Below are 66678 nucleotides of genomic sequence, written 5' to 3'. Positions count from 1 at the left end.
CGACTACGATGATGATGATATGCCATAATCATGATTGCAAAAAAGAAATTTCAATTTTTATAATGGTTGTCCATGTGTTGATGAATTCGTATTCGTTGGTGTTGATAATTGCCTGGAAACTACAGTACCCCTTACCGCTGGTGATATTCTGCGGGGGTGCCCATCCTGCCCAACAGCGACTCTCCTCCCCAAAATACCATGACTCCCCCATCCTTCCCCAAGAAAAAAAGACCTCTCCCCTTTAAAAATGTCAATGCCACAGTCTGCGCTATAACTCCCCCCTCCTCCCTGGTGCGCTCCCCTGCATTCTGGAAGAAATTCGGGGAGAAGCCCAAAGTAATGATGACAAAATATCACAATGCCAAGAAATTGACTGGAACGATTCAGCCAACAGACAACAAACCTATTTACTTACAGCAAAGGCAGGGGTGCCCACCTAGGGGGGAGGGGCGCATGGCGCAGATTGCGCCGTTGAAATTCTTTAGAGGGGATTGAGGGGTATTTTTTCTCTTTTTTAGGGGGTCTCCGATATTTTAGGAGGGGGTGCGCCTTTGCTCGAAGGGGGGTGGGCACCCCAGCAAAAGGCACTTAATTGGAATTTTATGAGATGCAGATAGAAAATGATGGCCCTAGACATTTTACGCTGAGATATGCCAATGGTGAAACTCAACAAGCCTAAAAAACAACTAAACATTAGATATTTTTTCTCCCCAAAACTTCTCCCCAAACCCTTCAAAAAGTTTCTACCCTTTGTAATAAGATTTTAAAGTGTATTTTTGTAAAAATAAATTTAATAGCAACTCTATTTCAAATGTACATATGCATCCCCCCTCCTTTTTACTTATTCACGGACGTTTGTTACGAATAAATGCTAATGCGAACAAATTCGTGCATTTTTGGCATTTCGTGTTAACCGAATTCAACTGTATTTTTCTTTTTTTCAAATTTAACAATATCAGCGCTTTACTGACGATTTCCTTTTTCTAATCTTTTACTTAGATAGGGTTTTTTCTTTACGTACCATACGCCAAAAACGTTACACAAAGTTACTGTATAAGAAAAATACTTATTTAAGGAGGGTTAATTGAGAAAGTACCAATAAAGTACAGTTTCAGCAAAAATTGAGTTAGCAGCTGATTCAACTTATACCGGATGGTTCAAGGGCGTATATAAGAGAGGGGCTGAGGGCGCCCGGGTCCCCTTCAAATTCTGGAAATTTTTTTAACAAAAGGTAGTTATTATTTGGTTTCAGTTTGCTCACAGATAACTTACAAACTTTAGGCTACAAAAAAAAAAAAAAAAAAGTAATAATAAATAAATAAGTAAATGAAAAAAATAATGATAGTGCTAATAATACTTATAATACGTTAGATCAGGGATTTCCGAAATTGGGGTGCGCAGGAAGAGCAATAATATGTATGTAAAACTAGACTAGATGCCGTGAGAAGAATTCTAATTCTTCATAAGGTGCCGCGATAAAGTTTGGGAGCCCTGCGTTAAAAGGCACCATCAGGCAATGGTGTGGTGTGCAGAAGGGGTCACGGGTTCCGTACCCCTTATTCAAGAAAATAACGCGTCTTGGGAAAGCGAAGATATTTTAACAAAAATAAAAGCAAATAATGTTGGGGAAAAAAACTCGATTCTTTCAAAAAGAAATCTTTAAATTAAAAATATTTAACAGATGCAGGTTATTGCTTAGCAAATTAAGTTCTCCTCTCTTTCTTTAACCCCTCCAACTTTTTCCCCCTAGTCAGTCTGAAAAGAAGGGTTTTCAAATGTTTCTCTTCTTAACTCTCGTCTCCTGCAAGAAATTTAAACTAAGTTTTAGTTGTTCGATTGGAGTAATAATAGAAATTGATGCCCTAAAAACGCATTTGTTTAGGCACTTTTCAACCATCAATTTCAAAATATTTCTGGAGGAAGGTCCCCGAACCAACATCCTTTCACTAAGGTAACGACCAATTATTTTTAAATTAAAAAAAGGGGGGGGGGGAGGTCACATTTACATACGATTTCTTACCTAAAACTATAAATAAAATTTATTTTACAATTCCAGTACAAAAATCAACTAAACTAAACACCCAATTATAAAATAAACACTGATTTTAAATACTATATGACAGATTATTTTAATACCTAACTAATTATATACGATCTTTTAATTTTTAAACACCTTTTGAAGTCAGTGCCTCCTATAAAATACTACCTAACCTAGTGAAAACCCAACGAATCCTGAGCAAACAATAATTTAACTAACACGAAATTTATCCTTAAAACCAAACCTAGTCAGTTTCAATAGGTAGCAGTGTAGAGGATTTTAATTTTGAAAAATTTGGGAGGAAGATCCCTAACCGCTCCTTATGTCTAAACGTCTCCAAAGATAACCTGAAATTGAGTTTTACCTTTCAGGGGAGGATTCTCTCTTCCTTTCCAAAAATTGCCTAATAGTGGGAAAAAATCTGAATTGCTTTTGAAAATAAGCTTAAAATAAAAAAATTCAAAAGTTGCTGACTATTCATCATGTAATCACGCTAACGTTGCCAAAACCACTAACGTTTCCAAATATGGTCCACAATCACGTTTTTAAGACTTCAATTACTAAATTTTTTCGGACGAGGCTCTGACTGCTCCCGTATAGAGTCTAAAAATGAAAAACCTACAATTTTGAAAAGTGGAGAGTATTTAAATTCCCCCCCCTTGTATCAATGAATATCTCTTTAAAACTTCGTTTTTTAGAACTTCAATTTCAAACTAGATTTTTTGGAGAACCCCAGAACCGCCCTGCCCATAACATCATCTAAGTTAGTCTGAAACTGCGTTTATAGAACTTCAATTTCGAAAAACTGAGCAGAGGGATGATGGATTTCGCTCTTTTTTTTTAAAAAAATCAATTGAGCGGGCAATTTAAAGAAGTCCGTACCTTTCATTACCCTAGCGTCATAGTCTATAATGGCGTTTTTAAGATTTCAAAGTCTAAACATTTTCGCAGAAAGGGCCCCGATTTTTTTCCCCCTTAGCATCACCAGAGACCGTCTAAAACTGCGTTCCTAGGACTACAATTTCTAAAAAATTCCGGGGGTAAACCCCTGGACCCCCTTCTCCTCCCCCGTTAGAAAGTGAGACTGTTTTAAGAGTACTCTCCTTTAACTTTTATTTTACGTTGCGACACTGGGTGACAGAATGAAGTCCCTTCCCCACACAGAAAAAAATGAGAAGATCAAGGCACTGTTGCTCCTCCCCCCCCCCAAGGAAAATAGAAATTGCAAAAGGGGGGGGAGGAGCTGATCTTGGTTTTGAGCCCCCTCCAAAATAAAATCATATATACGCCACTGGGATGGTTCCTAAAACACTCTTATTGTTAGTTTTAGTCAAAGAAGATCAATTCATATTTAAATTCTGTTTTAAAAGTTAAATAAACAAGCCCTAAATCAAAGAAGCACATGTCTATAGCAAAGCCCAGGCCGATAATATGCTCCTCCATCCGCCGCAAAAAATCAACAGGATCCCTAACGACGACACCCACTAGATTGACTCCTCCCCCCTCACATCAACACAGAAGAAAATATTGGATTCGTGAACATTTTCAAATTCCAATTTTTTTTTACACGAGGAAAAGATGTTTTATTATATGCTTTGAAAAATTTTTTATATCATAATTTTGGAAGCAAAAAATTTAGTTTTCACTTTTGAAGGTGGTTCAGAGTTGAAAAATGCTATCAATTAAGTTAGAAAAAAAAATCGCTTTGATGAGCTTTTTCTCATGAAATTTCTTTCATTCATTCATTCATTCTTTTTTCTGCACTAATGACTGGCATAGTTGGTGCACCAAAAAAGTGGAAGTTGAAGGAGGTACAGGTTTGGGCTGCTTATAAATGAGCTTTTCACTGTTAATCTTTTTTTTTCCCCTTTTGATACTAATTAAATGGTTTTTTTTATGGAAAAAAATGTATTTACTCAATTGTATTCAAAGTGCTACTACTTTATTTGTTCGTTTATTTATTTTCTACGTATCTATTTCATCAGCCGAGAGATTCATATTTTGTTTCTTGAATTCCCCTAAAATGTTGAAATGGTGTGTTGTATTTTGCCGTTGTAACTAATTTACAGAACATTGATTACATATTACAAAGTCGATGTTGGTATACTGGAAAGTAGGCTCGTTAGTTCTGGACGGATCTTCTTGTTTTTAATGAATTTGTGATTTAAATCTATTAAGACAACAGCGCAACAGATGGCAGCAGCTGAGCATATTAACGAAGTCGATGAAAGTAAGAGAAAGTGTTCTAATCACGGTTCTATAGTATATTCCAATCTATAAGTTGGCACTGAAGGGAAAGGTACGAGATGTGCTACTCCGCGATGAGAAGTAGTTCTAGTAAATTTGGAGGTTTAAACGGGTGTAAATTCATAAATGAGGTGAAAAAAAATAGAGAATGTATGTGGTTGAGATATATAGTTGAAGTTGTTGTGTGTTAAATATACTTAATTTGTAAGAATTTGATTACGAAAGGAAAATCAAAGCGCCGTCACTCGACTTCTGTCTTGGCGAAGACTTGAGTTTTCAAGGCTAACCTTGGCGTGCTTCCTGTGGATCGGCAAACCCCCCAGAACTCGTTTCTCCCCACTTCTCATCGCCCAAGGAAAAACATCTGATTGTCATTATGATTCTTGAATGAACTCTCCACATTGTGGTCAAAGCATTTCCGCCTAGTCTTTTTTCTCATTTATGCTTTCCATCGTTATTTCCAAGCAATTGAATACATTTTTAAAAACAGTTTTCGTGAGCCTAAGAAACAAAAAATGAAATGAAAATATTAGTTTTCAATTATTTACACGCTGCAATTACGAACAACATCGGGATTTTTTTTCTTTGAATTAGAGATTTATAACATGGTAGTTTCAAAAAGCTTTCGTTTCTTACATAATAAGCCCAAACTTCAAGAAAATTATTGTGAAAAAATGAAAGAAACTCGAATTTTGTTTGAATGCATCGAATACTTGTTGTGTAAAAATAATTGCTGCGGCAAAAGTCGTTTTTTTTTTCTTTTTTCTTTTCTTTATTCTTTTTTTTTTTTTTTTTTTTTGGATCGTTTGAAAAGTTTATGGAGGAAAAAAAAAATAATGCTCTCACGTATGTACAGATACACTACTACAAATTTACACCGATGAACTGCTGGATGAAGGAGTTTTACTTTTTCATTTTAAATTTGAAACATACACATCTCCCTCGAAATCCGAAATTAATTCGCCCTACCCTCTCCAGGTTAGAACCCCTACTTTAAATTAATTTTTTATAGGAAGTAGATTTACTCACTCCCAAAATATACCTATACAGTAGGCTACATTAACTACGCTAAGGTAAGTAAAATAATTTTTAATGAATTGAGTTTCGGGGTTAATCATATACTTTCACAGTCACGCAAAATTGAGAGCCATAACTTTTCTAGTATTCTCTAGCATTTTCTAACCTCGATGCATTTTCGTTTATTATTTTAAACTTTTTTCATAAATAAGTTAAGCTTGAAATCGACCTTTTTTTTTGAAAAATTCAAAATTAATATCTTCTTTAAGCTCCGAAATAGTAATAGCTAATTGTTCCCATAAAGTTTCTAAATTTTTTTATTTGAATAAAAATTTTTAAAAAGGGCAATCTTTTTTTTTTCCGAAACTGGTTATTTAATCTTGGATCTTTGCCGTTATTACTAGAGTGTATAAAAGGAAAACGCGTGTACAGGGTTGAAGTATATTATTTTAGATAAAAAAAACAACGTTGAGTTACACAAATTTGCCGAGAATTGCAGACACGTGTTTCGGGGTTTCAAGGAACACCCAGTTTTAATGCAGAAAAGTGAGCACAATCTTTTTTTTCGATGAAAAAGGGGCTCCTTGAAACCTCAAAACAGGTGTCTGTAACGATTTATCATTGTTACATTTCCTTTTACTTTTCTGCACAAAGGTACTTCTTTGATTTATATACATATGTATAAAAAGATACAATGGCACCTTTTCCAAATTCCGAAGAAATGGTTGGAATTGGCACAGTTGGATTTTTAAATCAGAGGGATTATGGAAAATAATCTATAAACATTAAGAGTTCCTTTTTTGTTGCAAAGATTTAAACGAACTTAGGATGCATTTCTCAACTCCAGAGAGCAAGTCGAGTGCATGTGAAAACTTGAAGACAAGTTATTCAAAACAGAGGTAAAGAATGTGGGGGGTAACAAAGGTTGCAGATTATTTCAAATATGCAATCAATTTTGTCCCGAAAGCTAAGGCAATTTCAGTTTAATTTAGTCATTTTTTCTGAAAGCACAAGTTGTAAAAAAGCTATAGATTTATATATACATAAGATATGGACAAGAGGAGGCACATATGGAATACCATTTCCATGTCAGAGGCAAGGTAAAAGATCCACTTCTTAACAAACTAATAAAATTGCAGGGCAAGGACTGAAAATTTACATTTCTTTTTTCGCTAAAGGCTTGTTGATGAACTTTAATCTGCAGTAGGAAAACGAAGATGCGCTTTGGAGAACATTGTCTGATAGTTTTTCATTTGTTATACACTGAAAAGAACGCGGTTCTTTTCTATGCCTTTGGTAGCCATTATTACCATGGGTAATTGTTCACAGCTGTGTGCTAACGTTCTCCTTACATATATCAACTTTGGTTGTTTTATCTTTTCTTTTGAAATAGATGATATATACATACTGGATGGTCCGTATTTTGACGAGAGGGCACATGCTTTTTATCAGTGAACGAAGAAATAATCAGAAACAGAGTGTGCGTCTTTCAGAGCATATTCTCTTCTTTTAAATATTACTTTTTATTTGTTTTCCTGCTAATTTTTTAATCATTCCACAGCCTCGCATTTGTCATAAAAATATGATGAAACATATTTGAGACAAATGTAATTTCTTTGAAAACTTCAAGGATAGTTGTTTCGTTCTTGGTATTTTAATTAATTATTTTTTTTCCCTCGCCAAATTCAGCAAGTCGCGCCGCTGACTGGCACGCGCCCTACTCAGAGTAACCTCGTTTCCTTGACAACGGCTGCAATTCGGCTCGCCTAGCTTTCCTTTCAGTGCCAACTTACTGTGAAACAAAGTATAATCTATCATGGTCTTGTACAAACGGGCGCAAGCGCACACCCTCAAATGCAATGCTAGAGCAGTGGCGCGCAGCCTACGGGTCGCAGGCCATATACAGGGCCGACGAGGGGCCCTGACAGCCTAGTCAGAAGTCTCTTGAGGGGTTCCGGTTTGGAATCGGTGTAGTCTAACATTGGCAAATTTTAGGGGGGAGGGGGGGGGCGATGACGAAACTGACAAGGCTCCCGTCTTGGCTCTTGGTGGCCCAGCCCCTGGCCATATGTGACCTGCGAAGTGGATTAGTGTGGTAGTTGAAGTTGCTATATTCAGTGGCATAAATCGAAAATAATTTTCTGGAACCCAGTGGCACTCTGATGGGGTGGGTAAATGGTGGGGACTTTACACCCCAGTGGGAACTGTGGTGAAAAAAAAAAAAAAAATGCTAAAAATTTAATTTTCAAAAAAAAAAAAAAAAAAGGTTAGGGTTTTTTAAAAATATTTTTGTAAGGAAACAGTCATAAATTGTCAGTATGGCGTAGTTTGAACGTAAAAAATATATTTTATAGCTTTTACATAAGATCTTTCTTTTGCACATACGCCTTAGATTGGACTAAAATCTGAAATTTTAAGCCCAATTTAAGGCGTATGCGCGAACTAAAGATCTTATTTAAAAGCTATAAAATATATTTTTAGGTTCAAACTACCCTATATACTGACAATTTAAGGCTGTTGCGTTATGAAAAAGTACAAAAAACTAATTTTATTATTTTCTGAAAATTTCATTTTTTAACATATTTATTCAAACTTCCAGCCTCAATGCGCGAACTGAAGATGTCAACTCAGATTTTTTTTAAAGACCTTTCCCGATATGAGGATACCAAACTACAACTTTTGAGACGTAACGGGATTCCGAAATTAAAAAATCGATTTTTTTTTCACGGGACATCATTAACTATGACATTCCTCATTCGGCAAATTTTCAAATAAATCAGGCTGACTCTTGGAACTTTAAACCTTCGACTCCCGACTCCGACTCCTTAACTCCAACATCAGTTTGACCATTATGCTCCAACCTATCATGGATACATTAGGAAAAATTGGTAAGAACAAACTTTAAAAGTTTTCTAATAATATATTTTTTAGCCCTTGACTGGGCAATATTTATATAATTTCTTTATAAACAAACTTGAGTTTATGTAGAATTTTTCATTTCGCTTTTCTCCCATGTTTTCTATCAATTTATAAATTACAGTTCTTTCAATTAGCCATTTGATGATTTTTATCAGACTTTCAATACTGTTGGACTCCGCTGATAGAAGTAAAGCACTTAGACCTTTAATACCTCAAATAGTTTTCATAAACCATTTTTACTTTTTTCTATCCATGACGATTCTACAATTTCGAAGTTTTTGTACTGAATATATCGATGAATCATTTTGACCATATCCGGAAAATACTCTGCGTACGAATGTATGATCGAATTTTTGTGGTTATGTGTATTAAGGACTTCAATTTCGAAAAACTTTCAGAAGAATGCCCTATCCCCATCATTGTAGGTCGTTTAAAATTTCGTTCTCAGGGTTACAATTTAAAAACATTTCCGGGGGAGAGTCATGAATCCCTTCTTCAATAACATAATCGAAATAATCTACAATTGAGTTTCTGTAATTTCAACTAAACAAAAATTGCCTGTGGAGGACCCCCGAACCTCTCATCCTGTCAACATCACCATAAATAATATAAAACTGTCCTTTTAAAGCTAGATGTTCGAAGAATTTCCCATGGAGTTCCCGCTTCCCCAGTTTTCGTGAATATGATTAAAAATTGTCTTAAAATTTCGTTTTAAGTGCCTAAATTCCAAAAAATGTCCGGAGAATTTAAATGGACTCATCAATGTTGAATATTAAGAGAAGAATTGTTTCATACCTGGGTGAAAAAGTGGGTACGACTTAGACAAAGAAAACGTTTCGCTTTTCAAAGCTCCCGAAGATGAGGAAAAACTTAAGAAATGGAACTCTTTAATTCCCTCTAAAATTTTCAATGATGTAGTCTGCGCCATAACCCCCCCCCCCCCCCTCGGAAACCTTTCTTTTTTGAACACCATCAATACTATTTTTAAGCATATATTTTGAAGTCGGCGCAAATACAATAGAAAAAATCATTGAATCAAAATTTAATTGCAACTGTAAATTATACTGGAGTCAGGTTCTTCAATAGAATTCGCATACATTATATTGATGACAACCTATCTATATAGCGGCATAACTTTCGTTCTTAATTTTGACTGGTTTTCATGAAAAACGCTAACGAAAAAATGGTTATACATCGCTTCCCCTCTCATTCAGCGATATAGATATTAAATAATTAAACTGGGTTTGATTCCAAAACAGTTTTGTTCAAAAGAGCACGTAAACGTAACTTTTTTTTCAAAAAGTAACAGAATTCATTCGGAATGTAATCGTGTTTTTTTTTCCCCTTCTAAATTCAAAATGTCTTTTTGAGCAAACAATGAAACAACAAAGAAGTTATTTTTTTTTCTTCTGAAAATAAAGATGCTGTCTTATGTGAAACATACTAACATGCGTAGCATTCGAGAAAAATCTCGGTTACTTTTTATCTCCCCATTTGTCATCATTATATTTTCTCTTATAGATCTAACTCAAGTCTGAAGTCTATATCATGTTTCAATAATTCATCTGCGTGCCATTACAAGGAAATGTTTTAAAACTTCAAAGAATGATAGAAAACATGTTTTATGAAACTATAGGGCCATGAAAAATAAATAAATAAATAGATAACCATGCTGTAATTAATTGATAATTGCAAACAGCGGCGTAGCGTAGGTTTCTGCCGCCCGTGGCAGGCACCAAACTTGCCGTCCCTCTTAAATTTCTTTGCTGAATGCCGCCCCCCCCCAAAAAAAGACATTTTTAACATTTTATAGCACGAAAACAGGATTTTATTATCCAAAATACGTTTTCCATTTTAATATAATATTACGTCAAACAGGAAAAATTGTTGGTTGAAATATTTTTCAAAAATTATTGCATTATGAGCGATAATATTTTCCTTAAATTAAAACATTTAAAACGTGATCAAAAACTGCATATACTGGTATGCTGGTAGTAATTCTGAAACCTCTTATTGAAAAGAAAAAGAAACAAAAATATGATTATAAATTACCTGAGAGATACACATATTTATACTTGAAAATTTTTTTCTTAACCTAAACTATTAATTTTCTACTTTTTATCAACGGAAAATCTTTAACAACACTATCAATGTCGATTATAGCAGTCTGTTCTGTAAAATGTTTTATGAAATGTCATTACATAAAATAACCCCTTGAATCCAAATATGACCACCGTTTCCCCCTACCCATCCCATTTTGGAGATTTGGTGATAGTGATACTTCCTCCCCCTCCCAATTTTTTCTGTTTTTGACTGTTTTAAAACCGTTGTTATTATTTTGAGTGGGAGAGGGCATAGAGAAAAGAAAAGTTTAAAAACATGAACATTTGTCGCAGGGTGGGACCTTCAAGGTGGAACTCCCCCCCCCCCCTAAAATATTTAAAAAATCATCAAAACGATCTTTTTTCTTCTTTACCACAATTTGTTGTCGATTGTACTTCTCGATGAAAAATCAAAGTATCGGCTTAACTTCTATGAGCGCCATGTCTGAAAAAATGTGCACGTTAAAAATAAATTAATAAAATAAAACAAATACATATTTAAAAAAAAAATCTTGAAGCACCGTATCATGAGTTGCATCACAGATCTTTAGTCGCAAACCTTCCCAAATTATTTATATTTACTAAAGTTACAGTCACACATATAATTAAGATTTCGAATGAAATTAAATCATGCCTATAATTCAGCATTAGTATCTTTATATAAATAAAACGCAAACTCTAAATTTATATGTCCGGGGTAAACTCAGAAAATACCTGACCGATTTCGTTAAAATTTTTAGTTTGCCTAGTTTAGTGCCTGGAAGGTTTATAGACCTTTTCGAAAAAAAGACGATGAATAATTCTTTTTTTATTCGAAATTGACGTTTTGAACCCAAAAACGGATATTTCTACCCCGTTTCTTTAAAATTATCGAAGATCATCTAAAATTGCGTTTTGAGTAGTGATGTTCCGGATATTCGTATCCGTATCCGCGGATATCCGAGGGAAAATAAAGATCCGTATCCGTTACTTTTTTGGCGGATCTAAAACGGATCTTTTCTATTCTAAAAATTCTTAAATATTTGAGTAAAAGACTTAAATTCCGTTCAAATTAGGTTATATTCCCTACATAAATTATAAGGTATCGTTTCAGAAGCCAACAACTACATAACGTAACTGACAACCCACCGAATCCTGAATTAAACACTAATTTAACTATACGCGAAATTAGTCTTTAAAACTAAACCTACTCAGTTACGTTAGGTAGTAGTTTGTAGGAGGCCCCGACTTCAAAAGGTTATTAAAAATTAAGAGATCGTATATAATTAGTTAGGTATTTAAAATAATTCATTGTACAGTAATTTAAATCAGTGTTTATTTTATAGTTCGGTGTTTAGTTTAGTTGATTTTTGTACTGGAATTGTAAAATAAATTTCATTTCTATGTTTGGGTAGGAAATAGAATGTAAGTGTAATCAGTTATTTTTTGCTTTTTAGTTCCTGGGTATTTTTTGAAGGCGGTGTTTTATTATTTAAAAGTAATTTATTTTTTGCTTTTTAGTGGTGTAAATAACACGGCGAGCGTCTCGGAGACTTCTAATGACTGTGAAGAAAGGCTTTTTCAAACGCGTAACCAATGTACAAAAAAAAAAAAAAAAAATTGTCTTCATGATTTGCTCAACTTGATCAAAGTTCGCTTTCCAAAAGCAAATGCACAAGTCACCAAAAAAAACCCGAAATCGTTTTAAGTTTAAATTTGTAAAGGTGTAAATTTTAGAATTGTAATATTGTAAATTGTAATTTAAGTTTCGCAATTAGTGTTATGTAGCTCGTGATAAAAGTAGCATGTTTCTTCACATGGCTCCACTATGGATGAAGATTAAAAATTCCACTAGAATGAATTTTATGTTTGCTTCAGAGAATCCCTAATTCAAAATTTTCACTATCATTACTCTTGATAATATATATTTTTAGTACTTTCTTTAACTATAGGTAAAGAAAGTATAAACCTTTGTTTTATGGCCTTTGTTTATCAATGGGTTTTATATTTAATCGTTTGTGAGGGAAATTGCATGAAATTTATTGTTTTACCCTTAACTTTTCCCTAAAGAACAAATAGGGTAAATCAATGATTTGGAACCTAAGTTAGACCACCCCTAAACAAAACCACCACTAGACAAAAAAAAAAAAAAAAAAGCATAAAAACCGGTTCACTAAGTGAGACGATATACAAAGTTAATAAAGTACAAATCGATTTAAATGTGAGTATGATATTTGAAGAGTTCCTTCAATTTCATCAAACCTGAACTTGATTAACATTAGACCGCCGAAGAACTATGCTGTTTTAAACAAAAAAAGACTTTTCCTTATCGGTACAGGCAGGGGCGTGCACAGAAATTTTGGAGCCCATCACAAATGACTTTTCCGGGCCCCTCTCCATATTGTTTACCCCTATATTTCACCGTTACTTACAAGAATATTGGGGCTCCAGGCTCGGGCCCGGGTCAACAGGTGTCCCTCCCCCCTCCCTGTGCACGCTCCTGGGTACAGGCGTCTTCGAGAATTTATGGAACATTGTACAAAGGAAAAACAAATCCGACGAGTTCAGAACCTCCTCCTTTTTTGAAGCCTGCTAATTAATATAACCCTAATTTCAAATTGAACTTTCGGCATCGTAAAATAGTAAATCCAAAATATTGGTCAAACTTCAGAAATCATACAGTTATAATGTATATTATTAAAGAATATAAATTAAATCGTGGGGGAGGGGTGTTCTGCAGTAAATTCCCCCTCAATCGAACACTAAATATATTTAAAAATTGGAATATTAAATAAAGAACTTTATATTTTAGTGCCTAAATAAAGTTATTTATAAGTAAATAAAATATTAAGGTAATTGATTCAACTATTAAAGTAGCAAAATATATTTAATTTACTGCTTTGCTACGCAGTAATAAATACATTAGTAACACATATAATAAAGAATTACCATGCGGCGCAGCGTTGAGAAAATTAATCATCCATGTGCCGCGAGAATTAAATATCGTTCAAGAGAAAGCCAAAACTTAGGAGTGAAAATTCATCGATCACAGCAACACCACGTGACCATGACGTATGAAATTTAAAGTTTCTTGGATTTCTCCGGGATCCCTTATCAGATCCAGACACAATTACAATGGGACCATCTGGGAAGTATACCCTTCCAAAAAAAAAAAAAAAAATTCAAATCGGTCCACTAGTGTTGGAATAATTCGAAAACACACATTAAAAACCGCAATACGAAATCATAACCTCCTTTTTTGAAGTAGGTTAAAAATTCCTTAAATTAATGTCAATTAAATGAAGACTATAAGAACTACGTCATCCGGAGACTAATGACCAGGACTATGGAGTCGAAGTCGGACTGATTTTGGGGAAAAGGAGTCGGAGTCGTAAGGTTCTAAGTAGTGATGTTCCGGATATCCGTATCCGTATCCGCGGATATCCGAGGGGGAAAAAATAAAGATCCGTATCCGTATCCGTTACTTTTTTGACGGATCTTAAACGGATCATTTCTATTCTAAAAATGTTTAAATATTCGAATAATAGACTCTTAAATTCCGTTTAAATTAGGTTTTATTCCCTATTTAAATTATAAGGTATCATTTCAGCAGCCAATTTGTACCCCCCCCCCCTTCCGTTGCAAAAAGGAAGAAGAAATAAGTTTTAAAAGTGTACATCAGTGTGCCTTTTTGTGACAAGAACCGATTTTGATAGTTCATTTTTCGTTCAAAAGGTGACTTGATCGAAAATGTTCTTAGCTTGGCCTCGTTTTTGTAGAACTTTAATTACCGGAAACATTAATTAAAATCCCATTTAACTTTTTCACAATTATGGTAGTAAAAATTTACCCGTACGTTAAAAATGTTGGCCCTAATTGAAAGAACGAAGTTTTCTGCGTTTGATATTTATTTGAAACTTCTAATTTTACAGTAGGAGCTATAATCTTGTTAAATAAATTTTAAATCCCATTCTAAGCCTTACGCGTGATTAGTAGCGATTTCATAGTCGGAAGATAAGGAGAAAAAGCTCAATGATTTAAAATTTTTACCTGCTGTCAGTCATAATTGTTAACAAATGCGTATTCTGACCCGCGAAAATCATCTTAATATGGGGTCGGCTCTGTGGGACATGTTTTGTTTTTTTAATTTTTAATTTAATATTAGTTTTTGTTATTGATTTGAGGTTTCTGTTATTCTTCATTTTTGTTTTTTTCGTCATCTTCCAAAAAAAAGTGAGACTAAATTCTCTATTTATTGTTTGTAAAGGTGTTCCCGGCTCTGTATTTCGTCGGTCGGAGAAGTTCGGTGGATTGGGTCAGCGCTGCATTTATGCTGAAATAAAATGGGAAAAATTATTTCTAGCCTGTCCAGTAGCAGCGTTACACTCTTGCTCCTGTATCCTACATCTACCGAGTAAGCTAGAAATAATTTTTCACATTCCATCTAAGCATTAATGAAGCGCTGACCCATTCCTTCCAACTCTCCCTCAATTTTAACGGATATATCTTTAAAGAGTAAATCATAGTCTTGATTATAATTTTGCAGAGTTGACATTTTTTGAAGAAACATTATTCTGACGGGAATACCTTCCGTATCGAATTTTACACTTGGATAGTAGAATTGGGTAAAAAAAATTTTGAGATCCGTATCCGTATCCGCGGATCTTGACACTAATGATCCGGATCCGTATCCGTATCCGCGGATCTACCTTTTTACCGATCCGGCACATCACTAGTTCTAAGTATCCTGGAGTCAGAGTAGGAACTATTTGTCGGCCATTTTCTTTCCGACTCTGTAGCCCTGCTAACATAGGCGGCTCATCCTGGGAGGGGGGTTAGTGGGGGGGGGGGCAACTGCCTAACCATTTCCAAGATTCAAAGGGTCTTCGTCTTGCCTCCTCACTTTTCAGAGTTAAAAACTAATGATTGATTGAAAAATGATTATTTATATGGTTGATTGACTTATTTCACGAAAGAAAAACTAAAAATTCCAAATAAATGAACTTTTTTTAATCTGATTTCATAAGAATGGAACTTTTAACTATAAGGGGAAAGCTGGCGGTGACCATCCGTCCCGATTTTTGATGCCTAATTCCACATTTTTATTAAAAGCTATTAATGTAACCAAATTTTACAATAAAAAGAGGGGGAGGGGGGAATCTGCTTCAGAGGTCACGCCCCCTAACCTCCTACACTTCTTTTGACCCCTTCACTTTTTTGGTGCACCAGCTGCCTATGCCTGCTAATGACAACATTTCTGGACAGTAAGATGGCCGCGCGATTATGAGGAAAGCTTCAAAAGATTCTTCCCGTGCTCCCTCCTGTTATTCTTACATCTATGGCTTTGCCCAACCCCTTGTATTTCAGTGAAGATCCTGATATTACTAGAAAGATAAACGTAAATTTCCGACTTTAGCTTTCGTCAAAACATATTAATGGTCATAGTTTTGAAAAGCTGTCTTTTTAAAGAAATCCTTTGTGCTTCCAAAACACGTAAAAAAGAAGTTTGAAAACATGTTGTGAAACATGTATAGGTGTATGAAGTTTACCATTAAACCTTTCGATCAAGTCTTAATGAGATCCTTACAAATATTTGGACAGGAGAAATGACGAATCACCTGCAGTAGACAGATGATACAGCTGGTTGACTAAAAAACTTCCTAATCTTTAAATTATCATTTCAATATGTGGTTTACGACTATTAATGTACTTACACGAGGGGTGCAAAGAGAGGAGGGGAGTTTGGAGGTTAACCCTTATAGAGCCCTTGGTCGGTATGGGCGTTCGAATTTTAAATTTTTGGGTTTTGAAAGGTGAAATTCTAAATTTACCGAATGAAGAAAACTGACCGACTCCGGCTCCAAATAATGTGGAACCTTTGACTCCGACTCCTTTACCTTAAAAATCACTCCGATTCCGACTCCGCAGCCCTGGGTAAAATACGAACTTGCATTTATTCGCACATTTCTAATAAGAAGAGGTATTAAATTGATTTATAAAAAAAAAAAAAAAAACATGCAAAATTGCAATGCTGTCTCTAAATTTACAGAATGAGGAAACTTTTACGAGGTCACAGGGACTTCCCATGACCTCCCATCGGAGAGCCATTATTGGTCGGTTCGTTACAGTCCTTTCGTGCATATATAACATTTATACATTACAATACTTGGAATGGCAATAGGGTTCAATGGCAATAGGTTTCTAAGAAGAAGGTCAGAAAGAAAAAGCTTATTTAATAATATTTTTTAAGAAGTAACGCATTGTTTTAAAATCAAGACTAGACTATGTACAGAGGCGTTATAAATTCAATTCAATCGTTTACATAAACGGCACGCCATTTTTTAATCAGTTACTTAGCAGTAGCTTCGATGTGAATTCCATATGTGATCTAAAACGTAAAAACATTTTTCCTGCTAACTGAATAACTCTTATTGTAAAGTTACAAAGTTTGAGTACATTGAAGAAAAAATTGAATTGATAGAAAAGCATGATTGCAAAAGCTAAAATTTGATTTTTAACCGACCTCAAACAGGGAGATTATGAATTCATCTGCGGCTTTTCATGTATGTTCTCTGATTACTCCAAAACTACAAGACTGATTTGAAAAATTCTCTTTTTTTTTTGTTTGGAAGGGTATACTTCCCAGATGGTCCCATGGTAATTCGATAGGGATCTGATAAGGGGTCCCGGAGAAATAGAAGAAACTTTAAATTTCACACGTTGTGGCTACCGGTTCAAAATTGTTGTTCTTTTTTTTCCGAACTATAGTCTTAAAAAATGAAATTTAAGTTTTAGACTGTCATTAATAATGGGGTTTCGGGTACAGGCGCACTCTTTTCGAAGCTTTTCGAAACTGAAGTCCGAAATACGTTATTGTATGCCATCGTTAATGGCGATAGGGGAAGGCGAAGGGGAGAGGGTTCAGCAACTCTTCCAAAGTTAAATTTTAAAAATCATGCTTCTAGGCTGAATTTGGAGGCGTAAAATGAAGGGATAAGATTCGTGGTAGAGATCCTATATACGGAGAGATTGGACAACGGCATGCCGATCTCCGCCATGTTTAGTTCAAGTGTTGTTAGCTCGAAATGCTGCGCTGAGTGAATTTTTAGCTTTCTCACGGATTGTAGGACATGAAATCATTAAAGAACAAACTGATATTTTTTTTCTCCTCGTATTTTCATTAAACGGAGTGAGCGCCAAGTCTGACAATTCGGCCCCAATCGTTTCGCATCGTCATAGCGCGTACGAAGAAATTTTTATTTCTGAAATATTTGTTCATAAAGATAGAAAACAAACCAATATTTGTGATCTGCACATTGCATTTCATAATATCATAACTACCTTCCAAATTTTTCGATACAATTTACAGTAAAATTTGGGGCAGATGATGCATTAAAGTCTACGGGGAGTGAGCATCTTTGGACATAAGATGACCGCCGCTCTGAAGTTGTCCAGTCTCTCCGTATTTAGGATCACTAGTTCGGGGTTCTCCCTCCTTCCTCCTTTCTTGGCTACGTCTTCCTTTATTTGATTAAATTGTTGATTAAAATGTTGTGGAAATCCCTCGGGTTTTCTTTTTCGCAACCCTTTTCAAGCTTTAGTTTTTCTATAAGGAAATCTTCAATTTCCATCCTGATATTTTATTAGTTTGAAATACAAGCATTTGTGGCCCCAATCAAAAAAGGTTTAACATTTTGAACTAATGTGGTACTTTTCAGCAATACCTAAGTTTTTTTTTCACTTTATTCTATTTTAATATCATGCCTCCTGAATCTCTTTATTAAGTTATGGTTTCATTTCGTTTAAAAATTTAAAAATTAGACCCCTCTAGAATGACTATTCATTACAATATTTCACACCTTAATCACTCTATTTTATTTTTTTTTTTCTATTTAAAATACACTTCGTCAGTACATATGTATTTTTCTCCACCGAGCTGTGACTTTCATAACGATATTTTTACAACAATAGAAAAAGTAGAGAGAGAGAGAAAGAAAAATATATATAAATATATCGGCAACCCCTTTGAAGTTATGTTTATTTATGTGTTCATTTTTTGTTAAACAGAGGCTTGCCATAATTTCGTATTATGCTCTAAATCCTTTTTTTTCATTAAAAAATTGTTTGAAACATACATTTCAACTGCCTTCAGAACTTCGGATGTTCCTAAAAAATATTTCATTTGTCTATTTAATCATTTATTATTTTTAGTATGCATTTTATTGTTTTTTCCCTGTAATTGCTGCTGTTAAAAGAAAGTTCAGTTCTGGTATGGAGGTGGCTGCAGCCTCGTAACTAGCGCCTAGATCCGTCACTGGTTGGAAGCATGAAAATTCATACATGTTTTCTCAAATTTTCAGTTGTGATTATAGTCGAATTTCGACCACGGGATGAACACAAAAATTTTTTCAAACGATAAGTTTTTTTTTTTTTGCTAATACTATGATTTTGATGTCTCAATAACATGGGGAAAATATAATTTATGAATTATACGTATTCGATAATTTTAACAAATACTTAGGGGAACACATACGTACCATGGTTTATAAAGGGTTAACAATCAGATCTGTACCAGTACTTGTCCTTGACTTCACAATAGGTGAAAATAAAATAATGTAATGTAAAAGGTTTTGCATTTATGCATAAGCATGGATTTTAAATTCTGGTAGTAGAGTCGAACCCCGATTTCACTTTCTGTCCGACTAGTGATAAAATCCGTATCAAGCGGGAAAACGTAAAATCGGGACGGGGATAAAGATCTATGCTTACTGTTTAGACATTGAACTTTACCCATGTACTGGGAAAGAATTGTAATCTTACTTTGTTTTCGGTTTTAGATTTAATTTCTTTTATAACAAGTTAAAAATCAACATTTTTTTGCAAATTTGCTTTCTAGTTCGTTTACAAATTTGCTTCTTGGTTGGCATCTGCAAATAAAAATTGTTTTAGAGTTTTTATGCTTCATGTTTGTTCGTTGTGGCGACACCTTCCGTTATTTCTTCATCGTCTTCACCAGTATCATTAGAAGTGGGTATTAAATCCAATATCGAAGTAATTCATGATGCGATGAGACGACACATGCGTTATCGACTTTTGTAATATTTTTAAAAAGCAGAATGTCAGCAACCCTCAATTGTTTTGAAGAAAGATTGTCTGTGAGAGGGTATACTCCGATCGTCCAAAGGACAGTAAGATAGAACAGAAAGAATTCCAAAGCGGCTTCTAACGGTTATAAAGCAAAATTTATCTTTAAAAAATCTTTACTAATAATAAAGCTGAAAGTCTGGATCTCTGTCTGGATGTATGGAACTCTGTGACGCGCATAGCGTCTAGACCGTTCGACCGATTTTCATGAAATTTGGCACAGAATTAGTTTGTACAATGGGGGAGTGTATGAGGGATCTGTTTGTAGAAAAATGTTTTAAGCGATATCTTCAAAAAAAAAAAAAAAAGGTTGAGTAAAATTCGGAATATTATAGCATTATCAGTAGATTCTAATTTTCAGGGATCAGCAGAAAATGAAGTTGGAAGCGGGATAATGTATGAAACTAACAACGTAAAATCGGGGTTCCACTTTTGCACTCCTTTTACATGCCCTCGTTTGAGTTGAATTTTCGAAGTCAAGGTGTGTTTTTCTTCTTTTGAGGGTAAGGGAAAAAACGGCAGATTTCAGGAACGCCCAGGAGCGGACTGGCCCGCCGGCCCATCTAATCGGCTCGCGGGCTGGTGCGTCCTCTAACCAGTGAATTTTTTTTTTTTTGCCCCCGAAGCTGTACGCCGGCTTTCCCCCTCCTTTGTTTGTGCCCTCGAACCTGTGCGCCCTTTGGGAGTCAAGGTTGGCGCCATCTTATGGGACCCAGTCCACCCCTGGAAATGGCCATGGGCGTCATAAAGTAAAAATTCGCTTTTTGTCTTTAGTGCAATCTTCGGATCACATTCTGGACGTGGACATTTGAAAATCAGCCGGATATGCCAGACAGTGGTTATCCAATGCATAAAGACAAAACAGTTTTCAACAACATTCAATAATATCATTTTAAAACAGTGCACAATTTAGTAAAGACATCAGCAAATAATGTTAAGTTATTACTACAATTAATGAGTGAACTAATTGTTTTTCCATATGACAGAGAACTACACGTACTCCCACGGTTTGTTCCTTTTCTGAATGACTTTATTATTGTCTCAAATATGCATTTCATTTCGGCGAAGACTGTTTACTTGTGTGTGCTTTTCTTCGGGAATCTGAAAAAGCAGTCTTAATTAAGGACGAAACGTATTGACTTAAGCTCCCGATTAACCACCGCAACAACAGCTACTCAAATATTCTAGATCACTGCAGTCGTCATTGAGAAACTTTCAAATACCAATTGAAATTTAGTCCACCGCTGCTGCAGATTGGTATTAAGGGACAAGGTTTGTGAGAAAGTTAGTAGATCGAGCGACGATTGATACAATATGCTGTTGCCGATTTACTGCTTGTTGAGCGCCTTTTTGTGTGTTGGAGCACATCCTGTTGGTAAGGGTGATGATGTTTGATTTTTCAAAATTATGCTTACTTAAAAAAAAAAAAAACACTTATATTTATGGTTTATTGAAAAGACTTTGAAAATCAAAAACATCTACTGGATAGTTAGTAATAGTTAACTTATTTTCGACTGTTCGAAACTTAACTAGTATACTGTTAATGTTCACAGCTAGGAAAAAAAAAAGTCAATCTTTCGTTTAACGTAACACAAAGAACATCGATAATATATTGTGTATTGATTTAAGAAATATTAATTCTAATGAGTGTATACTCGCCCACTTCTACAAAAGCTTTTATTAAAAGTTTAATAATACTGATGCCAGTTTGATTGGGACCACCCAGCTAAAATAAGCTACTGTTACGTATCGAGCTTTTTCATAGTTGACAAAACGAAATTAATAATAACAATTATACAGTTATTGATAAATTCAAATTAATTTCTTTTCTGCAACTAAGCAAGCATAAGATTATGGCATTTTTGATTTTTGAAACCTTTTAAAATTTGCATTTAATCCAGTTTTCGAGGTTTTTCTGGATTTGAGTCCAAAGCTTTTTTTTTTTTCACCAAATATTTGTTAGTTATTAGAAGTTACAGATTATTCAATAAGCGTACTAGAGCTTCACCGTCGAGATACTTCTTTAGACGGTAACAATAAGAGTCACGTGATGTCCCCCTTTATTAATTTATTATTGTATACAACAGCTTAAACAGTTTCACTCACATACGAAGCGCCCTCGCCTCTGGACACATACAGGAAAGATTTATAACACAAGAAAAGGAAATAACACCCAAGGCACCGGTGGGAATCGAACCCACGACCTCCGGCTTAGAAAAGCATCTACGACAGAGCCATGGAGGTCCCGTGTCTACCTTCATAAACCGCGTTTCATTTTTTTATTTACTTACTAGCTGCATTGCTTGGCGTTGCATGGTCTACCTAAAAAATTTACGTATATTCGGCGTTCCAAGCATTTTATATTATAGTATAAATTTTCCAGTTTTCATAATATTTTTTACTGTTGCTCCACTCCTTTTAATCATATTGTAATGTTATTAGTCCAAAGCCTTTCTTATAATAAATGGATTATTCAAAACAAAAAGAAAATTTCAATTCGAACCAGTACTTTCGGAGATTAGCGCGTTCAAACAAACTCTTCAGCTTTATATTTTTGGTTAGTTAGTTATTAAGACAATGATACTTATTTTTTTTACGAATCATTTTTAGTATCGTTTAGGATTTTCTCTGAAAATCAGGCCAAATTTAGCATGATTTCAAGGAATGTCGAGATTTGCCTCATTGCTTTCTCGAGCCTACGCCCATTGGATCGCGAGGCTCGCACTTTCAGGTCGAGCCACCATGGATAGGTATGTCCGGCGTTCCAAACATTTTATCTGATAATATAAATTTTCCTGTTTTCATAACATTTTATATTACTGCTTCACTTCTATTAGTCATAGCGTGATGTTATATAGTTTATAGCCTTCGTCAATGAATGGACTATTCAACACAATCGATTTTCAATTCGAACCAGTAGTTCCTGAGATTAGTGCGTTCAAACAAACAAGTTCTACAGGTTTATATTATTAATATACTACATAGGTTATTGTTATTGTAAGCAATAGTCTCATTCAAATTACTGCTAATTTTCGTATGTCCTTAAAATACTTTCTTGTTGATCCTAAGATAAAACTTGTTTTGTGTTTTCACTTTCAGCTTCTAGAAGATCATCGCGTAGTTCAGACGGTCTGGAAAAATGCGAGGATGCTTTCGAGGAACAGGGATTTTCCTGTGGTGACTTAACTTATACCCAAGTAAGTTTTTTAAAAACAAAATTTTGTAATTAAAATCAAAAAAAAAAAAAAAATGCCTTTGTTGGGGGATAGAATCATGGAACAACATTTTTAAGGGTAAAATTTTACAATCTCGTATACATTGGGAAAACTCAGAGGAAGAGAAGGACATGAGGCAACTGAAGGAATCTCACCAAAAAACTATACGTTAGTGTAATGGGGTTGTTTTCTTTAGTGAAAAGTACTACTTTTAGTCACTGAAATTGATAGAATAAGCAAAAATAATAACATGGGCCCAGAAAATACTTTCATTTTTCCTAAAAGTTATTTTTTAATTAATTTTTAAAATGTCCGATTTTTCAAACAAGGCGTGATCTTGATGACGTCACAAATGATGCATTTTGGCGCATCTTTCTACTGCGTTTCCACGTTATGATAATCAAAAAGAGAATTAAACGTTGTGCACTATGCTTGTTATCAACCATATCGTTGCCAATACACGTGAGTAAAGATGCGAATTAAATATTTTGCTCTGTGAATGGCAACACTGAATGGCAATTCATCATTTGTGATGTCATCGGTAGAAATATAAACAATGAAAACGCACTGATTTAAGTTTTTTTTTTTAAATATTAAACTAAAGCATATTATTTAAAAAAGTGTCAGATCTTACGTTTTTAAACATGCTCTTTCAGAAAAAATACTTTTAAATTTTTGGAAACTACCCCATTATGGAATTAAAAAAATCTTTCATGGGACTGCCGGCAAAAGTGAAAACTTAAAACTTCGTAGTGCAAGTTAGTAGTGCAAGTTTCATACTTTTGGGATCTTAAGTTGGCATCACTGGGATGAGTTCTTATCAGCTGATTGATCAGCACTGCTCTGTATATAAAATCAAAATTAAATGAAAACAATGTCGGGTTTTCTTGAAAATTCTGCATTGGTTGAGCAATGTTCTATGGATTCGGTTCTTGATTGCTTAATTTGAAAAACCAGATAATAAAGCTGCAAAATGACTAAAGTCTGCGATAAAAGTTGTATGAACCGTGGAAATTTTTACAAGCGGATAGAAAAGTTCAAAAGTGGTCGAGAATAAGTGTCTGACGACACCTTTCCGACTGACCTACTGAAGTTTCATTCTTCAGTTCAAACTCGATTTGCAGTGTATAATTAACAGCCAATACTACTCAGACATGCTTATGCAGAGGGTGAGGCTCAGCCATGAGAGAGAATCGTCTTGGATCTCAGTGGATAGTTGTGGATCCAGCAAGACAACGAATGTCGTCACATTGCTCAAATTATCGGTAATACCACTGATAAAATAGACTGGATGGTGCTGTCGTATCCACCTTATAGCCCTGATTTATCACCCTATGATTTCTCTTCGTTTGATCTGCTAAAGGAGAGATTACGCGGAAAGAAGTTTCAGAGTAATAATAATGTCAAAAAAATTGTGGGAATTTAGCAGCGACACCAAGACAAAGAGCTCTTGGCAACTGGCAGAGAAAAGCTAGTAACTTGTTTGAGCAGGTGCATAAATGTGGATCGTGATAGTTGCAAAGTGAGAAAAGTTATTTTGTCAAAATAAACGGTTTTTTCTCCAGGTCAATTTGTCTCTTTAATTGTTGAATGACCCGTCGATTACTTCTAACTCACGTACATGAGTTCCATGCTCCCCTTCTTCTGAGTTATTAAAAAACATGCATTTTTTAATATGCATAGAAGGATGATGGGGTTGGCACCATGTTTCTTGAAATCACACTTAACAGATAATTTCTTATTAGTGCTCACCATGTATTCTTTCAGGTAGAAAATGGCTGTGGATACGTGTGCGTCTGTGAGGGAGACATTCTCAAATATGTAGAAAACGAGGATTTGTCTTCGTGTGGCTCGAATAAGGTAAGTACGAAGTACGTTTTTAGCCTATTTTCCCGCTAAAGAATATTAAAAGCAATAAAACAAAAGAAAAAACATAAACATGAAAATAAATAAGTAAGGCTTATTGTACCGTAAAAGTTAATTAAATAAATAAGTACTGAAAAAAAAATATGAAAGTAGGTTTATAAGATGAGTTAATTGTCGTTTGTCGGAATGTTTGTCCCACTGTAACAACTTTTGAAGGAATAGTTCGGTTTGAAAAAACTTTCGCGATCGGAGGCCAGTGGACCTCGTAAGTAATACGGAACGTCAACTTCAATCAAGTGGAGACCATTAGTAATTCGTGGTTACTCGGGGGGAAAAAAAAGAAAGAAATATCAAGGCAGCAACATCTCATAACTATGTTTCCTTTTTCATTTAAAGAAAATTCTAGTTCACTTTCAAACTTCTGAAAAAATTTCATCTTAGTGCCTACGAGGAAGATTGAATCCTGGATTATAAAATAAAAAAAAAAAAAAAAACCGCGAGCTTAAATTCGAGACTTGTCAAAAACCTGATCCTAAGTTGTTGTCAAATTTTGAAATCTTGTGTAAATGACGGAGTTTACTAAACATCTAACGTCATGATTCTGCTCTCATGGTCAGCTAGCTATTCGATGCTCTAGATATGCAAAAGTGGAATTAAATTTTAGGGGAGTGGTAATGATAATATTTCTATCGTACTACGTTGGTTTTCTTGAGTCGCGTTCATACTTGCTCTACAGGTTAGCAGTCCTTATCTTACAGTTTTCCCCTCGTCTGGAAGCAGTGAGGTTTTGTCACCCCTTAGTGATCAATTTTGTCGTCAAGACCTTTGCATATAAATGTTCATTAAAAATAAATGAACTCTGTTAAAGTTGTTTCTCTGCTTGTGCGTCTGTCAATGCAGGTTGTACAACAATGAAAATATAAGAAATTTGTAAATCAGTGGTTCTCAATTTGGGTTGCTCCCTATGGGAGCGTGAAAGAATTTCAAAGGAGGCGTTAGTTTATGAAAGAAAAAAAGCAAAAAGTAAAAGAAACAATAATTTAGTCAATTTTGTGATCACATGTGAATATTAAATAATAGTGTCAGCTCACTTATTAATGTTGCGAAAGTGACTGATACGCACACCATCTTTTATATCTTTTTATTTATTCGTTTATCGTTTCATTTTATCTTCATTTATTTATTCATTCTTCTATTTGCTCATTTATTTTATAAAAAAAATATCGTTAATAATCGAGTTCGCAACTCCAGAGCTCGAATACGCTACCTCGCGGTGATTAACAATACTACCGAAAAAGTTAAAACATTCCATTCCACGTGTTTTCTTTGGGGTAAATAATAGGCTTTGGACAGTTTACGGTGTAATGTAATTTCAGAAGAATAGAAAAGAAAGCTTCCCACAAACACGATGAAAAATTACTGTCATTCACTTAGCTTCAAAGCAAGTTAAAAGTTACAGCATTTATTGGTTCTATATCTTTTTCATCCGCCATTAGACAGTGGTTGCAGCTCCCACTATAGTTTATTGGAGCTGCGAATAGAAACTATTTCATTAGAAAAACATTTATTTTTCACTTTGCCCCACGAAAAAAAGAACGGAAAAATTTCCACAATTTTTTAAAAGTACAAATTTACTGTTAAAAAAAATGCTCAAATACAAGTTTTATCGTAAAATGTACTTTTCCTTCTTTATATACCGTGATTTTCAAAACAAATTTCCAATTTATTCATTTTGGAAAAAGTAAGTTATCTTAACTATTTCACTTTACCCCACATTCCCCTACTACTTGTATTAACCACATGTGAGAAAGTTGAAGGGGAGGGGGCGGAACCTCATGTAAGTGTTCAAAGAAGGACATAGAGCCTGAAAGGTTGTAAACCCTTGCTGTAAACGATGTTTCTTTGCTATTACGTTGTCAATGCAGGGAGTAAAACAGTGATAACATTGAAATTCTGTAAAAGTTGTTTCTCTGCTAGTGTAGTGTCATTGCTGGAAGTACAACATAGAAAATATAGGAATTCTGTAAAAGTTGTTTCTCTGCTAGTGTAGTGTCATTGCTGGAAGTGCAACAAAGAAAATATAGAAATTCTGTAAAAGTTCTTTCTTTGCTAGAGCAGTGTCAATGCAGGAAGTAGTAAAATGAAAATAGAATATGAATTCTGTAAAATATATTTCTTTGTTACTACTGTGTCAATTTAAGGAGCACAGCAGTAAACGTAACTTTTTCTCGCATGGTTTAAAGGATAACTGTTGAGCCAGAATAATAGTCATTCAAATTGAAAGGTTTTTATAATAATTATTTCTTGAGTTTGAAGAATTATACAAGAATTATACAGTAGGGGAATGTCGGGTAAAGTGAAATGGTTAAGATGACTGAGCTTTTTCAAACTGAACAAATTGGAAATTTATTTTGAAAATTACAGTACATAACGAAAGAACATTCTATTTTATAATAAAACTCACATTGAAACAGTATTTTTTACTTTTGGCAGTAAATTTTCGCCTTAAAAAAAAGGGAAAATTCTCACTTTTTCTTTTCACATGGCAAGTGAAAAATGAAATATTTTTCTAATGAAATATTTTCTGAGTTAAGGGGAAAAGTAAAAACTTGATGCGCATGTTCCGCTCGTTTGAATGAGACTCTGCTTAGTTTAGAGGCTAACTTACATCTGCAAAAGCTGATATCCCTAAAAACTAATAGATGCGTCCATTTCCACCTGTAAACCGGATGTTTACCTTTCCATACAATCCACGGTCAGACAGTACTCGTATTCACTCAAGCCCATTTTCGTTTTTTTTTTTTTTTTTTTTTTTTTTTTTTTTTGCAGGTATGCCATGAAGGAGAATGCAAGTACGTAGTCTATGAAGAAATCTACGAAAGTGATGACGAGTATGTCGACATCATTGGCATTAAGGTACTAACAAATAAAGAGATTACAGTTTGTATAAATGAGATACAGTGAAACCCAGATTTTACGTCCACAGAACCTACACTGCAAAAAATAAACTGTTGTTTTTACAGTATAATACTGGCAGCTCACATTCCAAAGAAAAACTGTAAAATTTACAGTTCTAAACTGTAAAATTTGCAGTAATATACTGTCTTATAACAGACTTTTATTGTGAAATTTACAGCGCTAAACTAAAATTAGCAGTAATATACTGTCTTTCAATGGAATTGCCCTGTGAAATTAACAATGATTAACTGTAAAATTAGCAGTAATATACTGTTTTTTAATGGAACTGCCCTGTAAAACTGACAGTGTCAAACTGTAAAATAAGCAGTAATATACTGTTTAAGGAATGACTTGACCTGTAAATTTAACAGGGATAATATGTAAAATTAACAGTAATATACTGTTTTTTTAACGGAATTGCCCTGCAAAATTAACAGTATCAAACTGTAAATTTAGCAGTATTATGCTGCGAAATCAGCTGAATTGCACCACAAAAACAGCAGTAGCATACGGTTTTATAAATGATTTGTACATTAACAGCAGTAAAACCGTAAAATAAATAGTTATCAATTTTTATGCAAAACGTAAAATCACTGCTTTTACAGCTGAAGAACAATATAGAAAAGTAAAGCAATTGATTCTGTATGCACGTTGTAGAAATCAGCCTACATACGAAATCTATTCCTTTTCTAAAGTTTTTCAACAACAAAAATAATGTTTTAGGCTATGAAAAGAGACAAGTAAATAAATATAAAAGCCTTTTACATGAAAATAGTTAACTGCTGTTAAATCTATGTTTTATTGATATTAATTTTATTGTACACAAAATAAATCAATGCCCCCCCCCTCCCAATCTATATTTTATAAACACCTGTTAAAGAAAAAGTGGCGCATTTTCATTTCTACAAAAACCTTTAGCTCTACTGCAAACTTAAAAATTTACAAATAGAAGGAAATTGCAAAATATGGTCTGAAGCTTTATTTTAAGAACAGTTATTGCCTTTTCATAAATTAAAACTTTTTGATAAATGAAGGTAGTAAAAATGAGGTTTTTTATATATAACTGAAAATACTACATCGTATCTTCACTAAAAGTACTTTTTTCACTTCCAGCATTATTGTGTTGCTAAAATGTGCAGCATAATGTGGGAAATGTTTTGCAGCATGCAATCCATTTATACCTTTAAGTTTATTTTAACTTTATGCATGCAATTATGTGGATTTATTTTCTTTTCGGGTAAAACAGATTATTTTCATGATTTTCCTCTTTTTTTAATGTTATAAGTTGCACTTGAACCTATAATTTATTTGAGAAGTACTATCGACAAAATTTATTTCACACCATATGAGCAGTATTCAGTATTTATAATGAATAGAATGGTTATTATTGTAAACTGATTATTATAGATTAGATAATAATTTATCCTATTAACCATTTAAAGTCTAAATGCATGAAAACAATAAATATGTGACGGTTCAAACTTCCAGAGCTACTAAACAGAAATAATTTTTCACTTGGTATAATAAAATCTGTTACGTTTATGAGTACTTGTATTAAAAGTTAAAACTTTGTTTTACTACTCCAAAAATTATGTAACTTTATATTCTGTTATACTGTTTTCATGAGAAAAAACGAAACATTCACACCATCAAAAATTGCCAAATTATTTTATTTCGTTTACATTACCTATAAATATAGATTAGTCATTTTTACAGTTGAATTGAAAAAAATCATTTAAAATCGAATGCTAATTTTTTCAAGATCAACATTTTTACATCACGAACTTTATTCTTCTTTGTGACATCTTTGCCGACTTAGTTGCCATCATTAGAACTTATATTATGAAAGTATCTGTCAAAATAAAAATTGTTGGAATCTCATAAAACTTGTGGACACCAAAAAACATACATGGAAAAATCAAATTACATAAGTATAAAAATACGCCCTAAAATGATTAAAAGTATGACTCTAAATGATCTGAATTTGCCTTGGGAGTTGCTTTTATTTTGAAACCGCTCAACATATACCTAAATCGTAATTGAACCGTTTATTTCAGGAATCAATTGAGCGCTAAATATGTTGTTTTAAGGAGAAAAAACTTTTTGGCAGAAATTTGCAAGCGTAACGGTGGTTATTAATGTCTAAGTAAAGTAGACCTAATCTGGATACTTTACACAAGAACTCAAAAAAGAAAGATAATAATATCTTACATCATTTTCTCTTCCATGTAAAGAAATGCACTTATACTGGTTTGTGAAATACAATTAAAAAAAAAAAAAATCCTTGTAATTTTCGGTATTTTTGAAGGATTTTGTAATTACATATGAGACTGTTGATTAAGAATAATATTTATTTTTTTCGATCAGCTAACTGAAGTGATCGGTAGAATAACTCCTTTTATAAGTCAAGAATTCAAAAAAAAAAAAAAAAGCAACGGAAAGTTGTCCAAAATGGAAAAGCTAACATCTTGGCCTAAAGAAAAAAATAAAAATGTTTTAAGGATGATAAAACTTGAAACTAGTTTCTTCTTATAATAGGCTCCAGATTATCGGATTGCAATATGTTTACTTCAAAACAATAATTAGGATGAGGTAGACAATTATTTTTTTAGAAAATGGAGCAAGGTCGATTGGGAAATATTTAGGTATTCATTTAAAACAATGAATACTGTATCTAGCCTCTTTTAATCCCCCCCCCCCCCGAGATGCTATAGTAGCACTGAAAACCGAATATAGATGGTTTTTCTTTCTTTCTTTTTTTTGGTAACCCATATTCCTTTCCAACACTTGTTAACAGCTCGAGCTATGTTCAACTGATACCAGCTTCATCTTCTTTTTCTTTGACAGCTGCCCATTACTGAATTCTGAATATGAAACAAAGTGTGACGTAAAATAATTATTTCGAACTCTGTCTGTACTTAATGTGAAATATTTTACTAAATTTTTAAAATATTTTTTTTCATGCATCTTATTCCATAATTGTGTTATTATATTATTAAAATTTAATTTTTTGGAGCTTTTTTTCTAAGTACTAAGGAACTGCATAAAAAAAATCATTTGAGTTGAAATAAAATAATACCGTAAGAGCATTCTATCTTATATCTGTCTTAATATTTAAGCATAATTTAAGATGTTTCATTTATATTTTATGTCTTTTAAAATGTGGACGTCCCCCCCCCCCCCCGTTTTGAACAGCTATCGATATCCCCATTTAATCCGCCGGCGGCTTTTTTTTTAAGTGCTACTTCTTTTGATAGGATTTAGACAATTTATCTTTAAGTTTTTCAGAATTTACCTGAAATCTGGAAGAAACAATTCTATATTCCCAAAATCAAGATGACTTAGTTAAAGTCAATTCAGTAAAAAATGAAAATCGGTCAGAAAAGTTGAAAGTTTTTAACAAAATAATAAATCGTCAAACATGTCAAATAAGAGTAAACCCGGTAGGGCCAGTTCTAATCATTGAGAAATTATAAGTCCACATTTGGCCCGCCGTTTTTGTTGTAAACAATGCTACCCTTCTTGAAAATGCTTTGCCAGAAGACCGCACCACTTTTAACTGTAGATTTAAACATGCTCACATTCACAAAATAACTGCTTTTTATTTACATTACAATAAAAATAATCTATATTTTTGTTTGATAAGTGTCACACAAGTCTGAATATGCGAAGAAAGTTTCATACGCTGTAATACATCGTACTTTTGGCATGCTGTTTTGGTTCCTTCGATTTTAATAACATGTAAAAACGAAGAATCAGCGTTTCAAAATTTACTGGAAAATTTAAAAAAAATAATTAAAGAAATGTACGTCTAATTTAGCTTTAGCAACAGAAATTTCTATATTCCGGTGATTTTTGAAGTGATAATATTCAACTACCCGTAAAATCTAATATTAAATTACAAATTAAAAAAATTCAGACTTAAATGAATTGTATGACCGATCACATTTCAATCAAAACAAAATAAAATTTAGTTTATCTTTGTCCAATACATAGTTCTTGACTGTAACATAGAACCTGACAACGGGCCACAAAAATCAGCTTCAGGGGCCCAATACGACACGCAGACCGTAGACACGCAGACCGCTTAATTGACTAAGAACGCTCTAAAACTCAAAAGCATTGGTGATTACAAATTACATCCGAAAACACAAAAATATAAATGAAAAGACATACTTAAAAACTTCCGTTTTCCGTTGCCGGCATTCATGTCACAAAGTGGATCATCGCAACGCATCGTTCAGACTAGAGGCTTCTTTGAAATTCCAAGCGGAATACAAATGCGAACTGCTATCTTGATAAAGACTGCCATTCAGTTCTGGTCACAAGTTACGTAGTTCTTTACATTTGCACACCACTAAACTGAAAGAAATGATATTGCATTAGTGAATAAATTTAAATGAAGTAAATTCAGGCGACTAGAATGAAATTTATAGTTTAAATTTTTCCGAAATACCTAACCGCAACCATATCACCGGGCATAAATTCAAAATGAAATCAACTACAATTGTTTTTTTTTTTTTTCCGTGCGCTGGAGTGACAGGAACAAAATATTCGCTAGCAAATACCCCCCTTCTTGGCAAGCCAGCACACGCAAAAAATGAAATACTATAAGAAATGAATAAAAAATACATTATAGGCCATCCGATTGTGTGCACAAATTATAGCTTAAACATAATGGAATAATTAAAACATTTCAGAAAAAAAAAAAAAAAAAAAACTCTAGAAAAATATGTCATTGCAATTCAAGCTTTACGTAAATTTTCCCTGCAGAAAGGTTTTGTGAAACAATCAGCTAAATTATTTTTAGTTTCTCAACAAATTTTATTTCAAATTCATTTTTGTCAACCGAATTCCTTAGGAAATGGTACCCCACATTAATCTGCTTAGTTCTGCAATTTTCTATTGCAGAACTAGAAAAATCGATCGCAACTAGATTGTCACAGTGCAGAGTACTATTAATCAATCTAAAATTCTGAACTCTTTTCGTTGCCAATTAATTCATTTAAAATTTTTTTGATCCACATAACTTCCTTAGATTGTTCACTAATTGAAATATACTCCGCTTCCATCGTTGACAGTGCTGCGCATTTTTGTTTGAATGTACACCATATTATTCGTACCGTATCCAAAAACACTACAAGCGACCCCCCCCCCCCGGCATTGGAATCCGGTCGTCGTGATTTGAGGCGTAATCTGTATCAGAATAACAATGATTTATTCAATTTACAGACAAAATTTAGATTTTAGGCATCGTCAAACCCTTCGGTTGTCTCGCAAATCTCCTCCTTTAAATCCGCATATAGATACGCATTGCAAACATCTGCTTGGAAATGGACCCAATGTAGCTCATACACAAAAATTGAAAAGAAAGCCTCAACCAAAGGAAAGGAAATTACTGGAGAGAACACTTGCGAATAGTATCCCCCCCCCCCCATAGCTGGTAGTTGCCTAAAATAACCAGTCTGGCCTTGAAGCGCATTATTTCGTTCTTCTCATCTGTTCTGTTGCGTTTTGCCAATCTTCACTTTCTTGCGTTCTCAAACTTTGTTTCAAATTTGAAGGAATTACATCTTCGAAAATGTTAGCTTCTAGCTTACTTGAATTATCCCCCCTATATTCATCAGAATTTGATACTTTTCTTGAATCATCATCACAAGTAAAATCAAAATATTTTGGGTCATATTCAATGTTATTTTCTGAACAATAAACCTCGGCTTCGCGATTCGGACTTCAGAACCGTCGTATCAATATATACTTTGCCTTGGTATTTCTTTAACCCATTTAGTTCTCACAACATGCTATTTTATGATTTTCAGGATATTCTTCTTCTACTTCAGATTTACTCAGAAGTGAAATAAAACTGTATATCTCTGTTTCCCGTTCCTGTTTTTTTTTTTTCCCCGCCCAGAGTTTATTTTCATCGAATTAAACATTCAGAGTTTCTGTCACTTCGCTATTTTCGGGATCCCAAATTCTATAACCTTTCGTATGAAACGCGTATCCTACCATGACTACCTGTTTAGCTTTCATATCCAATTTGTTTATTTTCTGTTTTGGAATTCCAATATACGAAATACAGCCAAAAAACACGGAACTGTTAAATAGATGGCTTTCTTCCCTCAAATAGCTCGAAAAAGGTTTTGGTTTTTCTTTTTAAAACCGCTCTAGTCCGTAAGTAGTGGAAGCACATAGCTGCTTCGGCTCAAAACTGCTTAGGCAAACCCGATTCATTTAAAAGTGTCGTAATTCTATTCATTAATGTTGAGTTATAGTGTTCTATGACGCTACTTTGTTAACTGGAGGATTTGTTGGTTTTTTCGATTCTTATGCTTTAGTCGCTAAGGTAAATTTCAAACCGGGAGTTCAGAATTTCCTTCCCGCAAGTTTCTCTGTTCTTTTTCTGAAACCTGACAAAATATTCGAAAACCTCACTTTTTCGATAAATTGTCTATTATTGTGAAAATAATCCCCCTCCCCCTAAAGAACTCAACTGCTAAGGAACCCATTGCATTTAAATGTAAAAGATCTTCCCCGGCTTTGGCTTGAATCTCCGTTACAGGTTTAAACGAAATTCCTCGATTTTTCCATTTCACACGGACACTCTGACATATTTTTACTTTTTATATGCAGTGAAAGACAGTGAAGTACAGAATCACACTTTTCAGTATTTATAATATAGTTTTTTTCTTCGGCATAAACACGTTGACGCCAAACTTTAAGACTCAAAGGGTTCTTAAAGTTAAAATGTAAGGAAACTGACGAGTTCAAGGTTACAAGAGTTTCAAATTCTACTGTAGTTCTCGAGAATCTACTTTTCTGAATGAGCATGTCCTTCATGCTCATTCAGAAAAGTAGATGATGTCAAGCTATGACAAACAACGCATAATAATGTAAAATTTTTACTTTAAATTAAACTGTAATTTTGACGAGAAGGCAACACTGCCAGATCAGAAATGAAAAGGTGAAAATTATGAAATATAGCCAGGCACGGCCTGAACTTAACTATATTCGAAGGCGTATAATCTCAATTTGTCGAACAGAACTTACATACTTGCCGATTAATAAAATACTGGTGCATGCACACATTAAGTACAATATCTAATAAATTTTGAACATTCAAGAATTCAAAAATTGCAACATTACAATTGTCCCCAAATTTGCCGAATCGCCAGACAAAATTTTCCCTATGTGGCAATTTTGGGTAGGTCATAGAGACTTCCCGCGACCTCCCATCGAGAGCCTTTGAATATAGTTTCTAAAATTATTTTTAGGTTCACAAGTTTCAATGGTACTAGTGCATTTTTTTTTTTTTGAAGTAAAACTTGAATTTCCTACTGACGCAAATATAAAACTTTTAAAACACAAGAGTTTCGTGTTTGTATCTAAAAATGCTTATTTTTATTAGTTTTTTTTTTTTTTTTTTTGAGTGCTTCATTGATGATTTTTTTAATTATTGTTACTTTAGTTTTGTTCGATAAGTATGAAAGCTAGCTCCAGATTTCAGAGAATTTTGAGTCGTTCATACATCAGAGTATTGTATTTCCAGAGGGGCAAATTCTTCAACAAAAAATGTCAGTAAACTATATACTGTTTGCATGTCTCTCCGTTACGTTGCTATTTTATTGATTTACATTTTATTCATCGAATTATGTACAGGATATAAAAGTTACTTACGCTTTAGCGTAAAGTTTATCAATAAAATATTTAAATGCAAACTGTTAAGGAATTTAAAACTGAACATAAGAAAGAAAAAGAAAAAAAGAAGAAAGAAGTCAATCGCGATACGCTAAAAATTTACTAGAAAACATAAGAATTTAAATTTTAAGTACTCACATCCTATGTAACACAAAATATAATCGTAAACAAAGTCTAATGTTCTAATAACTTTAAATACGATCAAGAAAGGAATTGATTTATTTTTAAATCAAATTTGAATTTCAGAAAATGTTTAAAAACTATCATACGTGCAGTAAAATATTCAGGATCACAACAACTACTCGGACTTTTGCTATAAAGCAATCGCTACAACTTAGCAACTAAAAGAAACTGCAAAGTCAACATCAACGAATATTGGAATACGATTTATCAAAATACACACTATTATTTTACATACATTATCGATGATAAAGAAAACTACATTTTGAGGAAAAGGGAATGAATAATATAACTATTACTTACCTTTAACTTGAATTACAGCTGATCAGTCCTGTCTCAGCACACCTCCGAAAAATTATAACATGGCTATCGATGCCTCGAATTCATTCGTTTATCTTTCCGTATGAAAGGAAACACCTTTTGCGCAATTTAAAACAGTTTTACAGTTTTTCTCTGTTATTTAGCAAAGAACAGTATTAAATCGATATTGTCAATTTTACTGGTTAGCTTCTGAGTATCAAAACAGGTAAATAAACATGGCATTATGTGAAAGCGTTCTTTTTTAATTGAAACTAACCACAAAAGTTTACCCCAGCAGTCGGAACTTAACACTTTTATGATTCAGTAATTCAGTTGCCCTTTTGTTTGGGACAATTCAAGTTTTTCAACAAACCTTCATTGTTTTATTTTTCAGGTTAAAAGTGATAGTAGACGAAACATTTATTATGGAAGGGCTCGAGAAAGGTTCTCTATTATTCATCAATTTATATGCATACATTTTTATTCTTTCTCTATTGCCTTTCTTCAAGACGCACGAAAAGCTTAGCTTTTGTCAGATGTCTTTTCATCCATAAGCTCATTACTTTTTGCATTGAAAAAGGCGTTCCTTGTAACGCCGAAATACGTGTCTGCAGTAATCTGAAATTTACTTTTTTGACGTTTTTATTTCTTACTTTACATCCCCCTCTTCTTTTTTTCTTGTAAGACAATGTTTTTAAATATTCTGCTCTCATTTGTACTACTTCCACGTTTTCCTACAATACTGTCTATTTTGACAATCTGCAGCAAAAGTTTGCACAGAAAAATAATAAAGTTATAAATAGACCAGACTATTAATTTCATAAATTTTTATTTGTTCGGTTATTTTTGGGTTCACAAGTTTAAGTCTGGTGCATAAGTTGAAAACAAGCAAGGATATTATAAATTAGACTATAGCATGACAATTTGATGCTACTGACTGACTTCAAAGTCAGATTCAGATATAAAACGGGGGATATTTTTCAATTTCGATATTTTCCAGAGAAATCCCTAATTTCAGCTAGTTCCATTTCTATTTGCCTGAACTTTGCATCAAATAGCCTTAATGCACTATATTTTATAATATTTTGAGTCGTACTCATGATTGAAGCCGTAAAACCTAAAATTAATCGAAAAAGCTCAAAATTATGAAAATAATAATGTGTTCCAATTATAGCTTTATTATTTTTTTCGGCACATTCGGGAAAGCGTTTGCTGCGGATTATAAAAGTAAACATTGTAAAAAAACATAGGGTATAACTTAGAAGTAGTGCAAATGAGTACATAGTGTTTAAAAACATTCACTTACGTAAACAAATTCAAAAAATTGATGATATTTTTGTGAGACTTCGAGAATTGCATTTAAAAAAATACTTGCTGTCTCAAAAAGTAAAAATTGATAAATAATAGTACACAAACCTTTCCTTAGGCTATCCATAGTAAATTTTTCTTCTAATATAATTTTAACGCAAAAAATAAGATGTTGAAGGTTTATTGAAAAACTCGAATGTCGTAAACAAAGACATCCGAATCATCAAAGTGTTAAGTTCCGACTGCTAGCAAATTTTTATGGATAGTTCCAATGAAAAAATAACACTTCCACATAATGGTATGTTTATCCACCTGTTTTAAGACTTAAGGCAGGTTAATTGAAACTAACCACATTGCGACACCAATAAGCAAAATTGACATTTCGACTTTTGGCCAGCTTTTTGGCTCAAATACCCCTCTGTGCGAAACCAGCTCCGGGAGTTTAAACCCTTCGACTCCGACTCCAACTCTGACTCCGCAAGCACTATCAGAGTTGCAGACTTTGGGGGGAAAAGACCGACTACAATTTCGACTCTTAAAATTTTAAATCTTCGACTCCAGACTCCGGCTCTTGTACCTCAAATTAGTCCGACTCCGACTCCACAGGTCCTCCGATTACCATCAGGTCCCAGTTTTTCCGTATACTTATAATGTCAATTTAACTCGGGTGAAAATTTTGTTATTTACGAATTTCCCGCGTTTTACGTTTTGGTTACGAGTCATATGTGTACCTCAGAGGTACCGCAACTTTACAAGAGAGAAGGAAAACGTTTGTCTGGCGCAACCAAAGGATGGGATGCGCGTTCTTTTAACACTGGTTAATAATTACGAAGGATTTTTTTTAAAGAATTATTTTTACATGGCTCGATGCAAAATAAGTTTACAACACGAATTTTTTTGGAAGGAAGTATTAGCTTCTTCATTGGCTATTAAATACTGAATTCGTTAATGTTATTACATCTCTTTAAGCATCACTGGCAGGGAAAATTCCCACACCAAACTACTTACTCTATGTATCGCGTTGTTAGTGCATCAAATAACCACTCAGCCTAAATATTAAAGTTCATGAAATATAATGGTACCTTAGTTGCACCTTCATCTAAAGTTTGTGAAGTTAGGAAGAAAAAGAAAGTTTCTGATAAAAAAAAAAAAAAAAAAAGACTAAGATTCTCGATATGCTTGAACAACAAACTACAAAACGTCTACGGTAGTGCGACGGTAAGAGTATGAGTGAATATTCCATACGTAAAATTAAAAGTCAAAACAAAAGGATATCCGTAAAAGTTCAGAACTTAGTTTCAACATTGAAGCTTGCAGAGTCGAAGCAAAGTAAATATAATGAAAATGGAAGCTGCTCTTGTATTGTGCTTTAAAGAGATTAGGAAGAGGGGCTGTTGCCACAAATTGAAACGTTATAAGAGGAAGGGAGAAGCAACCGTATTTAAAAATGTATTAGATAAGAACAATGATCTGATCCTTAATAACCTCCTTTTTTTTACTCATAAATATTGTTACTGTATCTACTGTACAGTACTATTATACTGCAGCAGTTTATTATTACTACGTACTGTGTGTACCATGTTGTTTTATTTTATGTCTTTCCCTCCCGTTGATCATTCATTTTGTGCATCTTAAAGTATTTCATGTTGAATAAAAGTTTTTTATTTTTTAAATGCAGTAAAAGTTTAGTTCTTTATGTAAGAAACTGTAGTGCATAGTTGAGGAATGCGTTAAAGCAATTTGAAGGGTGTTCATAAGTGTCTAAGAGAATTTGGTATGCTTCTAAAACATTTGTATACACATATTTTTCCACAATAGTCCAGTCATTTGGTCGAAAAAAAAAGGGATTACCTGGAAAGTTTTCCGGGAGTTTTGAAAATTGGTAATTTTATAGATTTTGATGTGCTCTTTTCGAATTTCCACTTTGCCACCTCGTATCTTTGCCGCTCGCGCCGCCATATTGAAAAAATGGCGTCTAAAAGCGGTATTTTGATGATATCTCCGTTCTGACTTATTTTACGATAAAAGCATATTTTACAAAATTAAACTAGAGAAAATTTCCTACAATTTATGTCACAACAATTTTTTCGTAAAATAAATAGCTTCGGCGTACGAGCGCCGCAAAGTATTATTTAACACGCGTTATCGCAGAATATGTCGTTCCACACTACTTTGAGGTTTAGTCATAACACATCGAGGAAACGCAGAGTTCAATTAATAAGCATATAGTACAAACACAAATTCAATCGATTTACAAGTTAATTTACTAACTGCGTAAAAACTCACAATCCACAAATTAAAATTATTTTTGTAGTAGAAATGAGCGAGAGGAAAAAGGCAATACGGAAATCAAATTCCATTTCAGTTATTTCTTCCTATCTGCACTATAACACCGAAGTAGACTCTTCCAACCAGGCGCCACGTGGATTCCCCCCTCTCTCCCTTTCCGAAATTTCTACCGGTAGAACTCAATAAAATATTTTAATCTGCGTCATCAGTATACTTGTTACGAAAAAATTATTGAAAAAATGGCGTCTAAAAGCGGTATTTTGACGATACCTCCTTCTTGACTTATTTTACGACAAAAAAATCATATACAAAATTAATTTATTTAGGCATTATATATATTAATATACATACAAAATTAAACAAGAAAAATTTCCTACAATTTATATCATAAAGTTTTTTTTTTTTTTTTTTGCAAAATAAATAATTTATGCGTACGAGCGCCGAAAAGTGTTATTTAACAGCATTTTCGCGTAGATATTTTTGACCGACCAAGAGTTACTGGTTCACCGTCTTCAGTGTCAATTGAGACGTCATGCAATTTCTTTGACATCATCTGCGATGGGATCATCAAATACATCATGAGCTTCTTCGTTTTCTATTCTATTTCTATTTCTATTCAAGAGTCACAACTGACTTCAACTGTATTTTATGTCGAGGTCTGCATACTAGTGCCTTGCCTCCATTATTTTATATACCGATAGATGGCAGCACCATCACCGGATCGAACAGTTAATGAGAATTTAGAACTAGTCCAAGAGCTAATAGCTACCTGGTACTAGCACCCCCAGAGGTATCGTTTCACTTGGAGGACATTGAGACCACGAGCATATTTAACGTCGCCCAGTCCCCTTTAATGACGACGGTGGGTCTTCGACCAGCGGGGATCGAACCCGAGCCCCTCCGGCCCCGAGTCCAATGCCCTACCGATCAGGCTACCACGGCCCCCTCTTCGTTTTCTATTCCATCATTCGTTTGCTCGAAAACCGTCTCCGTTTCTTCCTCTTCAACGCTGTCATGTGATAAACTTTGCGAATTCTCACAATTACCACCTGTAGAATTAGACACATAACGGAGCATTTTAACCTGACTTTTCTGCATTCACAGGCTTTTTGACATTCTTTTTTGCATTTGCAAGAAATAAGTCTTAGTAAAGTTTGCGGAGCTGGAGGGTCAAGCGTCATAACAGGAATTAACCCATTCTTATTTCTATTCCACCCCCACTGCTCTGAGTTTTTTTCATTCCTACACCACTGCTGAATCTGATGATAAGATCGAAAAGAATGTTGTCTTGCTGCTGCTTCTATTGTAGGTAGCGACGAAATATTAAATTTACTTTTATATGCGGATTTTACAAAGCACTCATATCTGTGGGCGTTTAAAGTCATGTTTTTCTTGCTTTTTTTTACTTTTCAATTCACTGAAACCGTGTAAGTCAAGAAGGAAGTCTTCTCCAGCTTTAGCAATGATCTCTGGATCAGCATTTGGATTTTTAAATGCTTTAATAGACTCACTTAAATTTGGATTTTTTCTTAGTACGTTAATAAATTTCGTTTTTTCTTGATTGAAAAGGGCAAATGTTGTATCACAGCCACTAAAGGCATGCAAGAATAAAATATGATCTGCGGATGTCTTATCTATGATACTATCAATTGTATATTGTATATTGTATTGTTAGTTGTCCGTTGTATATTTGTTGCGAAATTTTTCCTTTTCCTGGTTTGAGCATATATATGTTTGATCGCTTAGACAGAGCTGTCAAAAGAATAAGATGTACATCTTCGCCTACAACAATTACGGAATCGAATGCTGAAGAAACACTTATCGTAGTATTGATTATTAAAGTGTCTGCATCTTATGTGGCTTGTTTGACCACAATATTTAAAAAAAAAAAAAAAAAAAAAACTTTATGATATAAATTGTAGGAAATTTTTCTTGTTTAATTTTGTATGTAAATTAATATATATAATGCATAAATTAATTTTGTATATGATTTTTTTGTTGCAAAATAAGTCAGAAAGGAGATATCGTCAAAATACCGCTTTTAGACGCAATTTTTTCAATAATTTTTCGTAACAAGTATACTGATGACGTAGACTAAATATTTTATTGAGTTCTACCGGTAGAAACTTCGGAAAGGGAGAGAGGGGGGAATCCACGTGGCGCCTGGTTGGAAGAGTCTATTTCGGTGTTTTATTGCAGATAGGAAGAAATAACTGAAATAGAATTTGGTTTCCGTATTGCCTTTTTCCTCTCGCTCATTTCTACCATAAAAAGAATTTTAATTTGTGAATTGTGAGTTTTTATGCAGTTAGTAAATTAACTTGTAAATCGATTGAATTTGTGTTTGTACTATATTAATTAAACTCGATGTGTTATGATAACTAAACGTCAAAGTAGTGTGGAACGACTTATTCTGCGATAACGCGTGTTAAATAATACTTTGAGGCGCTCGTAAGCCGAAGCTATTTATTTTACGAAACAATTGTTGTGACGTAAATTGTAGGAAATTTTCTCTAGTTTAATTTTGTAAAATATGTTTTTATCGTGAAATAAGTCAGAACGGAGATATCATCCAAATACCGCTTTCAGACGCCATTTTTTCAATATGGCGGCGCGAGCGGCAAAGATACGAGGTGGCAAAGTGGAAATTCGAAAAGATCACATCAAAATTTATAAAATTACCAATTTTCAAAACTCCCAGAAAACTTTCCAGGTAAAAGTTCGAGATGACTGGACTACAACGCGAAATTTCGACTTACGCGAGGAATCTTGGAACGCATCCCTCGCGTAAGTCGGGACTCGACTACAATGCACTTAATAAACGGAAAATCGCAATTTTTATATTTACGTTAGTCTGGCTTTACAGATAAGTACAGATATTATCTCTTGAACGAAATTTCTCATGCATTTCCCATATCTATTGAACAACATTCCTTCTCAAATCTAAACGAGATTACATTATAAAGTGAAGGAAATTCTAATTTTTTTATCCAGCCAAGTAATCCTAGCCTGAAAAGCATTTAAACTTTCCAAAGCATGTTTAAAACTTGTTTATTTATTTACTCAGCAATCAAACTTGCTTATTGTTGTCACTTTACCCAAAACCTCACGTTTCTCAAGATGCCTATCCTTTTTGTGACTGATAAATTGAGAGTCACGTGATCTATCATTCACTTTGTGATTAGCAGATAGCTGAATTACGGAAGAGAGTGTGCAAGATGATTCTTTAAATCATATCCAACTTAAGAATTTCTTGTATCAAATTTACTTCAAAGAATTTATTTATATTTTTGATTTTAAAATTGGTCTGTTTTAAAATCACAATTCCATTTTTGTACTACCATTTATTTAACAGGACCTTTGATCTTTATCTTTATCTTTACTAATAATAAAGCTGAATGTCCCTCTGTCTGTCCGGATCCCTGTCTGTCAGGATCTCTGTGACTCGCATAGCGCCTAGGCCGTTCGGCCGATTGTCATGAAATTTGGCACAAAGTTTGTAGCATGGGGGTGTGCACCTCGAAGCGATTTTTTGAAAATTCGATGTGGTTCTTTTTCCAATCCAATTTTAAGAACAAAAATATCATAAGATGGACGAGTAAATTACGAAATTATCATAACGTGGAACCGTAACATGGGTACAAGCCAATTGGCGAGAAAATTCACCATACATTATTTGTAAATATACAGGCGAACCAAAAGATCTTTTAATTTTCTATTACGGGCAAAGATATTCCGTGCGGGTATCACTAGATTTCAATATTACTATTGCGCACAATTCTTACTTTTTAATGATTTATTCACGTGTTATGGCATACCGTCGTGGAGAAGTAAATAGCAGTATCTGCAGAAATAAGTTTTAAAGATATTTCAAGAAACGCGTTTGGATTCAATACTAACGATAGAAAATTGTTGGAATTCGATGTTTTTTTCGCTATTTTTTTTTTTAATTTATTTATAGCGGAAACCTAATAAGCAAGCTTGTACAGTAAAGCTTTAGGAAAAATAGATGAAAAAAATACAAAAGGATGAAAAATGAAAAAAAAAAAAAAATTGCTGTTAACGCCCTTTACCTGCCCACGGCAGCATAAGGACCATTCCACCGTCATGCGCGGGACAAAAATATACGCTCCAATTTCATTAACATTTCGTCATATCTCTTAATATTTTGATGAAACAGGGGTAAGCAATTTTTTTTATCTTTACATTTGATACAAAGATACTCTTGGCACAATTATATTTTTATTAAAAAATTTGTTATTCAAAATAAAATTTATTTACATGCGTCACGTGCGGGACATCCAAAGTCAACCTCTGGTAACTTGCTTATGAATAAACTAATATTTTTGCTCTATTAATACAGCAATGACGAAACAAATAGTAGATTTTGAAAGCTATGGTTCCAACGTAAAGGAAACATAGCTCATTAGTTTAGAAATAATTATTTAAACCATTGAAAGAAAAATATGTATATGCCCATTCCATTGAAAATGGTCATTTTGTCCGCAAGTGACGGTTCCTAAAGAAATAATTTTTGAAGAAAGTTTTTGCTTAAGAAGTCACACATGCGTTTGTGATATCTTAAGCAACAAAATTTTGTTCATCATCCTTTTAAATTATTATTTTTTATAAAATATACGAAGCGTCACGTGCGGGACAAAATTACCGTTTACCGTGGAATGGCCCATAACTTCTAAAATATACGCTTTAGTACACATGCATTTCTCTTGTATAAAATTTAGTGTGAATAAGAAAAGATGAAAATATAGACTGAAGCTTTGCAAAATTCCAACTTTTAAAAACATAGAGAGACTGTAGAGCACAAAAACACCAAAAAAAAGAAAGAAAAGAAAAGAAAGAAAGAAAGAAAGAAAGAAGAAGAAAAGAAAAAGTGTTTTAAAAGGGAAAAAATATTTTACAACCTGGCTCTGCAATTCTTGACAGTAAATATTTTAATTTGTCAGAAGCAGATTAATTTGTAAACTCAAATTTAGTGCATCTAAGTATACATGTCAAGCCATGGTTTTATAAATAACTTTAAGAAGTTTCATGTTTCTCTTTTCAGTCGCAAAGGCAGCCATGTTATACCACTTACTTCAACAGAGAGACTAAAGAGGAATTGTTCGAAGAAGATGACGATGGTGCGAGCTGCTATGATTCCGATGACGAAGCTGAAGGGGTGAATATTGATTTTTTTAGAAGATAATTTACAGGGAAATTCTCATTTGGAGATGAAACACAAAACGAAACTTTTAACTGTTCACTCATTATCTTAACATTTCCTTTGTTATCATTATCATAACGAACACAGTGAGAAATATGAAACGAAGTTTTATGTTTATGACGATTATTTTAACAAATGTATTAATTATTATAAATGAACTCTGTTATGATTAAAAATACACAAGTGACCACTAGCGACAGGCTTAGGGACTAAGTAAGCCGGTCCTAGTCCATTTATCACTCCCCAACGAAAAAACAAGAGTCCTCTTAAAGCTGTCTGTGTGCGTGTCTGTGTTACTGTAACCCTATCTCCACTGGACTGTCAACGTTTCCCAGGTCGATGCAGATATCGTTGTATACAGGATATCCAGAGGTAGCCATTCCATCCTGGCACATCCTTCTAAACTTACTGGTGCCGAAGATTTGAATTGAAAACTATATATACCGTTAACATCCTCAACTGTTATGCCTGTAACTTCAAATTTGGTGACAGTTATCTGGTTTAGTCGAAAAATTTGGCGAGGAACTACTTGCACAGTAGCCAAATTTGGCAAAATTAATATCGCGAAGTGACTGGTGACAAAGGACGGAACCCCTTTTTTATACCACCAAAGACAGGGTTTGTGCCCAGTCGCCACTAGTATTGAGGAGGGAGCGAAGCCCCAAACTACATCACCAAAGGCGGTGAACAAGGCTATCCAGCCAACGCAGGTGGCAAACGAGGGATGGCGAGCAAAGGGAGCAGAGTTCGGAGCCCTCTAGTAAGTTACTATCTTTCTTATGATAAGGAGACCAAAACTGAACAGCATACTCCAAAGAAGTCTTACTGAGCTTCAGTATAAACGTAGAAGAACTCCCTTAGAATTTTCTGAAATAGATCTACGTAATTATTTTTATATTATTACTTATGCTTGTCTGTTTCTCACTGAGCAGCCCAAGATGCTGTTATTAATAAAATGAACATTTTGCGAAATGAAATCAAGTTATATTTTATTTTATTTTATTTTCAGGTTTGTGAATCAGGTGTATGCATGACATATGAAGATGATGAATCAGAAGGTATTTAAGCATTTTTATTCGGTATACACCTTTGATGTCTTTCATATAAATTATCTTGTCCCAATTTATGATTTCAAATACGTTTATGATTTTATTATTTCTTGCACTTATTACTTTTAAGTATTTGTTTTGCTTAGTAACATTATTTTGTGTTTTCTATTAAGTTTTACGGATTTTTTAAAAATATTCGAGGACCGGTGATGTTTTTTTTTCTTTTCGTTTTCTTTCAATATTTTTTTTCTTTGACAAAAAAAAAAGAAAAAAAAAAAAAAGAAAAAAAAAAAGAAAAGAAAAACTTTTTATTTTCGTTTTTTGAAAGAAAATAAAACATTCGAAAACCATTTAACAATTGTGACAAGATTTTGGAAACGGATAAGGTTATTTTTTTTTAAAAACTTTTTATTTTTTATAGAAAGGATGTGTTTAGGGACGAGTAAACGAGTAAAAATCTCCGAGGACTGATATCAGATTTTTCTGTGTGCAGGTGCCGGTCCGCTGGGTGAAAATCGCTGCTATAGGGTCCAAACAAACTTGAACTAAATTTCACGGCTTGTTGTGTATAGCAAAATGGTCGTTTTGTACGTTTGAAAAATTGCTTTCGTGATCTCTAGAAATATGGGCTGTTTCAAAATGAATAGCGAGGTTTTAACATCTTATAATATTTATTACAACAAACTTACAGCCACAAGTCATATATCAAATGAAAGAGAAACTCAAACAGTTTTACATAATGGCCTACAAGTGTTCAATGTGAGCACCACTCGTCACTCGGCACACGTCAAGACGATATGCGAGTTCTTCCCAAACTTTGATGAGTGTCTCATTAGTAATTGCTGCAACAGCTGTTTCAATCCTGTTCCTTAATTCGGGAAGGTCGGCTGGCATTGGAGGCACATACACACGGTCCTTAATAAATCCTCAAAGATAAAAATCACACGGCGTTAGGTCGGGTGACCGTGGAGGCCATGGGAAACAAGCCCTGTCATTAGGCCCCTTACGGCCAATCCAGCGGTCGGGTACAGTTAGGTTAAGCCAATCGCGTACCTCATTATGCCAGTGAGGCGGTGCACCATCTTGCTGAAAGATGAAGTTTTCTGTAAAACACAAAACGCTTTCTGTTCTTTAGTCGCCATCTTTGCTACAAGCGCTTTCTAGCGGATTGCAGCAGAAACATTCCACGCGCATGCGCACTGATGCCAACAAACAAAAAAACTGAGTTTCTCTTTCATTTGTTGTATCACTTGTGGCTGTAAGTTTGGTGTAATAAATATTATAACATGTTAAAACCCCGCTATTCATTTTGAAACACCCTGTATTTTGCTCCTTAGCTCGGGGCTTGGATTGAGTTGAGTCATGTCCTTTCACTAAATTAGACATTTATGTATTTGCTATTCTAATTAATTGAGAAAATTGGGATAAGAGCAATCTGATGCAGAAAAAAAGCTCTTTTGAATGACATAGGATGTTAAAGGATTTGGGAAATTTTATATCCCCTTAATAGGCAATATACGTTAAATTTGAGCTCAAAAATGAATAACGAAAACGTTTAATTCAGAATAGGGAAGTTGCAACCTATTAAATGTTCATATTTTGGCTATTGGATATTGTTAATTGACCCTCAAAACTAAAAAATTCATCATCGCTGAATTTTAAAACACTGTGGTTGATTTTTAATGAATTTTTAAAAATCCACGCGCAAAAGTGCGCTCTTCTGAAACGTCACGAGCCTACGTCACAGGGCGCCAATGGGCAGCCTTCCGCCGAAGATCCCTTGTTTTCGCTAGGGACATTTTGAGCGCGCTGATATTTTTATTTTTTAGAAATTCAATAATCCTTTTGAACACACAATGGAGACCGGATTCGTTAAAGCACAATCTAAATAATCATCCTCATGTAACATCAATGATGATATTCAAATATTTCCGAGAGAATGAGAGGTTTAATGTTCCAGAAACGCAAGGAGTTAAATGCGAGGAGATAAGCCTTTTACGTTTCGTCTTCGAAGTAGAATGCGTGACCTTCGGCTTCTCCCCTATCGGAAGAGCGCATGACGTCACTTCCTATGCCATTTGACGTCACAAGCGCTTGAACTTTAAAAATTAATTTAAAAAAAAAACTACTTATCGTATCGCAAAAATTTTTTCACCTATGATGTTCATACATGTTATTCTATCATACAAAAAAAATTGAGAAATCGAAAACTTCCCTATTTAAATTTAAAAAAAAAAAAGAAAGAAAAAGAAAGGAAAAAAAAACAAGTGAAAATCCCTGGGGATTGAAATAATTTTGTACAAAATTTAAAGGCTGTGTGCAATGGGGTTTTCTGAACGCAGGGCCACCAAAAATATCCTTTCGCAACTTCTTTGACGTAACTTTTTTAAATAGTCGGACCTCCATATAGTCTATGGGCCGAGCGCAAATATCGTTCAAGTTCGTTTACCAATCTTAGGGACTACGTGAACTTGCTTGAAATCTATTATTAATGATGAAATCAATAGAAAAATACAATGTTCACACGCTGGAACTGTCTCATTAAGTTTTAATTAGTAATTGAAATAGGAACTATGTTCCGTGAACTGTTAGCACTTACACAAAACAATTTGTCTCTAGATGGCGCTATTAAACACAATATTTATAATCTAAAAATTTAATAAACAGTTTTTCAACCGAAATTTTACTGTTTTACTCAATTTTTCGTTGCTAAATATATTAATACGTTTTAAATTACTTACTTTTGTTCAGTAATTTTGTAATTAAAAGGAAATCAAAACTTGTATTAATCCGCAGCTCTGAATGATCTTAATCTCAAGATTTCGTTTATTACACTAGATCCAGCGCACATAGACACTGTTAAGTACAAAAAATTAGAAGGCACTTTACTTCACAAAAAAGGTATTAAATAAATCACCGAATAGCAATAATTGACCTACAAAATCTTAAGAACATAAACAACTCTAACAGATGCCAATACATGCTTAAAAAATATTATAAAATTAAACATTAGCAGACGATAAATTAAAAATTAAAAAGTATATTTCACTTTCATATCACGATGTTTTACCTTTTCGGAATTCCGCCGCTCGAATACGCTACCTTGCGGTGATTTACAAAACTGCCGATGAAACTAAAACATTGCCACGTTGCGTTCCACGTTTGTCTGTTGACGTAAACACAGGCAGTTCGTTCTGAGTATTTATTAACGCAATCGATGAGTCTTAGTTTGCTTTCAGCTACAGAAATTAATTCGTCCCTTAGTAGTATTCTCTAGCTTCTCAAAATAATGTTAGATTTCCTTATTTCCTTCTAAAATATGAGTTGATTGAAAATGGTGAAAGCGGAAACTGGATTAACAAACTTGGATAACGTTATACAAGGTAAAAAAATTTATTGTTTTGTATGAATTTGTAAGAATATGAGCGTCTTTAAATCTTAAATTAATTTAACTAACCATCTTTTACAGCAGCATTTAGTTGGAATGGACGGTATGCAAAATATTTTCTTGAATATATTATCGTAGAACAAAATGGAAAAATGTTTCACCGAGAAAGAATTTACTTTATTCCTTTTATTCTCAGCTGAAAGGTTTCGCCAAATTTGTTTAGGGTTATAGTTTTAGTATTGTGCGAGCAAAGTAGCTTTGGCGAAATTTCGCGTTTTTAGTTAAACCATTTTTAATTTTTATCATGAGTGGAATAAAATTGTAGTAAGATTACAGAATTCGATAAGTAAAAAGAAATAATGTCAATCAACTGAAAAGAAAACTACCACCATATATCCGTAAGAATTCTGTAGATGATTTGCATAACTTGACATAATTAAATCGTAACTCAGAAATTAGAAAAATCGAAACAGAAAAATTTTAAATTAACCGATTCGGGAATTCGAGAGAAATAACTCAGCAACAAATGCAAAACAGTAAGCGCTAGCCAAGCAAGGCAAAGAAGTATCATCTTCTTTCGATAATAATTTGTAATGTCATATTGAATTTTTTAGAATTAATTGTTGTTCTTGTCAGGCCACAATTATTATTTAGTTTTATCAAGAACTGATAAATATCGAATTCAACATCGTGGAAATAGCTGCTTAGAACTACGAACTACGTAGTTTGCATTAATCTTTGACGTTTAGTAATGCTTCTTGAATTCTCATTTCTTTCTACGTGGGCCAGAATATCCACAAGACTTTGAAAATTAATTTAAAAAGAATAAAGCGAAAAATATCATACATACGAACAAAAATCACAACACTTTTAGCATTTTCTTCGTTACCACATGTGTTTGTTTTAGTTTTTAAGTCGGCCATTAGACAGTGACTGCAGTGCCCCCTATAGTTCGTTGGAGTTGCGATTTCCTTTTTTAATAATATTGTTTTTTGATTACAGACGATATTTTGAGTTCATTTTTAGCCTACTTTCTCGTCAAAGTAAAATAAAATTTAAAAATAACTTGAGCTCTGAAATTCTGAGTTCATTTTTTGTGTTTCGCAATCACGAGTTGCGACAGGACATTACTCATTGGAGTTATTGTTTCTAGAAACGGTTCCTGTACCCCCAAGCCTGACTCTCTCTCCTGGGCGGTTACGTGTGTATAGTTGTGAGTGTGCGTAGACCTGTGTGTACGCTTGTAGGCGTGTGTATATATGTATAAACGTGTGCGAGTGTGTGACTAGGACATGGACGCCACCGTCCAGGAGAAGCGGGTTCTGGGGGACACTGCACAGGACCGGAGCGAACTTAAAGGCGGATTTGTTTAAGAAAAACTTTTTTGGAAAACGCTCTTAATGAAGAACATTTTTACAAATTTTTTTATTTTTTTAAATTAGCCATTTTAGAGCCATTTTTTTACAGTTAAATTTTTTTTTAACATTAACGACAACGCGAAAAATTATTTTATGTCACCAAAAATTGAAAAAATGGAGTATGTTCTGAATACATTCTCAGCTTTTGGTGACGAAGAAATAGAAAAGAAAGTTATTAATCAATATAGAAATACCATATCTCGTAGACTTAAACATTGACGAAAGTCAGATAAATATGACTGAATCAAAATGAAATGAATTTAAAGCGCAAATGTTTTTACCGAGGCTGCGGAGCTGGAGTGAAAAAGAACCAATTCCTGACTCTGACTCATATCTTACCTCTTGTTTGTGCACTAACTATCAAGCAAATATTCATTGCTAATGCTTGAATAACTTAATCCATTGGTGAATAACTATTTTTTACCTACGGGCCACAACTAACATTAATAGGAATCTCGTGGACCAGAAAAAATATCAAATTTATTTATATGATTTAAGTTTTTCTAGATAGCATGGACAATTACAAACCAATTGCTGTTATTATTACTACATGCTTATTTTATTGCATCTGTATTTCAGAAATCAATTTATGACAACTTGACTTCAAAATTCATAACACCGAAAGAAGATTACTGGTAGTTTTGTAAGGTTTTATAATATATTTTTTGATTTTTAATACTGAATACTACGACGGGCACATGGGTCAGCTTCAAGGGGCAAATTTGATCCGCGGGCTGTAGTTTGAGCACCACTGATTCAATCAATGCTCCCAGTTCATCAGAACGTTGGGTGGACTATAAATGCGGGCAGTATTGAAATACAAAGGAGGACTATGCCCATTGCATCAGATATAATGTTCAAAAACTAGACTCCTGTGCATGCCCGAAAACTCGGTGTTCTTCGAAGAGATGTATTACTTGCAGGACGTAAAATTGTTCATGCACATAATTTTTCTCTAATGACTGTAGCTGTATAAACTCTCAAGAGGAAAATAACTCTATACGCAAAAACAGGATAGATGAATTCAGTAATAATGACGATTATACTTCAGAATGAAGAGTTTGCTTCTTGAAAAAAAACAGTTTTTTTATGTTCATGCATAATGTTTTTAACGTACATGCATAATTTTTTAAATGTATGTGTATAATATATTTTATGTATTTAAAATTTTTCTACCTCTTGCTTGTCAGTTTCACTCCTTTTCGTGTATCTCTAATGGTCTGTAAAAAAATTATGAGACACTATTTTTTTGTGAACATTGGGTTTTTTTCATCTGTAGACACTAAGGATACAGAAAAATATCACTTTTTGTAGTTCCCGAAGTTGGCAAACGAAACTATGTTTTTAAGCATCTTTTATGCCTTCGTCCCACAGCCTAATATATCGAAGTAGCAAATTGCCGGAAAAAAATTCGATATATAGAAATTTCGATTTATAGAAACGATCTTATTTTATCCTAAAAATCTCCCAAAACATTAAAATTAAAGCTAATTTTCATGTATGAAACCTAATTTCTAATTTATACGAGCATCAGATTAAATGAAAGTTAATAATTAAAAAAATAACAGAAATTACATTTTTGCGCCTTCATACATCTTCATTCTGCGGCAATTCAACTTGATCCGTAACATTAGGGGATTTTCGTTTTGACAAATCGAGAGAAAAGTAAAAAAGTAATCTACTTAACTTGAATGATTTTTACTGCAGCTGAAACGACTAGGAACGATAATCAACATACAAAAGGAATTACTTGAAACTGTACAATGTTACTGGTTACAACTAAGATAGTTGAAATAAATTGAGGGAATTTAAGAATTCTATAACGAAAAAACGACCTATCTACACATCCCTCAATCCCAGATTCCTTATGAGTTTCGTAGCAACCTTTAGTGAACATAATTTTCTCCCCTAACCTTTATTTTTCATGAGACAAACAGTCTAAAGAGGATAAAACATCTACGAATGTCTCGAAACAAAATTCGATATATAGAGATTTTTTCGATACATAGAAACAATTTTTCTATGTAATGAACATAGAAATTTGCTGGGATTTCGATATATAGAAAATTTCGATGTGTGGAAGTTTGATATATGGAAGTTCGGTACATATAGAGATTAAAATGAAATGCGGGCCCCTTTTCGGAATAACTGGCCCCTGCGTTGTTTTATGATTGCGAGTCATTGGGGTGCCTCTTAACCAGGACTAATGAGTCGGAGGGAAAATTACTGACTCCGACTTCTGAACTTTTAACACCTTTAACTCCAAATCCTTTACCAACAAATCCCTACTTAGTCTCTTACTTCGCATCCCAGGCAAAATTTAAAACTCGAGGGGGGGGGGGGGAATTACTGACTCCGACTCCTGAACTTTTAACACCTTTGACTCCAACTCCTTTACCAACAAATACCTACTCAGTCTCTTACTTCGCATCCCAGGGAAAATTACTGACTCCAACTCCTGAACTTTTAACACCTTCAACTCCAACTCCTTTACCAACAAATCCCTAATCAGTGTCTTACTTCGCATCCCAAGCAAAAGTAAAGACTCGGAGGGAAAATTGCTGACTCCGACTTCTGAACTTTTAACACCTTCAACTCCAACTCCTTTACCAACAAATCCCTAATCAGTGTCTTACTTCGCATCCCAAGCAAAAGTAAAGACTCGGAGGGAAAATTGCTGACTCCGGCTCCTGACCTTTTAATACTTTTGACTTCGACTCCTTTACCTCCAAAATCCTGACTCAGTCTCTTATTTTGCATCACTGTCAAATTTAAGGACTTGGATGGAAAATTATTGACTCCGACTTATTTCTCCGCAAAATCCTGACTCAGTCTCTTACTTTGCATCCCTGACAAAATCACGGCCTCAGAGAGATAATGACTCCGACTCGTGGAGTTTTAGACTCTTAACTCCTATTCGGACTTCGCAGCCCTGCTTCTACTTCTCCGAAACGTTACGAAATGTGGTACTGACAAGCTTAGGTTTTTTAAAGGAACTTAAGAGTCATTCTTTTTAAAGCTGGACACTTTTGATAGAAGATGTCTTCAATTTTCGTAAAAATTTCAGAATGTGTTATTAGTACTATGATAAGAAAAAGTGAAGTTTCTTTTTTTAAAAAACTGATTTGTTTGTCCTTGAGTAGGGGCCAAAGTTTAAGGTCGTGAAAAAAAAGAGCTAAACATATGATTGCTTTGCTTGAAAAGCAATGAGTGAACCAAGTCGATTCTTTTAAATAAGGATACTACTTGAAACTAGGTACATTCTAGTATAAAATTTTGGTGACTCACTCATGACTTTGAGGGCAAAGATCAATTGAAAATGCAATTTTTAAATTTTTTTTACCTTGTTTGGGCTCGGATATCTGCTAACGCCGTGAGTAACACTCGGAAAGAAGTATATGATTAACCACTCACCACAGTATAGTACTAAGTAAAATATAAAATAGCTTTCTTTTCTCTTGGCTTTTGTAGTTAAATGGTCTCAAAGTCGATGATTTTTTAAAAACGGCCAAGTTTAGAGGTCAATAACTTTGATCGCGACCGGTCAACAACTTGGGACACAGCTGTAGTTATAGTTCAAGTGGTGTAGTTTAAGGTCCAGGTTAGAAACCCATGGCAACTAATCAACTTTTTTAATTACGTGGTCTCAAAGTTGATGACTTGAAACAACAAGAATCAAAGTTTTAGGTCAATTACTTTATAATGCCTGAGTGAATAACTTTGAGAAAGAGCTGTAATTATGCTCTACGTGGTGTAGTTTTAGACTCAAGTAATATTATTAGATCTCATGGTTTTCTGACATAACTAAACAGTCTCAAAAATGATGATTTCAGTATAAAAGAGCGTTTTTTCACGAGTTTATATGAGTGCTGCTCAAAATCTTTTGAGCTCAAACTTATATAAATACTAGAACGAATCAACAGCCAAATGTACTTTAAGCTCCCAAAATTTCATGCTTCCAGTGTAATAACATTTTCTGTAACCTTGACCACAACATGGCAATTCTTCTCACAAAGCTGATCCGCTATTTTGGAGCAGTATATTGGAGATCCTAGATTGTCAAGATTCAGTTCTCGGAAGCTGAAAATGCGCATGGGTTAATTTCAAAGACATTCTTTACACCTCTATAAAATTTCCTCCCATTCGGGGATTATCGAGCATAAACAATTTTAAAAATTTAGGTCAGTTGACGCGAAATCACTTTGATATAAACATTATGCACATTTCACCGGCATCTTTTCTTATTGTCTAACAAACCTGTGTTTTTTTTCTTCTTTTGACTTCATATTTGTACTTTTGAGCTTTATTTAATAAATTTGTTTAATAATGAAAAGTTTATTACTAAGTAGTGTATATGCAAATTCTACTGTAATTATGAACTTAATCTCTTACCCAATTTCAATCCTCTTCTTAAAATATAGCATTGATTAATGATCATTATAAAGTCAAAAATAACCTAAATGCATGAATTGTCACAATGTTATATCAGAGTGATTCCACGTCAACTGACCTAAATTTTTAAAATTGTCCCTGCTCGATCACCCCTGAATGCGACGAAATTTTAAAGAGGTGTAGAGATGTCTTTGAAACTAACCTGTGCAAATTTTCAGATTCCGAGATCCGAATCCTGAGGATCTAGTGTCTCCAAAATATAGTGCTCCAAAATGGCGAATCAGCTTTATGAGAAGAATTGCCGTGTTATGGTCAAGGATACAGAAAATTTTATTACACTGGAAGCATGAAATTTTGGGAGCTTAAAATACATTTGGCTGTTGATTCGTTCTAGTATTTATGTGAGTTTGAGCTCATAAGATTTTGAGTAGCACGCATATGAACTCGAGAAAAAACGCTCTTTTATACTGAAATAATCATTTTTGAGAATGTTTAATTAAGTAATATGATTTGATCTCATGATTTTCTGACATGAATCTAAAGTTAAACCACGTAGAGCATAATTACAGCTCTTGCTCAAAGTTATTGACCCAGGCGTTATAGAATAAATGACCTAAAACATTGCCTCTTATTGTTTTAAATTATCAACTTTGAGACCACGTTATTAAAAAAATTGACTAGTTGCATAGGTTTCTAACCTAGACGTTAAACTACACCACTCAGACTACAACTGCAGCTGTGTCCCAAAGTTGTTGACCCGTCGTGATCAAAGTTATTGACCACTGAACTTGGCCGTTTTTAAAAAATCATCGACTTTGAGACCGTTTAACTACTAAAGCCAAGAGAAACGAAAGCTATTTTATATTTTTCTTAGTACTATACTGTGGTGAGTAGTTAATCATATACTTATTTCCGAGGGTTACTCACGGCTTTAGCAGATATCCGAGCGTAAACAAGGTTAAAAAAAAAAAAAAAAATTGCATTTTCAATTGACGTTAGCCCTCAAAGTCATGAGTGAGTCACCAAAATATTTATACTAGAATGTACAAGTATCAAGTAGTATCCTTATTTGAAAGAATTGGCTTGGTTCACTCATAGCTTTTGAAGCAAAGCAATCATATATTTAGCTCTTTTTTTCTCACGACCATAAACTTTTTAACCTCCAGTCGAGGGTCAACAAGTCAAATTAGAGAAGAAAGAAGCTTCACTTTTTTCTTTTCACAATACTATTTAAATATCCTGAAAGTTTCAGGAAAACTGAAGATGTCAATTATCAGGCCCCCATTCACTTGGTCCAGCTTAAAAAAAAATGACTTTTAACACGAAGAAACGCGCGAGTTTGTTGAAGAAAGTTAAAAGTGATTCCCATAATATTCCAGACCCTGTAAAGCCTTCTACTATCGCTAAGAGGACCATCAGGAAATCCTGATTTCGTGTGAGAACCAGGTTAGAAACTCAAAACATTTTTTTTAAATAAATTGCTAATAAGAAAAATTTGGCGCTCCACTAAGCAACATAGTAAGCAGAGCAGACAACTTCCATATTAAGGGCTCGAGATCGAATCCTGACAAGGCTGTGGAAGTTAATAACTAATGTAGCACGTCTTTCTAAGATGTCCTTGTGGTTGGGAATCCATCGTAAACGAAGGTCCTTCACAGGGCACTTCGTGTTCGGCGGCTTTTTCAAACCCATGTGCATACAAGATGGTCTGTCGTTCGACTCATAGCCCAAACACCGAAGTACTAAAAAAGGTTTATAGGCACAAATTGGAAAATTAAATGGCAAATAGAAAACAAAATTACATAGCAGAAATAAAATCCTTGCTTCATTAAAATATATATGAGGCAGAAATAAAATTAGATTATACTTCTTAACTAATAAAAAATGTATGCAAAATAACCAGGCTTGAGTGAGAGTATTTAATTTCCCCTATTCTAAAATAATCTCAAAACTTTCTGTGAAGAAACTGAAGAAAAAACAAATAACTTAATGGGGTCGTTTCCGAAATTTAAAAGAGTTTTTTTTTAAAAAAGAGCATGCTCGAAAACATAGGATCTGACCATTTTTTAAATTATTTGACTAAGTTTAATATTTTTAAAAAAATACTTTAATCGGTACGCTTTTATTGTTTACACTTCTGCCGATGACATCACAAATGATGAAATTCCATTTAGTGTTGCCATTCACAGACCACAATATTTAATTCGCATCTTTACTCACGTGTACTGGCAACGATATGGTTGACAGCAGGCGTAGAGCGCAAGATTTAATTCGCTTCTTGATTAACATAACGTGAAAACGCTTTAGATAAATGCGACAAAGTGCATCATTTGTGACGTCAAAAAGACAACGTTTTGTTTGAAAAATCGGACATTAAAAAAATAATAATTAAAAAATAACTGTTGGGAAAATAAAAGTATTTTCTGGGTCCATGCTATTATTATTATTATTATTTTTGCTTATTCTATCGATTTCAGTGACTAAAAATAGTACTTTTGACTGAAGGAAACAATCCCATTGTGATTAATTTTCTCTACTAGCAGAAAACAAAGAGTATTACAGTGAAGATACCGAAAATTTTGACGATGAATATGAAACAAATGAAAACTTGGAGGAAAATTACGAAAGTGAAGAAGAAGCATCAGAGGAGCGCGATGAAGAAATCGAAGAACTAGATGATAGGGATAATAATGAAAATGGAAAAGAAGATGATGAAAAAGATGAAGATTATGATGCAGGAAATGGAGGAGCAAATCCTCATGCAGATACAAGTTCTAGAGTCAGAAATGGAGGAAGAAGCACCGAAAAGGGATCTGGTGACGACCGAAAAAATGGAGAGATGGAGGACGACACGGATAATGCTAAAATGGGAAATGATATCAGTGGAGCTGAAAAAGGAGAAAAAGAGGATGGGAAAAAAGGAAAAAGAGAGAGAAAAGCCGGAAAAGGGGAAGATAACAAAAGAAAAGGGACTTACGAAGAAGGGACAGACATTGGTGATAAAGGAAATGGAACTGGTGATAAAGGAGAAGGTGCTGCTGACAAAGGAGAAGGTGCTTCTGATAAAGGAGAAGGTGCTGCTGATAAAAGAAAAAAGACTGGAGATAAAGGAAATGAAGCTAAAGGGGCTGATGATAAAGAAAGAGCAGCAGGCGCTGATGGAAAAGGGACGAAAAAGCAAAAAGGAGATAATAAATTAAGAAAAGAAGGACAAACTGACGATGCAACAAAAAACGATGGAACTGGAGATGCAGCAGATGGAGCTGATGATGCAGGAGACGGAGGAAAAGCTGATGACGGAAATAATGGAGAAGGAGGACCAGATGACAGTGCTACAAAGAACACTGGAGCTGGAAAGGCTGAAGGTGGGGCTTCAAACGAAGTTGGGGATAAGACAAAGAAGAGACCAGGTGACGATGCTACAAAGAACGCTGGAAGTGGAGATGCTGCAGGTGGCGCAACGAAGGGAGCAGGTGACAAAGGAAAAGGGGGAGCAGGGGGACCAGCTGACAATGTTACAAAGGACGAGAAAGATGGGGATGCTGCAGGTGACGGAACGAAGGGGGCAGGTGACAAAGGAAAAGGGGGAGCAGGCGGACCAGCTGACGATGTTACAACGGACGAGAAAGATGGGGATGCTGCAGGTGACGCATCGAAGGGAGCAGGTGATACAGGAAAAAAGGGACCAGCTGACAATGCTACAAAGGACGCTAAAGCTGGATATGCTGCAGGTGGCGCAACAAAGGGAGCAGGTGATACAGGAAAAAAGGGACCAGCTGACGATGCTACAAAGGACGCTAAAACTGGAGATGCTGCAGGTGGCGAAACGAAGGGGGCAGGTAACAAGGGAAAAGGGGGATCAGCTGACGATGCTACAAAGGACGCAAAAGATGGGGATGCTGCAGGTGGCGCAACGAAGGGAGTAAGTGACAAAGGAAAAGGGGGAGCAGAGGGACAAACTGACGCTGCTACAAAGGACGCGAAAGATGGGGATGCTGCAGGTGGCGGAACGAAGGGGACAGGTGACAAAGGAAAAGGGAGAGCAGGCGGACCAGCTGACGATGTTACAACGGACGAGAAAGATGGGGATGCTGCAGGTGACGCATCGAAGGGAGCAGGTGATACAGGAAAAAAGGGACCAGCTGACAATGCTACAAAGGACGCTAAAGCTGGAGATGCTGCCGGTGGCGCAACAAAGGGAGCAGGTGATACAGGAAAAAAGGGACCAGCTGACGATGCTACAAAGGACGCTAAAACTGGAGATGCTGCAGGTGGCGAAACGAAGGGGGCAGGTAACAAGGGAAAAGGGGGACAAGCTGAAGCTGCTACAAAGGACGCGAAAGATGGGGATGCTGCAGGTGGCGGAACGAAGGGGGCAGGTGACAAAGGAAAAGGGGGAGCAGGGGGACCAGCTGACGATGCTACAAAGAATGCGAAAGATGAGGATGCTGCATGTGGCGGAACGAAGGGGACAGGTGACAAAGGAAAAGTGGGAGCAGGGGGCCCAGCTGACGATGCTGCAAAGGAGGCGAAAGATGGGGATGCTGCAGGTGGCGGAACGAAGGGAGTAGGTGACAATGGAAAAGGGGAAGCAGGGGGACCAGCTGACGATGCTACAAAGGACGCGAAAGATGGGGATGCTGCAGGTGGCGGAACGAAGGGGTCAGGTGACAAAGGAAAAGGGGGAGCAGGGGGACCAGCTGACGATGCTACAAAGAACGCGAAAGATGAGGATGCTGCAGGTGGCGGAACGAAGGGGGCAGGTGACAAAGGAAAAGGAGGAGCAGGGGGACCAGCTGACGATGCCACAAAGAACGCGAAAGATGAGGATGCTGCAGGTGGCCGAACGAAGGGGGCAGGTGACAAAGGAAAAGGGGGAGCAGGGGGACCAGCTGACAATGCTACAAAGAACGCGAAAGATGAGGATGCTGCAGGTGGCGGAACGAAGGGGGCAGGTGACAAAGGAAAAGGGGGAGCAGGGGGACCAGCTGACGATGCTACAAAGGACGCGAAAGATGGGGATGCTGCAGGTGGCGGAACGAAGGGGGCAGGTGACAAAGGAAAAGGGGGAGCAGGGGGACCAGCTGACGATGCTACAAAGAACGCGAAAGATGAGGATGCTGTAGGTGGCGGAAGGAAGGGGGCAGGTGACAAAGGAAAAGGGGGAGCAGGGGGACCAGCTGACGATGCTACAAAGGACGCGAAAGATGGGGATGCTGCAGGTAGTGCAACAAAAGGAGCAGGTGATAAAGGAAAAAAGGGAACAGCTGACGATGCTACAAAGGACGCGAAAGATGGAGATGCTGCAGGTGACGCAACGAAGGGAGTAGATGACAAAGGAAAAGGGGGAGCAGGGGGCCCAGCTGACGATGCTGCAAAGGGCGCGAAAGATGGGGATGCTGCAGGTGGCGGAACGAAGGGAGTAGGTGACAATGGAAAAGGGGAAGCAGGGGGACCAGCTGACGATGCTACAAAGGACGCGAAAGATGGGGATGCTGCAGGCGGCGGAACGAAGGGGGCAGGTGACAAAGGAAAAGGGGGAGCAGGGGGACCAGCTGACGATGCTACAAAGAACGCGAAAGATGAGGATGCTGCAGGTGGCGGAACGAAGGGGGCAGGTGACAAAGGAAAAGGGGGAGCAGGGGGACCAGCTGACGATGCTACAAAGAACGCGAAAGATGAGGATGCTGCAGGTGGCGGAACGAAGGGGGCAGGTGACAAAGGAAAAGGGGGAGCAGGGGGACCAGCTGACGATGCTACAAAGAACGCGAAAGATGAGGATGCTGCAGGTGGCGGAACGAAGGGGGCAGGTGACAAAGAAAAAGGGGGAGCAGGGGGACCAGCTGACGATGCTACAAAGAACGCGAAAGATGAGGATGCTGCAGGTGGCGGAACGAAGGGGGCAGGTGACAAAGGAAAAGGGGGAGCAGGGGGACCAGCTGACGATGCTACAAAGGACGCGAAAGATGGGGATGATGCAGGTGACGCAACGAAGGGAGTAGATGACAAAGGAAAAGGGGGAGCAGGGGGCCCAGCTGACGATGCTGCAAAGGGCGCGAAAGATGGGGATGCTGCAGGTGGCGGAACGAAGGGAGTAGGTGACAATGGAAAAGGGGAAGCAGGGGGACCAGCTGACGATGCTACAAAGGACGCGAAAGATGGGGATGCTGCAGGCGGCGGAACGAAGGGGGCAGGTGACAAAGGAAAAGGGGGAGCAGGGGGACCAGCTGACGATGCTACAAAGAACGCGAAAGATGAGGATGCTGCAGGTGGCGGAACGAAGGGGGCAGGTGACAAAGGAAAAGGGGGAGCAGGGGGACCAGCTGACGATGCTACAAAGAACGCGAAAGATGAGGATGCTGCAGGTGGCGGAACGAAGGGGGCAGGTGACAAAGGAAAAGGGGGAGCAGGGGGACCAGCTGACGATGCTACAAAGAACGCGAAAGATGAGGATGCTGCAGGTGGCGGAACGAAGGGGGCAGGTGACAAAGAAAAAGGGGGAGCAGGGGGACCAGCTGACGATGCTACAAAGAACGCGAAAGATGAGGATGCTGCAGGTGGCGGAACGAAGGGGGCAGGTGACAAAGGAAAAGGGGGAGCAGGGGGACCAGCTGACGATGCTACAAAGGACGCGAAAGATGGGGATGCTGCAGGTGGCGGAAGGAAGGGGGCAGGTGACAAAGGAAAAGGGGGAGCAGGGGGACCAGCTGACGATGCTACAAAGGACGCGAAAGATGGGGATGCTGCAGGTGGCGGAAGGAAGGGGGCAGGTGACAAAGGAAAAGGGGGAGCAGGGGGACCAGCAGACGATGCTACAAAGGACGCGAAAGATGGGGATGCTGCAGGTGACGCAACGAAAGGAGTAGGTGACAAAGGAAAGGGGGGAGCAGGGGGACCAGCTGACGATGCTACAAAGGACGCGAAAGATGGGGATGCTGCAGGTGGCGCAACGAAGGGGGCAGGTGACAAAGGAAAAGGGGGAGCAGGGGGACCAGCTGACGATGCTACAAAGAACGCGAAAGATGAGGATGCTGCAGGTGGCGGAACGAAGGGGGCAGGTGACAAAGGAAAAGGGGGAGCAGGGGGACCAGCTGACGATGCTACAAAGAACGCGAAAGATGAGGATGCTGCAGGTGGCGGAACGAAGGGGGCAGGTGACAAAGGAAAAGGGGGAGCAGGGGGACCAGCTGACGATGCTACAAAGAACGCGAAAGATGAGGATGCTGCAAGTGGCGCAACGAAGGGGGCAGGTGACAAAGGAAAAGGGGGAGCAGGGGAACCAGCTGACGATGCTACAAAGGACGCGAAAGATGGGGATGCTGCAGGTGGCGGAACGAAGGGGGCAGGTGACAAAGGAAAAGGGGGAGCAGGGGGACCAGCTGACGATGCTACAAAGAACGCGAAAGATGAGGATGCTGCAGGTGGCGGAAGGAAGGGGGCAGGTGACAAAGGAAAAGGGGGAGCAGGGGGACCAGCTGACGATGCTACAAAGGACGCGAAAGATGGGGATGCTGCAGGTGGCGGAAGGAAGGGGGCAGGTGACAAAGGAAAAGAGGGAGCAGGGGGACCAGCAGACGATGCTACAAAGGACGCGAAAGATGGGGATGCTGCAGGTGGCGCAACGAAGGGGGCAGGTGACAAAGGAAAAGGGGGAGCAGGGGGACCAGCTGACGATGCTACAAAGGACGCGAAAGATGGGGATGCTGCAGGTAGTGCAACAAAAGGAGCAGGTGATAAAGGAAAAAAGGGAACAGCTGACGATGCTACAAAGGACGCGAAAGATGGAGATGCTGCAGGTGGCGCAACGAAGGGAGCAGGTGACAAAGGAAAAAGGGGAGCAGGGAGACCAGCTGACGATGCTACAAAGGACGCGAAAGATGGGGATGATGCAGGTGACGCAACGAAGGGAGTAGATGACAAAGGAAAAGGGGGAGCAGGGGGCCCAGCTGACGATGCTGCAAAGGACGCGAAAGATGGGGATGCTGCAGGTGGCGGAACGAAGGGAGTAGGTGACAATGGAAAAGGGGAAGCAGGGGGACCAGCTGACGATGCTACAAAGGACGCGAAAGATGGGGATGCTGCAGGCGGCGGAACGATGGGGGCAGGTGACAAAGGAAAAGGGGGAGCAGGGGGACCAGCTGACGATGCTACAAAGAACGCGAAAGATGAGGATGCTGCAGGTGGCGGAACGAAGGGGGCAGGTGACAAAGGAAAAGGGGGAGCAGGGGGACCAGCTGACGATGCTACAAAGAACGCGAAAGATGAGGATGCTGCAGGTGGCGGAACGAAGGGGGCAGGTGACAAAGGAAAAGGGGGAGCAGGGGGACCAGCTGACGATGCTACAAAGGACGCGAAAGATGGGGATGCTGCAGGTGGCGGAACGAAGGGGGCAGGTGACAAAGGAAAAGGGGGAGCAGGGGGACCAGCTGACGATGCTACAAAGAACGCGAAAGATGAGAATGCTGCAGGTGGCGGAAGGAAGGGGGCAGGTGACAAAGGAAAAGGGGGAGCAGGGGGACCAGCTGACGATGCTACAAAGGACGCGAAAGATGGGGATGCTGCAGGCGGCGGAAGGAAGGGGGCAGGTGACAAAGGAAAAGGGGGAGCAGGGGGACCAGCAGACGATGCTACAAAGGACGCGAAAGATGGGGATGCTGCAGGTGACGCAACGAAAGGAGCAGGAGATAAAGGAAAAAAGGGATCAGCTGACGATGCTACAAAGGATGCGAAAACTGGAGATGCTGCAGGTGGCGCAACGAAGGGAGCAGGTGACAAAGGAAAAGGGGAAGTAGGGGGACCAGCAGACGATGCTACAAAGGACGCGAAAGATAGGGATGCTGCAGGTGACGCAACGAAGGGAGTAGGTGACAAAGGAAAAGTGGGAGCAGGGGGAACAGATGACGATGCTACAAAGGACGCGAAAGATGGGGATGCTGCAGGTGGCGCAACGAAGGGAGCTGGTGATAAAGGAAAAAAAGGACCAGCTGACAATGCTACAAAGGACGTTAAAGCTAGAGATGCTGCAGGTGGCGCAACGAAGGGAGCAGATGACAAAGGAAAAGGGGAAGCAGGGGGACCAGCTGACGATGCTACAAAAGACGCGAAAGATGGGGATGCTGCAGGTGGCGGAACGAAGGTAGCGGATGATAATGGGAAAAAGGGACAAGCTGATGATGCTACAAAGGACTCTAAAGAAGGAGATGCTGCAGGTGGTGCAAAGAACGGAGCAGGTGATAAAGGAAAAAAAGGACCGGCTGACAATGCTACAAAGGACTCTAAAGCAGGAGATGCTGCAGGTGGCGCGACAAAGGGAGCAGATGACAAAGGAAAAGGGGAAGCAGGGGGACCAGCTGACGATGCTACAAAGGACGCGAAAGATGGGGATGCTGCAGGTGGCGGAACGAAGGTAGCGGATGATAATGGGAAAAAGGGACAAGCTGATGATGCTACAAAGGACGCGAAAGATGGAGATGCTGCAGGTGGCGGAACGAAGGCAGCAGGTGATAATGGAAAAAAGGGACCAGATGACAATGCTACAAAGGACGCTAAAGCTGGAGATGCTGCAACTGGCGCAACGAAGGGAGCAGGTGATAAAGGAAAAAAGGGACCAGCTGATGACGCTACAAAGGACGCAAAAAATGGAGATGCTGCAGGTGACGCAACGAAGGGAGTAGGTGACAAAGGAGAAGGGGGACCATCTGACGATGCTACAAAGGACGCTAAAGCAGGAGATACTGCAGGTGAAGCAACAAAAGGAGCAGGTGATAAAGGAAAAAAGGGACCAGCTGACGATTCTACAAAGGACGTTAAAGATGGAGATGCTGCAGGTGGCGCAACGAAGGGAGCAGGTGATAAAGGGAAAAAGGGACCTGCTGACGATTCTACGAAGGACGTTAAAGATGGAGATGCTGCAGGTGGCGCAACGAAGGGAGCAGGTGACAAAGGAAAAGAGGGGGCAGCAGACGATGCTACAAAGGACGCGAAAACTGTAGATGCTGCAGGTGACGCAACAAAAGGAGCAGGTGATAAAGAAAAAGGGGGAGCAGGGGGACCAGCTGACGATGCTACAAAGGACGCGAAAGATGGGGATGTTGCAGGTGACGCAACGAAGGGAGTAGGTGATAAAGGAAAAAAGGGACCAGGTGACGATGCTACAAAGGACGCTAAAGCTGGAGATGCTGCAGGTGGTGCAACGAAGGGAACAGGTGACAAAGGAAAAGGGGGACCAGCTGACGATGCTACAAAGGACGCGAAAGATGGAGATGCTGCAAGTGACGCTACGAAGGGAGCAGGTGATAAAGGAAAAAAGGGACCAGCTGACGATGCTACAAAGGACCCAAAAGCTGGAGATGCTGCAGGTGACGCAACAAAGGGAGCAGGTGATAAAGAGAAAAAGGGACCAGCTGACAAGGACGCTAAAGCAGGAGATGCTGCAGGTGGCGCAACGAAGGGAGCAGGTGACAAAGGAAAGGGGGGAGCAGCAGACGATGCTACAAAGGATGTGAAAACTGGAGATGCTGCAGGTGACGCAACAAAAGGAGCAGGTGATAAAGGAAAAAAGGGACCAGCTGACGTTGCTACAAAGGACGCTAAAGCTGGAGTTGCTGCAGGTGGCGCAACGAAGGGAGCAGGTGACAAAAGAAAAGGGGGAGCAGGGGGACCAGCTGACGATGCAACAAAGGACGCGAAAGATGGAGATACTGCACGTGACGCAACAAAGGGAGCAGGTGATAAAGAAAAAAAGGGACCAGGTGACGCTGCTACAAAGGACGCTAAAGCTGGAGATGCTGCAGGTGGTGCAACTACTGGAGTAAGTGACGAAGGAAAAGAGGGAGCTGGAGGGTCAGCTGACGATGCTACAGAGGACGCGAAAGATGGGGATGCTGCAGGTGACGCAACAAAGGGAGCAGGTGAGAAAGGAAAAAAGGGACCAGCTGACGATGCTACAAAGAACGCTGGAGCTGGAGATTCTGCAGATGGCGCAAAGAAGGGAGCAGGTGACAAAGGCAAAGGTGTTCCAGGGGGACCAGCTGATGATTCTACAAAGGACGCTGGAGCTGGAGATGCGAGAGGTGGAACTCCGAAGGAAGTAGATGATGCAGGAGAGGAAGAATCAGCAGCTGGAGATGCAGCAAGCTGCTCTGAGAAAGGAGGAGGAGGAGTTGATGATTCTGTGGAGAGTCACGGAGTTGGAGATGAGGATACAGAGAAAACAGGTGGAGCTGCTGGCTTGAGAAAGAAAAAAGGTGGCAAAGGTACTGGAGATGCCGAAGAAGGAGATAAAACTGGTGAGGCAACAAAAAGTAGTGGCAGATCAAAGAAGATCGCATCTGATAAACATAAGATGAAGGAAAAGGATTCCGCACTTTGCAGTGATGAAAGTAGTTCTGGGAGTAACTTAAATAAGAATGAAGATAGCGCCGGTTCTGATGAAAGTGATCTGGCCTAGGAAATCGAAAATATGATAATTGTTTTTTAATTACAAGTAAATGAATAATTAGAAAGAAACGCTTTCATGTCTTTTTACGTACTATGTATTACTTTTAAATGAGTAACTATGTTTGTGTGTAACGCGTGATGAATTAGCTTGTTTTATTATTCAAATATAAGTTTGAAAAGGTATTTTTTTATTTGATCTTGCGAATTTCATGCTCAATCAAATTTCTAGAAATACAACCAAATTTCTTTAACAATCTCTCTGTCTCTCTCTCATTGTAGTAATTTGATCCGTCTTCCTTCACTTCTATCCGTTTTTCTTCATCTTAATATTTTGTTTTCATTCGAATTACGAATTTAATCTTTTAATTGTCTTGTATAGTTTTCTAGTTTGAACTATATACGCGTTTTACGGTACAAATATAAACGAAAAACCAAATGAAATAGAATTGAACATTTTTTAAAGTTAGAAATAATGTGGAAATATTTTTTTGAACAATAAAATTGATTT

The 66678-nt window shown here is 36.5% G+C and overlaps 1 protein-coding gene across 1 annotated transcript; it reads left to right on the top strand.

The window, feature by feature from the left end:
* Positions 1–20663: 20663 nt before the first annotated feature.
* LOC129216607 (uncharacterized PE-PGRS family protein PE_PGRS54-like) lies at positions 20664–66239 on the top strand. The gene is made up of 8 exons (XM_054850824.1): positions 20664–20821; positions 22546–22643; positions 24429–24521; positions 27357–27443; positions 44326–44439; positions 45494–45542; positions 57275–64753; positions 64850–66239. Exons 1-8 carry the CDS (start codon positions 20761–20763, stop codon positions 66178–66180), a joined length of 9312 nt encoding a protein of 3103 aa, XP_054706799.1. The 5' UTR covers positions 20664–20760; the 3' UTR covers positions 66181–66239.
* The last annotated feature ends 439 nt before the right edge of the window (positions 66240–66678 follow it).

This window comes from Uloborus diversus, chromosome 2, assembly GCF_026930045.1.
Source record: "Uloborus diversus isolate 005 chromosome 2, Udiv.v.3.1, whole genome shotgun sequence".
Taxonomy (NCBI): domain Eukaryota; kingdom Metazoa; phylum Arthropoda; class Arachnida; order Araneae; family Uloboridae; genus Uloborus; species Uloborus diversus.
The sequence above is the reverse complement of the archived record's forward strand: the minus strand, read 5'-3'. Positions and strand labels throughout refer to the sequence as shown.

Coding starts and splice junctions, on each gene's coding strand:
- LOC129216607 (XM_054850824.1), top strand. CDS start 20,761: ATGCTGTTGCCGATTTACTGCTTGTTGAGCGCCTTTTTGTGTGTTGGA. Junction 22,644..24,428: donor GTGACTTAACTTATACCCAA/GTAAGTTTTTTA, acceptor GTATTCTTTCAG/GTAGAAAATGGCTGTGGATA. Junction 45,543..57,274: donor TGAAGATGATGAATCAGAAG/GTATTTAAGCAT, acceptor CTCTACTAGCAG/AAAACAAAGAGTATTACAGT.